General features: G+C 41.4%; 1 long non-coding RNA gene across 1 annotated transcript; it reads right to left on the bottom strand.

The window, feature by feature from the left end:
• Positions 1-5,880: 5,880 nt before the first annotated feature.
• On the bottom strand, positions 5,881-64,368 carry LOC143723373 (uncharacterized). The gene is made up of 3 exons (XR_013197096.1): positions 64,129-64,368; positions 23,808-23,925; positions 5,881-5,929 (listed from the first exon to the last, which is right to left on the bottom strand). It is a non-coding gene; the product is annotated as an uncharacterized LOC143723373 (long non-coding RNA).
• Positions 64,369-66,309: the final 1,941 nt, after the last annotated feature.

Raw genomic sequence — 66,309 nt, 5'->3', positions numbered from 1 at the left:
AGCCGTTGGTTAAATTTTTATAAAATGTTTAGCCCAACGTTTGGGTTTGTACCAATATTTGTCCCATATTTGACACAAAAATCAATTGAAAAAAAACCGAATTTTAGATAGTGGTACTTCAACTTCAACTTTAACTGAAGGAAAATGAGAAATGTTGCTGTTCACAATAATAACCTGGCTCGTGGGTGTATGAGAGCATTTATGCATTTTAAAATCACTGGAGCTTAAACTAATGAATCACAATGACTCACCACTCAAGATTACATGATCACAAACAAAAAAAGAGTCAATATTTTTACCCTTTCTTAAACAGATTTGAGGAACACACTTTTCTTCGGAATGAGCCTCTTGATTAGCAGCTACACAAAACCAGATAGTCTGGATTGAAAACCCCGGACTGAAAACCCCTCATATATATGTTGTTTGAGGTGTGTGAGAACTCTTGTATGTCTTATGGTGTCATTTCTCTGCTCTTAAATGAAAATGAGAAGTCACACTGGCGCTACTGCAAAACTTTTCTCCCTCTTCCAGAGCAGTAACAGCACGTTTGCCAGGATCAACCTAAAGTGTACCTAGTTCCTATATTTCTGTTGGCCTGGCTATGTTCCTAGGTTTCTGTCGCCTTGGCTGGGGTACCACCGCAGCAGTTGAACCTTTGCCGATTGTCATCAGAGACCTAGGAGCCTCAGTCATGGCACTGCCCAGAGTCCTTCTTCCTGTGTCTGGCTCTCTGTCTGCGGTACACGAGTGCACCGGTAGTCGATCGGAGCGCCCAGTCGCAAGATTTACAGCCCGCTAAGCCCCGCCCTCCTTAGTTACTGTTGCTACGCCTGTCAAGCTTTCACATCTAGCACGTCTATTACAGTGTGTATGCACCGGTGTCAGACATTCCCGATGTGTTAATTAGTCATTTTTGGCGAACATGTGAAATATCTGAGAGAGCAAGACAAAAGGGACTGCAGTATGCATTGGAGGGATATATCCACAACATAATATGCAACCGATTAGAGAATAATTTCATAAAAATTGAAGCTAAAGCCTATAGTCGCAGCAGCCGCAGCCTCATACGCTGACCATTCAAATGGGAAACACACAAATTAAGGTGCAGATATGTTCGTGCACAGCAGGGTAAGTGAAATGTGAAACTAATCTAATACTTATAAATCAAACAGTTTATCCATAACTCTTGTGGAATAACACCGGGAGAGCCGCGATCGGATTGGGTTAAAGTTACTCAGTCAGGGGTAGTAACGTTAGGCCGTCGATTAACAAAATGCTGAAATATATTTTAAAGTATGTCAGTGAGCCTCCGTCTTGTCTTTAAACATCTTATTTTACGTTAAATCATATGCATTATGAACAAAGAACCGTAATTATTTCCAACTTCCAAGGAATAGGTGTTTTTGTTAATCCTGTCGACATGTAGATGTGAATGGGGTCTCCCACACTGCTGATCCACGCACATCATTTCCCCCCATGGCTTTTAGCTTTTCAGGAAGGAAAAAAATTCCACTCCCCCGTCCAAACTTTTAAGATACCGGGTAAAAGATTTGCCCAATCCATACGCACAAAGCTTCGGCATGTTTCCCTCGCTCGAAAGCTTGCCAGACCTCCCGCCCCTAGTTACGGTTGCTAAGACACGATTGGCCAGTGGCGGTTTTCGGGCGTGGCTTAGCGAAGGGTCAATTGTTGTAACCCAAAATATTTTGTTTATATGATGTGACCCTGGATCACAAAACCAGTCTTAAGTAGCACGGGTATATTTGTGGGAATAGCCAACAATACACTGTATGTTTCATGGTTTGGGTTTTGTGTCTTGTTCCTTGTTCTTGTCTGTCATGTGATTCCCTGTTTGCCATGCGTCTTGTCAATTGTTCCCAGGTGTTTCTTATTAGCCACGCCCCCTTGTTATCTTGTTTGCCTGTGTATTTAAGCCCTGTGGTTTAGTTCAGTCCTTGTGAGTTCTTGATGTTGTTATGTTTGCTATTCCTGTCTTCGTGTTCGTGTTCGTGTTCCTGTTCTGAGTTCCCTCGGGATTACTTGATTGTTAAAGGGATACTTCAGGATTTAGCATTAAGCTTTGTATCAGTAGAAAACCAGTAGTATTTTCGAATTACTGTGCTTCCCGGAAGGCGGAAGGTAATGTTAGTTTTGAAGTTGAAATAGCAGGGGATTTCGAAGATCTGTTGCGCGAATCTGATGCTCGCGGCTACCTGTACGAGCCGCAATACAGCGACGAACAGTTGCGGGAGATGGAGGAACAAGAGGTGGCCGGAGCAGCTGCTGCAGCAGGGGAGCAAGACCTGACTCGAGCCCGGCCAGACTCCAGCTGGGGCGGACTGGTGGTGTCAGTGCTCTCGCTGTGCGCCTATGGAAACAGATAGAGAGTCCTATTGCTGTCGCGAATTTCAGCGATCCCATTTTCTTCTGGACGAGATAAATTTGAAACGCCAGCCAAAGCCCGCAGGGACAAACGGACTGCTTAGTGTAAATTGAGTAATGTTATTTGGTTTGTTTTTCTTTTTTTACAGAGACGTAATGTACAGAGTTTGGACACCCGGCATTATCACAATGTTGTTCCTGTGTAGTCAGCTGAGCTATTGCTGAGCTAACAGTCTATCGTCACTTTATGGAATGGGTCCTGCAATGCGAGCGACTTGGTAAAGACTATCGTCTTGTTTTGCCCACCTGTGTTGTCCAGGATATCAGACGGAGATATCCAGCTCCTGACGGGCAATACTGTGAACATAAGGAAACAGCTGAAGCTCTGGAAGAGCTTTGAGTGTAAAAGTGTTAATATTAATTATTTTTTTAATTAAAAGTTATAACTCACATTGGTTGTGGTTCTTTTTATAAACCTTTACTGTTACTAAAGTATGTATAAGCCTAGAGAATGTGTGGAGAAATTTTTCGGATACTGCCGCCTGTAACCGGTGGGCGTGGTTTGGGAGTGGCCTGGCCTCGTAAGGGCAGCAAAGCAAGTGCTTTCTGGGAATTGTTGTCTTTCAGCCACATGAGTAAAAAATACATTTTCTGCCTTTTCTGTCTAGAATGCTTAAATTTCAAAAATAATTTCACATTTCTACTATATAAATGATCACTATTAAATACACATTAATCTTCCCAGAGCTGAAGTATCCCTTTAAATAAAGTGCTTGCGATTGGATTCACTCTCTGCTTCATTCCTGCCAGCACGTAACAGAAGAACTCACCAAAATGAGTCCAGCAGCCACAAGCAACCAGGCCCTAAGGAGATACCTGTCGTCTATGTCACAAGATGGCCAGCCCATAGTAAGGTATGTGAAGGACTTCTGGGTTTGCTGCCATTTAGCATCCCTAGACGACGCCCAGCTGATAGAGCTGTTCCGGAGTGGACTAGACGAGGACATCGCTCTTATGATGCCAGATGACTATACCGACTGGACGCTAGAAAGATATATCGACCTGGCCCTTTCCTTGAGCATTTCTTCGTTTGCTGTGGACATGAAGGAGAAGAAACTCCATCAACCTGCAGTATCCCTTCAGTTTGGTCTTTACGTTACTCCCATTATCAAGCCACCCACCAGATCGATCTATAGCCGTCCGGGTTTGGTGTCTAGCGTGGTCGATCCCGGGCTGAAGTCAGCACGGGTTGCCAAGAAGGCTATCCTGCTTGGGACTCGGTTCGTCCAGACCGTCCCGCCTTCCGAGCCTTCGCTTCACGTCAGCCCTGTAGAGCCTTGTCACGTCTCAGCAGAGCTTCCAGAGCCTCGCTACGTCTCAGCAGAGCTTCCAGAGCCTCGCCACATCTCAGCAGAGCTTCCAGAGCCTCGCCACGTCTCAGCAGAGCTTCCAGAGCCTCGCCACGTCTCAGCAGAGCTTCCAGAGCCTCACCACGTCTCAGCAGAGCTTCCAGAGCCTCGCCACGTCTCAGCAGAGCTTCCAGAGCCTCGCCACGTCTCAGCAGAGCTTCCAGAGCCTCGCCACGTCTCAGCAGAGCTTCCAGAGCCTCGCCATGTCTCAGCAGAGCTTTCAGAGCCTCGTCATATCTCAGCAGAGCTTCCAGAGCCCTCACCGCTGGCCCCGTCCAGCACAGAGCCCTCACCGCTGGCCCCGTCCAGCCCAGGGACTTCTTCACCGTTGGTCCCGGCCGATCCAGAGACTGTTCAAGTCACGTCTGCCGATCCAGAGACTGTTCAAGTCACGCCTGCCGATCCAGAGACTGTTCAAGTCACGCCTTTTATGCCACGGTTTGGGTTTTGTGTCTTGTTCCTTGTTCTTGTCTGTCATGTGATTCCCTGTTTGCCATGCGTCTTGTCAATTGTTCCCAGGTGTTTCTTATTAGCTATGCCCCCTTGTTATCTTGTTTGCCTGTGTATTTAAGCCCTTTGGTTTAGTTCAGTCCTTCTGAGTTCTTGATGTTATGTTTGCTATTCCTGTCTTCATGTTCCTGTTCTGAGTTCCCTCGGGATTACTTGTTTATTAAATAAAGTGCTTGCGATTGGAATCACTCTCTGCTTCATTCCTGCCAGCACGTAACAGTATGGGTCAAAATTATCAATTTTTCTTTTATGCCAAAAATCATTAGGATATTAAGTAAAGATCATGTTCCATGAAGATATTTAGTAAATTTCCTACCGTAAATGTATAAAACATTTATTTTTGTGAGTGAATGCAGCACAATCGCAAACATAAATGGACAACTTTAAATGCAATTTTCTCAATGTTTCGATTTTTTGCACCCTCAGATTCCAGATTTTCAAATAGTTGTATCTCCGCCAAATATTGCCCTATCCTAACAAACCATACATCAATGGAAAGCTTATTTATTCAGATTTCATGTGATGTATAAATCTCTATTTCAAAAAAATGATCCATACGACTGGTTTTGTCATCCATGGTCACATATTTTCAATGCTATAAAATTCCCTCACAATTAAAATATATATGTTCAACCTATATATATTTATTTACATTTACCATATTGCATGTACCAAATTGCATTTTAAGACTAGAAATGTATTTTCTTGCAATATATTTTGGATGTATTTCACAATATACATTTGAAGGCCACAATATATACAATTAAAACAAAAACTTTCCTTAAGTGTAATTTTTTCAATATATATTTTAAATATAATTTGTTTTAATTTATTACCTTTTTTGCCATAAGGGTACAGGATTTTCTCAAGAAATATGACATGCTTCTCTTGAATATTAAAAAAATATACAAAATTTATTTATTTTGAATTTTCCTTCTGATGTTGATTGTTAAGCTCGCAGCAGTCAATAATTTACCATATGAAATGTATTCAGCACAATTCATTTAACAAACCAACATAGTTTGGCTCAGATTTCTTTGACATAGTTTTTTCTTAGATTTAAATAAGAGCACGTCACACAACCTGTCCAAATTGGATGAGTAGCCTTTAATGTCAACAACAAAAGATATGGGAAGCATTTCTTCTTCCTTTTTTAAAAGAGTAGAAGCCTATTTATTTTCCTCTCAATTATATGGTTAGGTGAGCAAATAGTTTTACGTACTGTCTGTCTCCCTCTTTTAATTTTCAGATAAGAGCTGTTGTGTTGTTTTGCTGTCAAACAAAGCCTCCAGGCTCAAAACTAAAGCTGCTTTGTTGTTTCCCCACTCACTGTCTCCATTTATTTCCACCATGTCCAATGACAATAAGTGGGACAAGGGACTGTATGGAGACACTGATTAGGATGAAACATGTGGTAAAGCTCACTAGTCACTATCTGTTTAGGTAAGAACACCCTCAAACCCGCAATTATCCAGCTGGAGCTGCGACAGGCCCTATTATGTCTTACCTGGGGCTTGATGCATGTGAAGAATTAATCAGACAGAATAAGCTATCTGTATTTTTGGAAAGCCTTCATGTCTCTGGCTTTCCTCAGGCATTGGTAATTAGGCAGGAGATGTGCGTTTCCCCTGTATTTAAAACACAAATATATTGCTATTTAGTACTTCAACATCGTGGAATTTACACTGCATTACGTAATATGTGAACACGGGTAACATTTTACAAATCAACCTCAATTCATTAACATTAGCCAATGCATTAAGTGGCTGCTCGCATCAAATTCAAAGCTTTGACGCTTGCTTACAGATCGACCACAGACTCAACTCCGTCCTACTTTCACTCCCTACTACAAGTCTACATCCCTACCCGAAGCCTACGATCGGCCAAGGAGCGACGGCTCGTGGTGCCATCACAGCGAGGCACTAAATCACTCTCCAGAACATTCTCATTCATGGTTTCATGCTGGTGGAATGATCTGCCCACCCTCGTCCGTAGTGCAGAATCCCTGACAGCATTCAAAAGTTAACTGAAAACTCATCTCTTCCGTGAGTACTTAACATAAAAATAAATAAAAAAAACTTTCCTTCTCTTTTAAATCTTTCCTTCCCTTTTAAATCTTCCCTTGTCTGGCCTATTTTGAGCACTTCTTGTGTTGTTCTTGCCTCTTCACGATGACTCGCTTGCTTTAGTCCTCAGTTGTAAGTCGCTTTGGATAAAAGCATCTGCTAAATGACTAAATGTAAATGTAAATGAAACAAAATTCAGTTCAGGGAAATGCAAAAATTCAATATGAAAATGTATTAAGAAAGTACATACTGTATAGCATCTGTTTTCATTTATTGCTGACCTTAAGATCATCAGTCCAAATCTGCTAAATGAGTGTTTATTAATATTTACGAGTGTAGTATGTATTACTTGCATGAGCCATTTCAGGTTTTAGGTGTGAAATTCAGTGATAAAACAAATTGAATACGTGTTGCTCTTAAGGCAGTTAATAATTTAATAAATAAGTTAAATGTTTAAAAAAGCATTTCTAAGAGTTTCTTATAGTATTTCATGTTTATTTGTAAGTTTTATTTCAAAAAATATTAGCGGACAATTTTATTTCCTGTGCGGTTTCATGGTAAAACGAGCAGGCGAGTTCCCCTTCAGGGACTACCGCTGCGTGTAATCGCAGTGGGAACGCCCTCAGCGTAACGCGTCTGAAGCATGAATGAAATCAGTCAATGGAGAGATGGAGCATCATAGCGAGTGACGTCATCGACCAGGAAGCTATAAATATCCCCTGAGCACACAATACGCCAGCTTTTTGTTACTTCAGCAAGCTCTGTGTGTGTCTGAAATCTAGCGATTGTGTTTGTCTGTTTTAGACAGGAGTTTCTCACTATATATATATATATATATATATATATATATATATATATATATATATATATAAAACCAATATGAGTGTCAAAGTGACGAGCGAGCAATATAGAAAGTGTGTTTCCCCCTGTACACGATACATCACGGGTGGGGATACACATCAGCTGTGTGTTGCTTGTTTGGGATTGCAGCATGCCCAGTCGGCTCTCGAGGGGGTCGATTGTGAGCATTGCGAGCGTTTTCCCTTGAGAACTCTGCGCTCGCGGCGATCGCTCTTCGAGGAGAGTGGTTTGCTGCGAGCTCCCCGAGGCTCGGGTCCCGCTTCTGTTGAGGCAGAGCGGCGGCGCTTGTCTTGGGGCTCGCAGATGGATCTCACTGGCGACGTTGAGACGGGCTCCGCCCTATCTCAGCTATCTCCAGCGAGATCTAGTGCCTCTCACCCGGCTCTGGAAGCACGCGCTGATTTTTGGTGCAAAAGCTTCAGGGTACGTGACCATGCCGAAGGCAGAGGAGACGCTCGCTAGCTATCTCTCTCCTGCTTCGTCATCTTCACTTAAAGCACCGGCTCTGCCCTCTAAGCCACTAAAAAATACTTCTGTGTTAGTGGGGAAGGCTTACTCGGCGGCGGGTCAGGCGGCTGCATGTCTACACACTATGGCCATTATGCAGGCTTATCAGGCTGACCTGCTTAAAGATGCTTGTGAGGGGGGTGAAATTTCTGTGGATATGATTAATGAGCTCAGGCAGACTGCTGATCTCACTCTCCGGGCCACCAAGGAGACCGCTAAATCTATCGGCCGGTCTATGGCAGCCATGGTGGCCACTGAGAGACACTTGTGGTTGAGTCAGACCTCTATGAAGGAGAAAGATAAGACTGTCCTTTTAAATGCTCCAGTTTCGCCTGCGGGCCTCTTCGGTGACGCTCTTCACTCTGTCACGGAGAGGTTCCAGGAAGAGAAGAAACAGGCGGCTGCTTTTCAGAAATTTATGCCCCTTAAAGTGCGTGTCGCTGGGGCTGCTGAGTGAGGGCAGTCCCAGCCACCGAGTACTTCAAAAAGAGCGCAGCAGAAACGGAGTGTCGCGTCTCGTGCCCCTCCGTAGAGAAACTGGAGGGACGAGGCGGGGCGCTCTCCGGCGCGACCTTCTCGGGGTAGGGCTGATCTGAGGACAGTCATTATCGCCAAGAAGGCCACGTCGAAAAAATCCTGACGTTCTGAGCGTCAGGACTCTGAGGGTGGTCCCAATCGTGGAAGACTTGAGTTCACTGCACAAAAACACGGTGCCCTGTCTTTCCCGATGCCCTCAGGGGACTGCTCTACTAACCCTGCCTATACAGGGCGTAGAGAGACTCGGCGAGCGATTTCCCGAGGGACGCTGGCCCCTCCGAGCAGGGTTGTGGAGTGCCCAGACCAGCTGTTCCCTGCCAGTACGTTACAGGGCACTGTGTCTGTCACTCGGGATGTTGATCCAGAGGCCAGCCTCGAGAGGCTGGTTCCCTTAGTAGAGTTCCTGGCGAAAGGAGGTATAGAGCGGGTTCGTCCACCCAGCATGGAGTTAGGATACTACAGCCGGTACTTCATCTTTCCGAAAAAAGATGGAGGGCTGCGTCCCTTTCTAGATCTGCGTCTCTTAAATCGCGCTGTAGGGAAGCTCAAATTCAAGATGCTCACTCTCAAGCAGATCGTGTCAAATCAGATCCGAGGACTGGTTCGTCACGATAGATCTATAGGACGCTTACTTCCACGTATCTATCCTCCCTCAACACAGGAAGTTCCTGAGGTTCGCTTTCGGGGGCGAAGCTTACCAATATCGGGTTCTTCCGTTCGGCCTAGCACTGTCACCCCGCACGTTCACGAAGTGTATGGATGCGGCTATAGCCCCCCTGAGGCTGCAGGGCATCCGTATTCTGAACTATATAGACGATTGGTTAATTCTAGCTCAATCAGAGCAACAGGCAGTTCGGCATTGAGATGTCGTTCTTGCTCACATCAAGAGGTTGGGGTTGAGGCGCAACGCCAAGAAGAGTGTTCTTTCTCCATTACAGAGAACCACTTTTCTCGGTGTAGTGTGGGATTCGACGACGATGCAGGCACAGTTGTCGCCTGCTCGTGTTGCTTCGATTCTCGCCGCAGTAGATCAGGTCAAGCTAGGCCAGTCATCCACTTTAAACAGTTCCAGAGACTGTTAGGTCTCATGGCAGCTGCGTCCAACGTGATACCTTTTGGCCTCTTGCACATGAGACTGTTACAGTGGTGGCTCAGAACCAGGGGGTTCCCCGAGGGGAAATCCGCTTCGCATTATCATGAGTTCGCGACGGTGTCATCGTGCCCTGGTTATGTGGAAAGATCCTCGGTTTCTGTGACAAGGCCCTGTGTTGGGAGCTCCTTGTCGTCGCGTTATGCTAACGACAGATGCCTCTCTCACGGGGTTGGGGGCGATCATGAGTGGTCGCCAAGCTCAGGGTCTGTGGGAGGACCATCACCGTCTATGGCACATAGATTGTCTAGAGATGTTGGCAGTGTTTCAGGCACTGAAATATTTCCTCCCAGACCTAAGGGGCCACCATGTTCTTGTCCGGTCAGACAACACATCGGTGGTCTCTTATATCAACCATCGGTGGTCTCTTATATCAACCATCAGGGGGGTCTGCGTTCTCGCCCACTTTACAAACTGGCACGTCAGATCCTTCTATGGTCCCAGGGGAAAATTCTTTTCTCTGAGAGCTATTTATCTCGCGGGGTATTTAAATCAGGGGGCAGACATCCTGTCGAGGCAGGGGCCGAGCCCCACTGGGGTTGGACGCGATGGTACATCTGTGGCCGAGGTCATGTTTGTACGCTTTTCCCCCGATCGCTCTGCTCCCGGGAGTTCTGGAGAGGGTTCGCCGGGACGGGCTCTGTCTTCTGCTAATAGCCCCGTTCTGGCCGGCCCGAGTATGGTTTGCGGACCTAGTGTCTCTCCTCGACGGCTCTCCCCTGGAGATACCGATCAGGAGAGATCTACTCTCTCAGGCGAGTGGGTCGATCCTTCACCCCCGCCCAGAACTATGGAGGCTGTGGGCTTGGCCTCTGAGGGGGCCCAGCTCATAGATTCTGGTCTCTCGACTGAGGTCGTTGAGACATCCTCCAATCCAGAGCTCCCGCCACGAGGAAGTTATATGCCGCGAGGTGGAAACTTTTCACCTCTTGGTGTGGAGACCGCCAGCAGGACCCAGTTAACTGCCCGGTTGGTACAGTGCTGGATTTCCTGCAGGACCGTCTCTCCACAGGGTTATCCCACTCCACACTGAAGGTGTACGTGGAGGCCTAAGCTGCTTACCACGCCCCTTCGAACGGAGGTTCTCTCGGGAGACACCCACTTATATCTCGCTTCCTTCATGGCGCCTTGAGGCTGAGGTCTGCAGTTCGCACGGGGGTACCAGCTTGGGATCTGGCCATCGTCTTAGAAGGTCTCTCCCTAGCTCCTTTCGAGCCCATCGAGGAAGTTTCGGAAAATTTTCTTACACTAAAGACTATCCTTCTTCTCGCTATCTCATCTCTAAAAAGAATTGGAGATATTCAAGCACTTTCGGTGGCTCCCTCGTGCCTGGAATTTGCTCCTGGTATGGTTAAGGCCTTTATCTGTCCGAGACCAGGTTATGTTCCTAAGGTGCCAACTACTTTTGTTAGACCTATAGTTCTGCAGGCTTTCTGTCCTCCGCCTTTTCTGACGTCAGACCAGAAGAGACCAAATTTGCTGTGCCCCGTTAGGGCTTTAGATGCTTATGTCCACAGAGCTGCCCTGTGGAGCAGATCGGAAAAACTGTTTGTCTGTTTTGGGTCACCTAAGAAAGGGTGTCCGGCATCTAAGCAAAGGATGAGCAAGTGGGTGGTCGAGGCCATCTCGCTTGCTTACGGTTCGGCCCATCAGCCTTCACCTTTGGCTGTAAGGGCTCATTCCACCAGGAGTATGGCTGCCTCTACAGCTCTTCTTTCAGGAGCTTCTCTTCAGGACGTTTGTGATGCGGCAGGCTGGTCCTCACCGCACACTTTTGTTAGATTTTATTCCCTTGATCTTAGCTCCACTCCCGGGGCTCAGGTTCTCTCGTGGGTTTGTGTCTCCTAATGACACACGACTGGGATTTGGTCGTATGGGGATGTGGGTATTGCGTTCCCACTGCGATTACATGCAGCGGTAGTCCCTGAAGGGGAACGTCCCGGGTTACGTATGTAACCCTAGTTCCCCGAAGGGACGGACGCTCCGTGTCCTGCCATACTCCCGGCATCCCCTTGGGTCGCTTGCTTCAATAATTTTAAGCTGGCGTATTGTGTGCTCAGGGGATATTTATAGCTTCCTGGTCGATGACGTCACTCGCTATGACGCTCCATCTCTCCATTGACTGATTTAATTCATGCTTCAGACGCGTTACGCTGAGGGCGTTCCCACTGCGATTACGCACAGCGTCCGTCCCTTCGGGGAACTAGGGTTACATACGTAACCCAGGACGTTCCAGCATAACTGAGGGAACTTGGGGATCTGTTACAGGAGATTCAAGGAGCAAAAGAGGATGGGTATCTGCCCGGTCTTCTCTATCTTGACACGTCACGCGGACTCAGAGAAAGCAAAGAGAGCGTGGACTATTTGTTCCTCGAGGGCGCGTGATTTGCGATTCCCGTGTCTTCGCGCTGTTTTTCCGGTGGTGACGCTGTCCATGCCTGCACCTTTTGTATCAAGGCCCCATCACATCAGGAAAGGCAGAAACCTCAGTAATCTGCGTCATTTGCGAAAGACAGAAGAGTGCGGGGGCGCGAGTGTGACAACTGGGAACACCCTGGTAAGGACGACATTAGTCAATCCCAGATCCCTTGCAAACAAATCATTCATTTTAAATGATTTATATATACACAATGACTTGGATTTTTTATTTATTGTTGAAACATGGATGAACGCTGTTGATCGCGTCCCTATTATGGAAGCAACTCCAGCTGATTGTGACTTTTTTAACTCTCCCAGAAACTCCGGGCGGGGTGGTGGCCTTGCTATTATTTTTAAAAAACATATAACATATATACATATATACCATTTATGAACTATCAGAGCTTCGAAGCCCAAGTGATGATGTTGGATTATAAGAATCCGGTGCTTTGTGTAAATGTTTATCGTGCACCTAAATACCACAAAGACTTCATTGAAGAATTCTCAGACTTTTTGTCTCACATTGTATTACTTTCTGATTCAATCTTAATTGATGGTGATTTTAATGTACATGTCTGCTGCCCAGGAAAACCAATGGTAGCTGAATTCCTGGGAATGTTGGACGCTTTTAACTTGACTCAATCTGTTATGAGTAGCACACATGAACTTGGCCACTCTCTCGAACTTGTTGTGTCCCTAGGAATTTTGATCTGTGATCTTAACATTATGCCATATAGTTTCTCTGATCATTGTCCTGTAGTGTTTAATGTGAATCTACCAAGTGTACTTCAGTCTGCTCCTAGGTCGGTGGTTTATTCTCGTTTATGCACCCCATTTACAGCATCAGAATTTTTGCTTTTTTTTTTTGCCTCTCCACAAATACCGTGTATCGAGTCTGCATCTCCCTCGGCCGATCCAGATGAGTTGATTACCATGTTTAATTCTGTTTGTATGAACATCATGGACTCTGTTGCCCCATTTAAAACAAAGGAAAGAAGAGCCAAAACACAACCTTGGCTTAACGATCAAACCCGGGCCCTTAGATGGGAGTGTAGAAGAGTAGAAAGGAGATGGAGGAATGATAGGCTGCAAGTTTCCTTGCAAATGTTAAGGGAAATTCTGACAAAATACCAAACTGCCGTCAAATATTATAGAGCGTGTTACCTGTCTGATTTCATTGCTAAAAACTCGCCACGTGAATTTTGCTGTTATTAATAGACTGATCTGTCCAAGTGCAAAGCCAGCCTTAACTTCATCATCAGCAACGTGTGATTTATTTTCAAAGTTTTTTGCCGAGAAAATAAATGCAATCAGAGCAAGTTTTCCATCTATGACTGCTAATCCAGTGTTAACGGATCTAATTAAGATATATATTTTTCAATCAATTTGAACTGGTTTCACTTTCGGATATTAGAAATGTTATTATCCACTTAAAGCGATCATTGTGTCCCTCTGATGCAGTTAAGCTGTCCATTCTTAAGGAAGGTGTTGATATAGTCAGCCCAAGTATCTTAGCTATTATTAATAGTAGTTTACAGAGTGGCTTTGTACCGCTTTGCCATAAGCAAGCTATTGTGGAGCCCTATCTTAAAAAAACAAATCTGGACCCGTATGATTTGAAAAAATATCGCCCAATCTCAAAGTTACCTGGCCTGTCTAAGGTACTTGAAAAAGTTGTGCTTAAACAAATATCCACTTTTTTAGTAAAGAATAGTATTTTGGACAAATTTCAGTCCGGTTTTAGGGGTGGGCACAGTACAGAATCAGCCCTTTTAAGGGTTGTCAATTATCTTTTTTTAATCACAGATTCAGGTAATCATGCAGCACTAATTTTATTAGATTTGTCAGCAGCCTTCGATACCATTGACCACCAGATCCTTCTGACTCGCTTAAGGCAGTTTGTTGGTATCCAGGGGACGGCCCTAAATTGGTTTGCTTCTTATCTGGAATGTAGATCCTTTTTAGTGAAGATTGGTAGTAATTATTCTGCTCCGTTACCCATTTCATGTGGGGTCCCACAAGGGTCCATCTTGGGTCCCATCCTCTTTTCATTGTATATGCTCCCGTTGGGAATGATTTTTAAGAAATATGGTGTTTCATACCACCTGTATGCAGATGACACTCAAGTTTATTTGCCGTTGAGATTTGGTAGTAAGGATTGTAACGCCGCCCTCCTTAAATGTCTGGAGGAAGTAAAGCTGGGGATGGCTGAGAATCTCGTTCAATTGAATGAAAATAAAACTGAGATTATTATCTTTGGTCGCACAGCGAGTAGTCAAATGCTAGTCGACCACTTAGGCCCATGGAAGGGGTACCTAAGGGAACAGCTAAAGAACTTGGGAGTCATTTTTGACTCATCCATCATTTTTGATCGACAAATAAGGACAGTGGCTCGAAATTGCTTCTTTTACTTAAGAGCAATAGCAAAGTTGAAACCAATACTTTCAGCAAGCAACCTGAAAAAAGTTGTCCACGCTTATATTTTTTCCCGTCTTGACTACTGCATCGCACTTTACGTTGGGACCTGTCAAACGCATATTGCCCGCTTAGAGCTTGTACAAAATGCAGCCACAAGGTTGTTGATGAATGGTAGGAAACGGACCATGTTACTCCCTTCTTATCTTCTTTAGGCTGGCTACCAGTACAGTCCAGGATACAGTATAAGATTCTGCTATATGTTTTTAAAGCACTTCATGGAATGGCGACAGAATATTTAGCTGAGCTTATTAAGCCCTATAATGCGGGTGCAAGATTAAGATCAGCAAAGAAGTTTTTATTAACTGTTCCCCGTGTACGTCTCAAAATGAAAGGTGAACGTGCTTTCTCTGTCGCGGGTCCTAGATTGTGGAATAAGTTACCGTTGGATGTTAGATCCTCCATGAATTTAAATGTTTTTAAGGGCCGCCTAAAATCGCATCTGTATTCTTTGGCTTTTTAGTACAGTGTATTTGGATGTTTCCTGTATGTTTTGTATGTCTACATTCTGGTTTCTTTTTATTGTGATGTACAGCACTTTGGAACTACAGTGGTAGTCTGTAAGTTGCTATATAAATGAATAAACGAACGAACGATATGCAAAGCTAAGAGACGTAACGATCCAAGCTTTAACCAACAGTACAGCCAAACCCAATTACATTTAGAAAGACCCAACCTGAGAAACTTTAGCTCCGCCAAACCCATCTCCGTAAATAAAACTAATGTTACACCCCCCAACAAGGACTTTAAAAGCAACTGCCCGCTGCACAATAAGCCCAACCCACTCAATAAATGCAGGACATTCAGGAACAAACTGCTCGATGAAGAAAGTCCTTCCTCAAAGAGAAAGGAATCTGTTTTAAGTGCTGTGCCTCGGACACTCATCTCGCAAAAAAAGGACTGCAAATCCACAGTAAAGTGCTCTGACTGTGAAAGTACAAGCCACGAAACAGTAATGCATCCTGGCCCTCCACCTCAAACCTTCAAGGCTCCTGAGGGAAAAGACATCTCAGACAGCATCGCAGTAACCACAACATGCAGCAAAGTGTGCGGTCCAGGTCAGTGGGGTCGTTCTTGTTCAAAAATATGTCTCACAAAGGTGTATCCAGAGGGTCGCCAGAACAGTGCGGTTAAGGCTTACGTCATACTCGATGATCAGAGCAATCGATCCTTAGCCAGGCCAGAGTTCTTTGATCTGTTCAACATTAAACATAAACTAGTCAGTTATGACCTAAGAACATGTTCAGGCCTCGTTGAAACATGGTGGAAAATGGCTGAAGGCTTTCACATTGAGTCTTTAGATGGGTCTGTGGTAATCCCACTCCATCCTCTCATTGAATGTCAGGACATTCCTAACGAAAGAAGCGAGATCCCAACACCAAACGCTGCGCGGCACCACCCACACCTTCGGTCCATAGCAAAGTACATTCCAGAGCTAGACCATAAGGCAGAAATACTTCTACTGCTAGGGCGAGATGTTCTACGTGCACACAAAGAAAGGGAACATGTTAATGGCCCTCATCATGCGCCCTTCGCCCAGCGCCTAGATTTAGGGTGGGTTGTAGTCGGGGAGGTGTGTGTAGGCAAGGTCCACAAGCCCACAGTCAACTCATTCAAAACAATTATTCTTGAAAATGGCCGGCCTACAGTTTTTGGACAGTCTGACAACTTCCGACAGCTCAAGGAAACGCCACACAGTAACAGGCACACTAAGGGTGTACTCACACTAGCCAGTTTGAACCGTGCCCGAGTGCGTTTGACCACCAAAGCGCGGTTCGTTTGACACGTGTGAGTACTCCGAACCGTGCCCGGGCACGGCTCGATTAGCCGGCCCTGGCCCGCTTGGAAGAGGTGGGCCAGACCACGGTTCAGTTGGACTCGGGCGCGGTTCGCATGCAGTGTGAGCGCTAACCGTGCTGGATCACGTAACAGGACGCGTGATGTACGGGAACTGTAGTCCGTAATCAAAGCTGCAAAGTCCTTGCTGCACTTCAGCTGGTACCTTGCAAACCTCCTCATACGAGCAGCACGATTACGTGAAAATTTTCGCGCCACTAAGGCAACACATCTGTTTAACAACAGGCTGTGAGAGGGCTGTGGACCACCGTGGACCAAACGACACAAAATTATCCACAAAGAAAACAGAGCGATGGACTCCATTGTGTTCAGAGAGCGCCACTCTTCTTGTTTATCCCAAAACCGTTGCACCATAATGACGTAAGCATGCTCCGACACGAATGCTGAAACCCTATGTGAGTGCAGGCCAGAGGGGGAGTGGGGAGGGGGGACAATCGTACTCGGGCCCGGTTCATGGCAACCGTGCCTAGTGTGAGTACACCCTAAGGCTCCAGAGCAAAGTCTGGGACAATCAGTTTTCAACCGCAGCAAAAACGACAATGAGCCAGCTCCCTCAATAGATGATACATTCTTTTTAGGATGGATGAAAGTATGTACAGAGACGATGACAATTGGGCCGCCCCATTTCCTTTCAATAGAGAGCTAGCAGTCAGACGTTTTTTGTTTCTCAAACGGAGTATGCAAAAGAAACCCCACATGCAGCAGCAATATGTGGAGTTTATGGGAGGGATTTTCTCCAGCAGTCACGCTGAGATAGCGCCCGCACTTAAGCAAGGAGAAGAATGCTGGTATCTCCCCACGCTTGGGGTCTACCACCCTCAAAAACCCAACCAGATCAGGGTAGTTTTTGATGCCAGTGCCCAAAAGGACGGTGTCTCGCTCAATAGTGTACTCCTCACTGGCCCCGACTTAAACAATAGTCTCATTGGGGTACTCCTCCGCTTCCGTAAAGAAAGCATTGCTGTCATGGCCGACATACAGCAGATGTTTCACTGCTTCATGGTGCGTGAGGATCACCGGAACATTCTTCGCTTTCTGTGGCACAAGGACAATGATGTTGAAAAGGAGGTCATTGATTATAGAATGAAGGTCCATGTGTTTGGGAACCCTCCATCTCCCGCTGTGGCTGTTTACGGTCTGCGCAAGGCCATTGAAGCTGGAGCGAAAGACTATGGGGCTGACACAGTCAAGTTTGTGGAGAGACACTTCTATGTCGATGATGGACTGATTTCTGTGCCTTCTCCAGCCGAAGCGATCAACTTGCTCCAAAGAACGCAAGCTTCACTTGCTGAGTCCAATCTGCGCCTGCATAAGTTTGCTTCTAATTCACCAGCAGCCATGCGAGCCTTCTCTCCTGAAGATTGCGCAGCAGTCCTGAAAGATTTGGATCTGAGTGGTGAGGAAACACAATTACAGCGCAGTCTAGGCCTAATTTGGGAAACCATGACAGACACATTCACATTTTCAGTGGCCACAACAAACAAGCCATTTACTCGCCGAGGTGTCTTGTCATCTGTTAATAGTGTCTTCGATCCACTAGGCTTATTAGCACCAGTCACCATTCAAGGAAGAGCTCTACTCAGAGAACTCACCTCAGAAAACTCTGATTGGGACACACCACTTCCAGAAGATAAGCAGAGCAAATGGGAAGCTTGAAGGGTTTCGCTGCAGGTCTTGGGCTACATCTGCAACGAATCAAAAAGATTCTACACATATGTTCACAACAGAGTGCAGCTTATTTTTCCCTCCTTCATCCGTCGCTCATCCCCAGAGGCAAAAAATGAAAACAACAATTTTGAGTTAGTTGAGCCTGACAAAGACTGTGAAATCAGGCCACAAGTGAGAACTTGTGCCACTCACCTTCAAGTAGTCTCCTGTAAGCGCTATGAGCGCTTCTCCACCTTCAAGTCTTTGGTCTGTGCAGTGGCCTTCCTCATTCACAATGCAAAATCTTTCAACGGCTCCAATTCAAACCATGGATGCAAAGGGTGGCACTGTCAGTTTCCTCGTACACCAGATGAAATGGATCAAGCAAACTGTGTCATCCTCCAACAAGTGCAACAGGCCACCTTCGCAAAGGAGCTGTCTGCCCTCAACGCTGGCAAATCCATTGCCAAACAAAGCCCTTTGCAAAAGCTCAACCCAGTCCTGGACAACGGCATCATTTCAGTTGGAGGTCGGCTCAAACACTCAGAGCTCGAGAACTCTGAAAAAAACCTGATAATTCTCCCAAAAGACAGTCATGTCTCTATCCTGCTCACTCGCCACCACCATGATCAGGTCAAGCACCAGGGTCGTCACCTAACAGAAGATGCAATAAGGGACTAGTTAATTCAGTTATTCACAAGTGTGTTATCTGTCGCAAACTGCGGCGAAAGCAGGAAGAGCAACTCATGGCAGATCTTCCCCCGGAACGTTTGAAAACATGTCCTTCCTTTAGCTACGTCGGCCTTGATGTTTTCGGGCCTTGGACAGTAACCACCTGATGTACCAGAGGTGGATATGCACAAAGTAAGCGTTAGGCTATCCTGTTTACCTGCATGAGCTCAAGAGCCGTGCACATTGAGGTAATTGAGTCCTTAGACACCAGCAGTTGTGTAAATGCCCTGAGACACTTCTTTGCCCTGAGAGGCCCTGCCACAAAACTTATATCGGATCGTGGCACTAATTTCATTGGGGCTTCCAAGGAGTTAGGAATGGACAAAGCTCTGCAACTATACCTGAATGATCAAGGTTGGAGTTGGGAATTCAACCCGCCTCATGCGTCCCACATGGGAGGCTCCTGGGAGTGCATGACCGGCATTGCACGGAGAATATTGGATTCAATGCTGCTTCAAAGTAAGGTGCAACTCAATCAAGACTTATTGTTCACACTTATGGCTGAAGTGTCAGCAATCATAAATGCTAGGCCACTCCTTCCAGTTTCGTCCGATCCAGAAAATCCCTTCATTCTCTCTCCCTCTATGCTGCTAATCCAGAAATCGTGCCTTATACCTCCTCCTGGAGTTTTCTTGGACAAGGACCTTTACACCAAGCAATGGAGACAAGTTCAGGCTCTTGCCAACCAGTTCTGGACACGCTGGAGGCGAGTGTACGTGCCTTTATTGCAGCAGAGACAGAAATGGACTGTATCTTGTCGAAATCTGCAAGTTGGTGACCTTGTTTTGTTCAAGGACAAGCAGGTTCAATGGAACAGCTGGCTCATGAGTAGAGTCACAGCAACTTTCCCTGGGAAGGACAATCGAGTAAGGAAGGTCGAGATCACAGTAAATGTCCAAAACACTCGAAAGACCTTTTTGCGACTAGTTACTGAAGTTATTCTTCTTTTGCCAAAGGACTGAATCCCGTTAAGTTTTTGTTGTTGATAGTGTCCTCTCTGAGGTCAGGCGGGGAATGTGTTGCTCTTAAGGCAGTTAATAATTTAATAAATAAGTTAAATGTTTAAAAAAGCATTTCTAAGAGTGTCGTATAGCATTTCATGTTTATTTGTAAGTTTTATTTAAAAAAATATTAGCGAACAATTTTATTTCCTGTGCGGCTGCGCTAACTTCCAGTTTCGGTTTCATGGTGAACAGAGCAGTCGAATTCCAGCATAGTATGGTCAGCGATCTGTTGCCATTCTCATTAAAGCACTGTCAAGGCAATGCCGTAAGTTTATATATGTGTTTATAAGGATCTTAAGTAATGTATTTTTGTATTGTCTAGTTGGGAAATGCATTTCAAAGCGCCGATGAATGACTTTTATTTTCATCTGTCTAGAGCTTAGTTTTTCTAAGAGCATGTTGTGTATGCTTTCAGTTTTCACCATCTGGAGAATAAATTAAAATGCAAAAATCCCTTGTGGTCCTGGTCTTCTTCAGTGGTTTATCTACGTGTTCATTTGGCAACATAATAGAATATGCTAATTGTGGTGAGGATTAGTAGAGAAAATGCAGTGTCTCTGCGCCATTAGCCATTAGCAATCAGCAATCATTCTAAATGTGGTTTTGTCTATTTAAGCCAGTGTCTTATGTCTTGGACAGCAGATTGGCATATAGCAGATGGGAATGGGAATGAAACAGATCTTCTAGTTTCTTTCTCCTAGACAGCAATGAGATTAAATGGAGTAATCTCTAGAGTTTCAGAGAAGATTTTAAAAGTGTTTTCTATTCACACCCCTAAAAGCAGGATTCAAACTGCGAGCGCTGAGCACTGTGAGGCAGGAGCGCTAACAAGGGCGCTAAAGACTAGCCTCTAGTGTCAATACGTCTCTTGAGGCTAGGGGAGTGAGGTTTACTTGCACTAGCTGGCCTCCTCCGGGTCACGGCACCAATGTAACCCCTTCGGTTCTACTCGCACTGCTCCGAGTGTGATTCGAACCGTTGTTTCCAGCATGGAAGTTGTGAGTGCTAACAAGGCCGCAGCCTTGTCAGCATCAGTCGCTAGTATGCCTCTGGAGGCCCGGGGAGTGAGGATTACTTGCATAGCTCTTACTAGTTGGCCTCCGTTACATCTGCAATCAAAAGTCAGAGTAGGTTCTCAATATAAACTCAGTATACTTACCACAAAATGTTTCTAAACCCAAATAATCGGAGCTATGCTATCCACATTATGTGTATGTCTATATTCAACAAGTGTCTCATTTATGTCCATTTTTTAAGGAACTTGAAAGCATGACTTCTAACCGAGAATCCAAAGTCCCCTGTGGTCAACATGGACGGTAAATAGTAGTAGTGGGAATTGACACAAATTTCACAATTCGATTCGATTTCGATTCACAAGCTTGCAATTCGATTCGATTTTGATTTCGATTAGATTCAATATTGATTATTTTGGATATCAGGTACAATACTCAATACTTTCTCAAGGAAAACAAATCTCTTAACCAATGCTGTAAACTATGGGAGTCAGTTGTATCATTAAAATTGTTCCATTAGCCTACTATAGCCTAATATTGAAGGTAAAGATTTACTGATTTGTATGCACTTAATTTGTAACACTTAAATTATACTTTATGTATTTTTAAATATAAACATTTAAATGGTGGCTGTCATAAAAACTTGCCAGATTTATTTCAACATATTAAATATTGAAGAACATAAAAAAAATATATATATATAATATGGTGCATATATTTAGCAAAATGCTCCTCTCTAGAGTTAATCTTTCTAGCTGACTAAGGGGTTCATGCCGGTCACTGGATATGGTTTTTCTGAGGTAAATGTGATGTTACATGACATTGTATACAGGTTAAAGTGGGCCGGAACAGTCTGGAACTGCGTTCGGGCACCCCAGATAAATTATTAATTGAATAGATTAATTAATCTCAATGAATCTCGCTGGTCCCGAGATGGACCGACTGGCCGACCAACCTCCCTTCCTCCCCGCTGAACACGAGTGATTATAAATGCGTGAAATACACTGTGGTTGAGCGCAGTAAAGTTAGTTTAATGTTCGATATTTCGCCGGACGTTGTTTTCCCTTGCCACTCTTCTATAGAGTCGGCAGTCTTACAAAGATATCAACAGCAGGATTAGTTTTAACATTATGTAACCATTATCAACATTAAATATTCGTTCAAAATCACTGTGCATTAATGCTGCATATTTATACCTGATAATGCTTTGACACGTTTCCACAACGCATGCCTAAGGGAACGTCTGCCAATTCCACTAACTGCGTTAAACGCAGCCTATATTTTGTATTATTTAAAATTACTTTTCAAATTCCAAAGCTTGTAGAAGGTTCCTATTGGCAATGCTGATCTGGTAGCCTTGAATAAATTAACTTATCTAAGAAAATTATTCATAAAACTCATTAATTGAGCCTATGTTTACTTTCTTCACTGACACAGATGAAAATGAAAAGACTATCAGTCAAAGTTCAGCTTTAGGAGGGGAAGAAATACGGCAGGATAAGGAGACTGAGATAAAAAGAAAGATTAAGATGAGAGAGCAGGTATTGACAAATAATCTAATGCACACTGAGATGTTTTAAAGCTATTTATTAACCATTTTTTTGGCATTCAAAAGTCTTAAATTGCACATATGTAGGTCAAAGAAATCAAAATGTTCTCAGGGGGAGCATACACCCGAACCCCCCAAACTACCTCACATTTAAATGCACATGGCTGTGGGGAGTGGGGGGTAATGTGGGCTGATGTGGCTACAATGCCAGTGCTCAAATTTTGGCCCAGTGTTCAGCAATTTTAACATAGTATCGTCATCATATCAGTGTTGATGGACCAAAATAAAACCATTAAAATATCAAGTAAATACGTATTGTGATATGTGGTGCCACAGTGACACTCTTGTCCCAAAAAGTATTGATATACCACGATACTCAATATGTTATCCCACATTGAGTCATTTTTCCCTGTTGCACCTACACAAAATTTGAGGGTTCCCCCACCTACCAAATCCCACTTTAACCACTGATTGCATACAAGCTGTTTCACTGACGTCTTTCCACGGTTGAAACACTGATTGAGCGATTCCATGTGACAATAAGGATTTCTATAACTTGTACTCTATCTTTTAACACACTTTCAGATGCTCATTCTTGTTTATTTCACGCTGTAACTGGTATTATTAAGGCGGAAGAGAAGATCATGTGTGCTCGGTGCTGCTGCTTCTCTTGAGCTCAGCTGCATGCGCCAGAGCGATCTCACGCCACAGCGCCAAAACGGTTATGTTTTTGAATTTCGTAAGAAAATGGACGTAATTTGAAATCTGAGACTTTGTTTCATATCAATAGTAACAAAGCACAAAGATTATTGTGTTTATTGGATGGGATGCGAGCTACAATGTTCCATTAATTCGTCAACTGAAACAGGATGACTAATAGATTCTTGGGATTTAAGAATCGATATCAGTTCGTAAAAATGAGTGTCGATTAAAATCGAGAAATCTATATTTTTTACCCAGCCCTAGTAAATAGTATGGTAAATCTTATGTGGCTAAACAGAGAAAAGCAAAGGAGGAAAACTCTGTACTGGTCTTTGACTGATTCTGATTGTGCTTTAACTGTATGTTGCCAACCTCGTCTTCTGAATTTTTCGCTTGAGTTGTCATAGGATTGAGGAGCTCAGGAGGTGCTTATTTGTGCTAATTAGTCTTCAGTGGTAGCAGCCTCTCATCTGCCTGCCAGCAAAGCCCCGGCCCAGCCTCTCCAGGCGGATTTGGCTGACAGATGGTAAAATCGTCCCCATCTTCCAGGACAATAACTCATTTTGGCTGAGTATCCTGACAAAGGTGGATCACCTAAGTGCCGTTTTTTTGGCCCTCCTCTGAAGCACTGAATGGTGACCGGGTTGATCCCAACACTTCATCTCACGGCCTGCAACAAGTTGTCAGATCCCAGTCCCGGAGCGACAATGTCCTGTTAATGTATTTGCGGATTGGTGTTCTCTTTCCACTGAATAGCAGTGCTGGATTCCTACAGTAGGAAGAACACATCTTAGAAGCACCTCGTTTTAAAAGCTGGCTCGGTGCATTTGCTAGCGGTTTCTGTTGAATCACAGTAGCGGTTAAATTGTATAGCAGATATGGACTGTGGAATATCACACCTAATTGAATGGAACAGCTTTCATCAGATGCATTCAAAGTCATGCTGAACGAAAGGAGTTTATGTTTACAATATTCACAACATGCTGACCTTTACCAGACTCAGTGTGCTGATGGTACTGTCTGGGTGGATGGGTGGGTGTAGTAGCCAATTTTTCTTTTTTTTCTTTCTTCCAACCACAGGAAAGTTTTAATCCAGGAGGAACTTTCTGAAAAGAGACATGAAGGAATGCGTTAGAAATCCCATTGGACACTTTTTGCATGTAATATTTGCATGTATGTATGCAATTGCAGTGAACGTTTCTGCTAGTAGATGCCGCAACTACACAATTATGCAGTCCAAAAGCATCTTTCTCCATGCCTATAATTCTGGTATATTAAAGAAAAACAATTTTTTTTTTTTTAATTGTGCTTACTGTATTGATGCTGATTGGTGGTGACATCATACGAATGCACAAAAACTTCATTAATAACAATTATGAGCTGTATTTAGAGATTTTTTTTGGCCATTTCACACTTTTACGAGGCGTCAAATAAATAAATAAATAAATAAATAAATAAATAAACAAATAAATAAATAAAGCAAGCAAGCAAGCCACTGGCAAAACATCTGTACAGAGCCCCACACATGATGTGGGAAAAAATTATATAAATAGTGGCCCTGAATAAAGAATTTTTTTCCCACGACTTACTAACAAGTTAGCATGTCTCACTAATTTGTTCCCTTGTTTTAAGTAAATATTGCGCACAATATAATAATTTGTTCCCTTGTTTTACCAAATCATGGCCACGGTGCAATAATCCATACCCTTGTTTTAGTTATATCAAAATGAAGGAAAAAATTGAATTTGTAAATTCGTGGCCACGATATAGGTATTTTTGTCTGCATGTCATGTACGGGGCTCTGTACAGCCACTATAACATAATGAAATATTTATTGCTTGATGGATTACACTTTATTTTGATGGTCCACTTTGGAACTAAATGTCAACTAATTTAGAGTATAAGTAGACTGTAGTAAACTGTTAGGTTAGGGTTTGGGGTTTAGGTTAGTGAAATAAATTGATGTACTTGCAAAGTTACTTATAGTCAGTTTAATGTCTGTTGGGGGAGCATCAAAATAAAGTGTTAGCAGATAAATAGCAGACAGTCTACTAATACTCTAATGACAGTTAAATGACATGTAGCTGCAGGTACTTATAGTTAGTAGAATGTCTAAAGAGGACCATCAAAATAAAATGTTACCTATCTATGTGCTTTGTGTAATCTAAAAATGATGTCACATCATGCATTGGATATATTTTTGTCCAGTAAAATGCTCTCTAGAATAAAAAATGTCCCGCCCTCTAAACTATAGCCTAATTGCTATTTGGGAAAAAGGGCACACTCTTCATTAAGTCCCACCCAGACATACAGTGAAGAGAAAACATGGTCTTTGAAAAAGATAGCTCTCTGTTCTCAACCCACGTTTAAAAAACAAAATCACACATTTTCTTGCCATTCTTGTCTGAATCTAACTTTGATTTGGTTTGACAGATTCCATCATCATCATCATCATCATTATCATCATCATCATCATCATCATCATCATCATCATCACAAACAGAACCATGAAATATAGTTGCAAGCAGCAATTATCTGGGCCAAGCACAAAGAATGCACAATAAGTCATGCCAACATTGCTGGGAGCATCAGACCAACTGCTACAACAAGCAATTAACGACATTTTAAGATGATTTTAGGCAAAAATTACTGAAAAATCATAATAATTCACTAGTATTTTGGTGTAATGGTTCAATAACGAAAGCCATAACTTTTTGTCGGCACATTCTGAAGATGATCTTACTCGAATTTGGTAAAAAATAACAACAGACAAACGATCTAGGAGGAATTTGAAAAGTAAATTTTTAAACAAAAATCAAAATGGCCGACAGGAAGTTTGTCTGACTATGGCAAAATTGGTATCTATGTTCTCAGCATGACCCAATGAATCTATTAAGGCCAGTTTCATTACAATAGGCTAATTTAATCAAACATTATTGGCATGTTTGTAAATTTCATTAAACCTTTGAACACAAGATGGCACTGCCTCAACTTTTTGAGTATCTTCAGGGCATGGGACTGAAGACACATACCGAATTTCGTAACAATGTGCCAATGCGTTCGTAACATAGCATTTAACAACAAAATTCTTAAAATCAGAGCAACGGCCTAGGAGGAGTTTGAAAAAGGAGGTTTTTCAGAAAATTAAAAATGGCGTAAACATTTTCATGATGTTATAGGGTGCAATCGAATCATCTTGAGTCAAGGAATGAGAGGAACAAATACTTTATTTCTAGCCCTTACGGTTCAAATGTTATAAACGTGAGTGCAAATTTGGACAGTGGTACTAGAGGGATTGAGTTAGAGACTACAAATTTGCTATGGGGACAGTTCAGACTGTGATCTGTGTGCCAAATTTCATAACTTTCCCACAAGCGGTTCTACGGGCTGCCATCGACTGAAGAGCGGAAGAAGAAGAAGAATAAAGCCAACGGAAATAATAGGTGCTTGGTCCCTTAATAGTGTTCATACTGAAACAATGTAAACACAGTGTCAGGATTCCAATATCAAAAAAAAAAAAAAATAAAAAGCTTTGGAAAAACAACATGGGTTGTGAAATTTGCAAGCATGTGTTAATGGAACAAAAAAGTTACTTTCTAAAAATAATCACACCCCAAAACACTTAAGTTCCCAACACAACTGGCCTGCTCAAAGTTTTACCGCAATTACACAAAATGACTCTATTTTCTCTCCATCTTCATAATTTCCAGTGAAGTTGTAATTCATCAGTTTGTGTCAGCATCAAACAGACCAGCAGGAAAGAGGGTAATGCCTAGTTCTATTTTAAGAACAAATCATTCCAGGTACACTTCCAAACTTTGCGCCAAATGTTAACCAAAAGTCCCAGCAGTGGACACCTGACATCAAGCAAAGCAACTTCTGGGCTGAAGTCAAACAGACGCTTCAGAATAGAAGCAAAAACTCGGCAGGCACGCAGTGTATAATCAAATTCAGCTTAAACGAAGGTGAATAGAGATTGGAATGTGAAGGGCTATAAATAAAGTTTTATTTCCTTCCAACATTAATAATGTCATTGGATAGTAATTACTGGAATAAAAAATAAATTACCTGTTAGACATGCAAAAAGGTCACTAAACTGCCGAGCAAATATGACTCACCCAGCTGCGTGTGGGGTCTCCGTTTCTGGGATGCCATGAACACTCGTTTACTTGTTCAAAGGATCCATTTTTACATCGTCCTAATGGCTTCTGAGAGCTACGACTTGGAACCCATGCATTTGGGGTTTTCTTCTTCCAGTCCTTTTTAGGTTAGTAAGTTTTGTTTTTCTTCTTGGTTTTGCCCTCTCCTTTGACACAGTTACAAAATGACTTTAGTTAAATAACTGTGCTTGGAAAAAAAAAAAAAAAAAAAAAAAAAAATATATATATATATATATATATATATATATAATGCCTAATTTCTCATCAAAACTATTACAAAAAACAAACCTCAAAAAGAGGAGCTACAAGTGATATGGTACACATGTGGGTATTTAATGCCACAAAGAAAAGCAACATTCCACTTTTGGCCATGGTTTTTCTAAAATAATGATATAAATCTCAGAGTACAGCTGCAGAGGAAGAAGGCAGGCAGTGATGGATGATGCTGAGGCAGTTTTACAGTTGAGGCCGATTTCACAAAAAAACAGCAAGTTGTTCCCTATGGCAAACATCACTATTAATATTGCTCATGATCTGAAAAAAAACAAAAAACCTCTGTGTGCAATTTGTCTTGCACTGTTTGTGTTACAGACATGAATGATTCCTCAAACCAAGCGGCTTGCTGGGGAGAGGTGTGCTGTTATTTTTCTAAGAGATCAGACTTATGATTTTCATCTGACTGACAATAAATTAGGTGAAAAACCTCCCTTAGACTTAAAGTAAATTAAAGGTGGTACCTAACACTGTAAAATATATTAAAATAGAAAACAGTTATTTTAAATTGTAATAATATTTCACAATATTAATGTTTTACTGTATTTTGATCAAATGAATGCAGCCTTGGTGAGCATAAGAGATTTCTTATGAGCCACTTAAATGTTTGCAGTAAACATTGAGGTGTTTTTTTTTTCTTGTCATGCCCAAATTAATTGACCTGTAATGCTTTCCCACTGCTGCTAAAGAAACTGGAATTTAATTTAAAGCTGGCATTTGTTGGTCTTGGTGCACGTGTTGCCAGCTCTGCTGCCACATCTCTCTGGGAAATTTAGTCTTAGTCCAGCACAGGTGGTTCACATTTAGAGGTGAGGCTAAAAATAGCATGCGAAAACACAATCCAGGTGGTTTTTCCAGTGAATAAAGCAGCTAATGCAGAGCCATGCGGCTGCCCCCTCCCAGGGTTTGTTTAATGAACAAGATCTCTGGAGTATAGAGGAAAGATACAGAGCTGCCAGCTGGGCACAGACCGCTGATAATTCAAGTCTATTGGTCAGAAGCACAGAGGGCAGTAAATGACACCAATCAAGGCTTTTGGTTTCACTGTTGAGGAAGTTATTTTGAAACCATACCTTCCCAAGCTAGAAACCACTCATAATTTAAACTAGTTAAACTACATTCATGTTGCCCTTTTAAGAACAGTAGCTACAATGAAGCTATTTAATGAGAATATCTTTTTTTTTTTAAAACAACTATTAGATGACAATTTATTTTGCAATAAAAGCAGCATTTATCTAGCACAAAAATAATGAGGCTCTCAAAAGGAGTGCCATTATTAAACAGCATTTATGTAGCAATAAATACCAAGTTCTGTCATGAAACTCTATATGGCGCAGGCTGATAAAGTCTTTAATGGAATGGATGATATTTACATTGTTAACTACATGGCACAAGCTGATTGGAGCAGCCAATGAGCTTGCTGCTCAACATTTAAATAGCTACAGTTAGCAACACTGTGTCAGAGTTCCTCTGAAACTCTCCACCTTCCCCAGCTCCACCTGTATAGATCTCCTGCGGGTAATTTTAGATATGCTATTTGTGCTGAAGAACTATCTTACATGCTCACAGCAGCGTATAGGTGTGTATATTGGCAGTAGCAAGTCTCTGTACTTACCCTTCGACAGCAGTAATAATCTATAACAACACCATAATCAACAGCAGAAGCAGTAGCAGATCTATTCAGCCAAGACCAAATACATTAACATTGTCATATCCATTACCATGCTGAAAAATCTTCAGAGAGTTGTCATGATAGAAATATATTTACACAAAACAGAACCAATTAAACTATAGACAACAGCGATTTAGATAACTGATTATAGTGACGAACAGAAGCATTTAGCTAAATATTTTGCTACAAAAAAGAAGTGGTAGAATGCAGTGCAAAGAAAGGCCGTTCACAACAAGGACAATAACGGCACAGAGGAACAATGTCACTGGGATTACTTTCAGTGTGATGACCTGATAAGCGATAAAAACATTTGACAGTCAATCAGAATCCATCCCGCTTTATAGAGCTTGAGCATTTAAAGTGACAGAAGTCAAAACTGCAGAGCGTGCTTATAATAAACAGAACAATATTGTGCGCTGGTGTGGACGATAATATAGTTATTGTTACAGTTATCTTTATAGTTATAATTATTGGTATGAAAGGGCCTTAATGCTGAGTCTGAATATGCCTACTTCCATACTGTATAGTATTAAAAAAATAAATAGTATATGAGCCGAGTTGTATGTCCAAAAACATAAAACTGTAGGCAAAAAGTACCCAGAAGACCTACTACTTCCGGTGAGATTCTGAAGTGGGCATATGATAGACACTTTACCATCCCATGAGGCCATGGGAGAGGATTTATAAATGGAACTGAAGTGATGCACCTGATGCATCTGAAGTGAGATGTGAGCTCACATGACAATGTACATCCGAATTTCATTTAAACTACACACATTCATATTATATAGATTTTTTATTTATTATTTAACTGTCATGAAGTAAGTTTCAAACCAAATGTAGTACCTATTGCAGTATGCGATCTTGGACAAAGCGCAAGTGTATTTTAAATCGGTTGATTTACAATAATGAACTGACTAAAATAAATCCTCAACTGCTTCCTCAATGCTTAATCAGTCCCTCCAGAAAACGCGATTATGCGATCGCATGATTTAGTGCATAATCAGCCAAAGTCCGCATATTTATGCGGGGGCCGCATTTTTTCATATACTTTCGCCGCATAAATTGACGATTTCCATGCAAAATATGCGGGGCTTGCATGATTTCATAATCCTCGCATTTTCGTTGCAAAAAAATGTCACATATATCTTATTAGTAAGTTGAAAAATGTTGCGTTTGCTTCACACAAGAGCAGCCATTTCCCCCTGTTGCCATGGGAAAGTTATGAAGTGACGTAATTACACGACGTGAACATCATCGAAAAGCTGTAAAACAGGAGCACACTTTATTTTTTTATATTTTATTTATTATTTTTTACAGAAATTGTAGCATATTCCTTTTGTAAAGCTACAGAACTTCTTTGACTCATCAATGTTTTGTAAGTTTGATGTGTTTATTAAGGTCTGAAATAAAACAAGATGAACTGAAATATTCCAGCACTTTCTGTGATGTAGTATGCTTGCTTATCATAGGAAGTAATAAGAAATGACTCTTTACATTAAGGTAGTATCCTAGTGAGAACGGGGTGTTGGAGGGATCACTTTTTTTTTCTCTTTTTCATCAAACCACAGTTTTTGCAAGTTCCCGCAATTTTTGTAAGTTCCCGCAGTTTGATCGCATAAATTCCATAAATATCCCGCATATTCCATCGTATTTCTTTAAGAAAACGGGCCGCATAATCAAGGATTTTTGCCCGCAACAATCACAAAAAAACTTTTTTCTGGAAGGACTGCTTAATGCATTTGGTTGCTAGTTGGCCGCTGCCATACAATGTGACAAAAACAACAGTTTAGTGTATTATCATGCAACAGTTAATTGTAAAAGGTAGTTTGTTACTATGAAAATTGCTGAGAAGTTAGTAGCATCACTACTTTTTTTATATTTTTAGTTATTAGTCAGTATAATTCATTCTAAAGTACCACATTAAAATATATTATATTCTAAGATATCATAGCATTGCATTTATCCTTTGTGTAGAATCACAAAGCTACAATATATTGCTCAGTATAAACATACGTAAAAATACATTTCAAAATCGTGGCCACAACAAGAGAAATGTTGATTCTAAAATTTCATTCCATATCAAAAGTATCATAATTTTTTTGTTTACTTTTTTTTACTTGAATTGAGCAAGTGGGGGGGGGATTATTAAAGCATGGCTCTTTTATGAGATGCTCACAAAACAAGCCCAGGAATTCATTAATTTCTCTAGATTTACAAATCAGGTGCCTTCAATGTTATTGGGACATGCATATCTCTACAGCATCAACATCCCTCAAATATTTGAATAGTTCTGTTATTCCTGGGAACCGCAGCACGAGACAAACGCTCCCAGTGAAACATGTTTTGGATAATTTAGCCGGCTGCTGCCTTTGGTCTGAGGAGACATTTGGGCAATGCCACAGTGGCCACAGAGGTCGTTCTGTTGGCTGCTCAAGAAGGAAGAGTTTTTGTGCCAGGCCACTCTGCCCACTTCCACCCTCCACCTCGTCCTTAAAACTAATCCTGCAGGCGGATCTTTCTCCATCACAGTCTGTAGCGATTCTTTCCCAAAATTTCATGGCTAGTCTAACAGACACAGGGGTCTCTGAAAGGTACAAAGAAACTTTTTTGAAATCTCTTTTTTCTTTTTTCTAGAGAATCTATGTCAGGATTTCATTTTATTGCAGGGTGCAGCCTTCTCCGTGTTGCCGTCTGGATTTCATGTCAACCACATGTTGGATCCACATCCAGACGGCTGAAAATACATCTCATATTTAAGGCACTGTTATTTTCCCCAAGCACTGTCCATGAAAGACAGATAGATTCTGATCGAATAACAGTTTCGCTAAATGATTGCCTTCCTTCTGTGTACCTTTCCACCCTCTTTTTTTTTACCTGCTGATATCATTCTCATACTCACCCTCATGTTGTTATAAATCGGTATGCTTTTTTCTTTCTCCGTAGATAACAATGTAGAATATTTTAATAATCTACGCATGGACAAATGGACTAAAAGGACTAAAAAACACACAATAAAAGTAGTCCAGACTTCTGTGTGTTACATTCCAAGCCTTCTGAATGGCAACCTAGACACTGGCCTGCAATAAACAATTAAAACATAATTGATAAGGGAACAACAAGTAATGTTTTGTTCATGTTTATCTAGCTCTTATTTGCTTTTCTAAACAACCAATTTAAAATTAGTATTGTGCTTTATAATGACACCTAGCATGAATGCTGCGGTAGTAATGTGTGTATATATATATATGGAGAGAGAGAGAGAGAGAGAGAGAGAGAGAGGGGGGGGGGGGGGCATAATGACTGCAGCTACACCCACTGAGTGGCAAAAACATGAGCAGCAGCATTTGTTTTCAATGTGAATGCCACAAAAAACACAGAACACATTTAAAACGGGACAGAGCTTTGCGATTGACTGTACAACTAGATTTGACAAGAAATCTAAGGTATATTTTTACAGACTGCTGAAAGCTACAGAACAGTGAAGCAATGGATTGCTGCAATTCATAGAAACAACTGGACTCCAGGCAGCAAAAGGTGGATTTGCAATTATCATTTTGTGTCAATATGCTGAATTTAGGGGTAAAATCAAACCCGTATTGTTATATATTGTATTGACAACTCATCCATTAAATATTTACCATCGTATATTCTGCACAATTCGATGTTTTTAAATAAACACTGACAAAAAAAAAAAAGGTTACAAGTTTTAGGGCTGGACATATATAACATTGATAGAAGTGATCACCCAGATTTAGACTGTTCACAGGCAAATTAGCTTTATGTATTTCCCCAGCGTTGAAATCGGGCACATACTGTATAAATGTCAGGAAACACGATTCCTGACTGCATGTCAATACAATATATCGAATCAAACCTTTAGTTTTGAAATGATAATCGTTTGCTTTATTTGCGTTTTCGCAGGTGCCCCTATTAAATGCAGTCATGCAGCAGCTCTTTTGCCACTCAGTCCGGCTGAGGGGGGAGTGTTCTGGCGGAAAAGTGACGTCAGTGCATACCCTCTAAATAAACCTGTATATATATGTATATATATATATTTATATATAGTTTTTTTTTTTTTTTCTGTTCTGCAGGTGCCAGATGTTCAGGGTCGGAAGGCTAATCTAGGCCTGGTTGGGATGAAAAGTAGCTATTGAAATACAGATGGACACCTTAAGCTTTGATAGTCATGCACAGCGAGCCTGTTAAGCACTTCTTTTGAGTCATATTATTTCTAAAACGAAAGTCCTGCTGGCTAGGTGATAAACAATGTGGATCTTTCAAAGCTGTGCCCATTCAATCACTGAATAGCTTTTCAGCTGTCTGTCAACTTATATGATCCTCTTCTTAAACAAGGTGTGCATTTTAAAGGCATCATAGATTCTCATTCCTGTTTGTGGTTTAGGCAGACAAAGAGCCCTCAAATGGATGGGTATGTGGACTGGTGCATTTTTTTTTTAAAGCTTCTTACTAATTTGCCACAATTAAAGTACACTAAAGTGTCTGTCACCCTTCTTTTCTGAGACAGCGAATATCCAGACAGCCAGAACAGCCAGACTCCTTTGTGATTTGCCCCACAGATTAAAATAACTGGGTGTTCAAAACTTTACTGGAAACAAATAATGTAAGTATCCATGAACAATGCCAAAAGCTTTAATTGGAACACATTGTCCGCAGTTGAGAACTTTGGAACAAAGGAGCTGTCTACATTTCTGAGTCTGATGCTTTGCAGGATGAATCTCATGAATTTCAATCCGACAAAGGCACAAAAAGACAATATTATAAAACATCTGTCAGTTAAATGCTCCTATGATGCGTCTTTCCATTCTCAAGGTTCTACATGACCTAGATTTCTGGAAAACCGAAGCAAAAAGTAGGGAAATCACAGCACTTTTTTTTGCGGTTAGCGATTAAAAAGAAACTATTTGGATCTGACAATTCAGTAAGGTTAGTGTTTGTTTTAATTCCAGGGTATATCTGTTGTCAAATGTTTCCTGTCTTCAGTGGTTTTCAACTTAGACTCAGCCATTAACTGACAGCTCAGTTTATCTCTTGTGAGATGATTCTTGTAAAGACATGGATGAGAAATGTAAAGAAGCTCTGAATGACAGGCCTCTTTTGCATTACATTATCCTTTGCACTGAAATGGAGTCAATGCTTGGCCAGAGGATCTGCAAACTTCAATATTGGCCTGTGTTTTTTATCGACATCAAACTAACTATAGCCATGCGCGTTCCCATTACCCTTCAAATTGTGCAAATTGAAATTGTCATTTGAAAATACGTCCTATGGAAAGAGGTCATTTTCTCAAAAACTCCCATATATCCCAAAAGTTTTTCAGGTAATTTAAAAAAGGAATATTTCACATTTATAGGTCACTTTGCGTTCGTAAAAGTCGATCATTCTTTAAAGATGAAGCGGTATGTTTGGACAGAAGACGAGACAGTTCTTCATTAAACTCATAAAAGACAAAAGAATTACAGGAATACTGAATTCTAAACAACAAAGAAATGCCACAATTTATCAAGACCTTGAAGCAGATAGGAGAGAGAAATTCCCAGAAACACGTCATATGTGCTTCTCCCAAGTATAAGGGGCTTTCCTTGCCATTAATGCTTGGTACGTCTCCTTCGATTAAAAATAATGGCTAGTGCGGTGACTGGGATATATACGTAAACATACCAACATCCCTTGTCATGATTTTGAGTATGACTTATCGCAAGAGGAAAAAATGTGTTTAGTCGCATAACATCGGTTAATGGAAACGGCGTCATTTTGCAATAGTTTTTATCAACATTTAGAAAATATCGCAAAATTTTTGTGCAAATCTGAAATGGAAATGCGGCTTATGTCTCACACTCACAATATTTAACGTGATTGCCTACAAAGAAAATCTTACACCGTGTGCCTAACTAAACGTGATGCGATACGAGACGTCATAAAATCAATTAAAACCAATCAGAAGAGCGAATGGGTGGGATCTCTCTGCAACCGTACTGCGCTCGCAATGAAATAGATAAGCACATAATCTAAAAATAAAATATTGGATTTTTATTTGTGTATATGTATTTATGTAAATATTGTAAACTTTAACATTATTAAAAAGCACTGAAGCAATCTTTTTCATGCAATGCATTTGTTTGTTCACATAGAGTCCACAGTTCGTACTTGTTTCCTTTTTTTTAAGATCTGAGGTTAAATAGGCCAATACATTGTCGCTTTCAGAATGGCTATAAAAGTCACGCTAAATGATATTCAGACTCACATTAAATGCTTTTAACATGAAATAAAGTACATAGAAAGTACCTGAGATTATTATTGTCCTAATAATAGTTTCGTTCCAGTCACAACGTCTCAAAAATAGAATCCCCTGAAGCTCAATCGGGGTTCGAGACCGACTCGGAGCAGGGCGGCCGGTTAGGATTGTTTGTTTGGGTTGATTTTAAATATCAACAATGTTCAGCAACGACTTTGAGAAATAACATATTGCACCTTTAAGCTAGTCCCTGACTAAAATGCATGTTGAGCTGTTTTAACTGAAAGGAACTATGTCCACTGACATATTTTAAAATATGCCAGTGCCCAGATGTGTAAAGTCCAGGGGTCAGAAAGTAAAAGTCCTGCCATATTTTTATTCCACCCATTTCACTAATTAGATCTATCTCCTGGGTTCTAAAAACTGTGCTAATTAGTAAATTGGATGTGATGTGGATGTAAATTCCATGTGATTGGAACAAAATACTGAGGAGGACTATTACTTTCTGAACCTGAACTTTACACCTCTGCCAGTGCAATTGTTTTGTCTTAAGATGTACAACAGTTATGTTTTTTTTTCTAGGGCATGTTTATAAAAGCTACTTAAATGCCCTAATTGTACTAAGGCTTAATCCTGGCTTAGTCTAAGCCCTTTCTGTGAAACCGGGACTAAATGTACTAACTTTAGACTAATGGGTATTGCTTTTCAAGCACTTGACAGGACTCACAGCACAACTTGCACGACTGAACAGCAATATGTGTATTTCTTATACTGTACATTAAAGCAAGCACAATAACTTTTAGATTATGGATGAATACTGACACAAATTGAAAATTTCTTTTCATCATTGGACATTTCTCATGAAACACCGTTGAATATATTGAACCTGGAGATTTGGACTGTTTTTTTTGGTTTTCCCCCAAATGCTACAAAAATACATACCTACTTCGTTCTTGGCGCATTTGTGTTTTTTTTTTTTCTGCTTCAGACAGATAGCTTTGTTTGGAAGATATATGTCGATATCAAGATACATGTCATTATATGACACACTAAATGACATCCGAGTCCAAACCAGTTATTAGATAAATATAAATCATTAGGTATCGGAAAAGAAATGTCCACATGACTGCATTTAAGTGAGTGTATATGCTAGGTCACTAAGCAATAATCACTAAGTTTTTTATATTCATAAAGACATGTTTACATTATGTAATGTTATGCTACTTATTTAATCTTAAATAAACAAGGGTTCCCTTGGTGGATCGGGGGCCCTATGCAGTACGCACCCTGCGTAGTTTGCATATAGGGAGGACCGGCACTGCCACATGCTGTTTGTCTCTGGGATATGTTAACAAATCGAGGATGTCATAGGAACATGACCCTTTTGTTGGTCCTGTTTATTGGACATCTGTTCCCACAGTTAATTTGCGTGCAGAACAGAGGAAGATAAGCTAAGGAGATCTATTCCACCTGGAGAAAGCTATCCGTCAGCATTCCCATTCATCACAATAGCAGTTGGCATCTGTGCTCAGGCTTTTTGAGCCAATCATCAGAGCCACAGGATGTCATGACAATACTGACCCAAAACTTTTAAATTATACTGAGATGTGATGTGAAAGGCAGAAGGTAAAGACAAATAGAAGTCCATTTAAGGACATTAAATGAAATCAAAAGTTTTCTGACTTATAATCCATGTCTGTTTGCATATGAATGATAGCATACTTCTAAACATTGACAAACTTCAGTTTCAATAAATCTGAAATGTACACTCTTTCTCTTCAGAGAAAATAAACCAAACATATTTAGTGTCTCAAGAATGGCCTACATATTGATGAATTGATTCTACATTAGCTTTTCTATATCTAATAATAATATATGATATACCCTGATATAACCCAATACAAACCCAGCCTTACATTTTTAACCCTACGGTTGGGTTTGTCCATATTTGTGAAAATAACCCTGTGAAAACAACCCTATATATATATATATATATATTTGTGTGTGTATTACATGGCTTGATTGAATTCTAATGTAGAATGCGGTCAGTTATTTCTTTATAACAGACCACTGCTAAGTATAACACACTGTTGCCATAAAAAACAGAGTGTTGCCATGGACACAGTTCTGTTCACTCTAGAGCAATACAATCATTTTAAAATCAATAAACTCCTTTTTAAATCAATATTTAAAAATATATTGATTTAATATCAATATTAAATCAATATATTGGATTTTGTGTCAAATTATTGATTTATTTGGTAGGTAGCCATGTAATAAGCGGGATAATGTAGAGTGAGGCGGTTGTTATAGTGAATACAACCCCTTCAGGCTAATTCAAGACCCCTCCGCTTCCCATCGGGGTCCTGATCAGACTGTAGGGGTTGTATTCGCTATAACAACCGCCTCGCTCTACATTATCCCTTACATATATCCTCACATCATGATCTTACTATCAAAATTACTTTTGAGTTTGTCTAAAGAACGAACAGTCTGTGACCTCTTGTGCTCAGACACAACTGACTCCATGACACCCAGCTTAAGAAAAGGTGAAGGTCTACTCCAGTGATCCAGACAGAGAAAAAGGTAAATCTGGTAAGCCATTGCAGAGCAGCTCATAAGAACCCCGAGCATTTATTGCATCTGACAGTAATGTTGTTGACACTGTCAGTGCCTGGTGGCATGGCACCAACAAGAGCCAGCCCTTAGAGTGGTTTGGCTGATCACCTTGCAAATAGTCCAAAACTCTCTACTGTGTTTACATCCATTTCACTGCGCAGCATGTGTGGCCTTTGCGAAGCTTTGAGCCCACCACTCCACAATGAGCCACAGTCCTGCTGGAAATTAACGCGTCAGTCTGAAAATACCCAGCCCCGGTCGCCAACCTTTAATAAGGCTCTAACAGGTCTCACTCAGTGTGTCCTGGCCCAGCAGTGCTCTCTGGCTGTTGCCGCTGCCTATGCTCTGCGGTGGATGGGCTGTCTGTATTTGGGACGAATCCTACAGCTCATTATCGGCTCTCACTTCATTCAGGTGAAGCTTTACACAGAGTCCTAACCGACAACTTTACAGCGAAAATGTATTTGCCAGCCCACACCAAAAGCAAAAATGAGAAATGGTACAACACAATCGCAGCCATTTAGAACATACACTACTGGTCAAAAGTTTAGGGTTTGTATGATTTTTTGTAAGAAATATGCTAATTTGGTGGTCAAAAAACATTACTTATTGTTATCAATGTTGAAAACAGCTTCTTAATATTTTTGTAGAAACAGTGTTACATTTTTCCAAGATTTTTTGATGAATAAAAAGCTGAAATGAATAAAGCTGAAAAGCATTTATTTGAAATAGAAACTTTCTGTAACATTATACATGTCTTTACTGTCACCTTAGGTGATTTTAAATTAAATAAAAGTATTATTTAAAAAAAACTGACCCCATACTATTACTTTATACTGTTTATCTAAACAAATATTTAAATTAAGTTTGTTAGGTTTTAAAATATGAAGCAATACTGTCTTGGACACATTTTAGTTGTCAAACTTTGGGGAAAATGTTTATTGTTCAAATGATGAACTACACTAGTGGTTATTCTTCTGGATACCTGTATGATCTTGATGGGAACTGCATGACTTCATGCATCCATGAAAAATAATCTCAAGACCTATTTGTTAAAAATAGTTAAAAATGTTTTCAACATCTAATTCAGTGAAATTGCATATTGCATGTGCTGGTCCATTTCCACTCTGTCCTTGTACTTTCCTGACAATTACCCACTGTCAAATATTCTTGATCATTTTAATAAGGTCATAATATTTAGAATTTTTTTTCTTTTTTTCTATATGAATGTGCAGGTCTGAGTTCACCAGATTTCATCAGAGTTCAACTTATTCACACAAAGTGCGTAGGCAGTAGGCACCCTTAAAGAGAAAAGTTGAGACCAGTTGAAGACACTTCTGTCGCTATAAAACAATCCAAAGTCTTCTTGAGCAAACTCTAACAAATCCTTCTGGACTTTTCATAGTCCTTTTAACTTTCAATTCTTTCTTTTGCTGGTCTGATACACACCATGGCACCACAATTAGACAATGGAATGCCACACAAGTAGATATGCATTACTTGCTTCTTTCTATCTCATTCTGATCTGCACAAAACACTCTAAGTATTTAACCTTTCGGTTTAATTACTGGAGCCTATTTTTGCTGATTTTCTGGGCTTTAACTACCGACGTCATTCGCTGACTGCCCCGGGCTGCAATACTCTATATTTAACAAGTGTCGTATAGGCCAACACACAGAGAGAGTGAGATATAGGAACATGTAACGTCATGCAGAGGCACATGGTGGCTAGATGTTTGTTGCACGTCTTTAGGACCGAGTTCTGTAGCCTTACAAACTTGCTGACTGAGCTAAAATACCCAGAACACTCTGGAGGTTTTTCAGGGTCTCACTTTCAGGCACGTTTGATGCTCATACAAAGGATCAGCTTAGGTGTTGCAATTAGTTTACCAGACATATATTTTAAATGAGCAGGCAGGAAACATTTGCATAATAAATGAGATTGATTGCTTGGCCGTGACGCAGTCAGCTTGGTCCAGTTCCCGCTGTGAAATCGACCATGCCCAGATCATTGAGCGTCTAGCCACGTGACTGGAGAGAAACGAGTTTGAGGCCACCTCCATTTCTCATGCCGAGTGTTCAGATCCTCCTAAAGGTCTGTTTGCTGAGCTGTTCTGCTTCCAGTAACTCTGCTAGTGTTGCTGGAGCTCCCAGAAGCGATACCTCATCACAAGCCAACATAATTAATCACAGCCTAATGAAGAGGCAGAGACTTCAGACGTAAACTGTAGGACGCACCACTGGCAGTGCTCATTAAACCAGAGATGCTGATCAATGTGCCGGGGTGGCTTTGTCTTGGCAGGGATGAATCTGAGTCACTGCTAAGTCACTCTTCTGCGCAGCATGGGCAGAAGTGGTAGCGATGTGGTGATGTTTCAGATGGAGCCTTCTCAATTTTCCCTCTGTGTTTCAAGTTTGCCTGACAGAACGTCTAGGCAACTGCTGTTTTCTTTCAGATAATAACTGTCAGAAAGGACTAATTAGGGAAGGGACAGACACGGTGAGGCCTTTCCCTGCTTATCCATGCTGATTCGGAACAAAGTTTGGCTCTTTTGCTCCCTGAACTCTGAGCTTGTTTCCTGCTGAGCATTTCTCTATCACCACACCCGACTTACTCCATCTCTGTTCCAAGGAGCAGTTCACCCACAAATAAAAATTCTTTCGTCATTTACTCACCCTCATGTCATTCCAGCCCTCTATTCTTTTTCTTTTTTAAATGCAATGCACAATGAAAAAGGAAGAGTTTGAGACAAACACTGGGGCCAAATATTTTACAAGAATTAGTCACAGTATTAGAATCATCGTGTTTGAGAAATTGCACCAGATTTTTAATGTTTGTCTAGATGCACAACAAAGGGTTTGTTTCTTAAATAACCGGAGTGCTGTCAACTCCAGTCAGGCCAGTGTTTAAAAAATAGTAGTGAGCTTTTCAAGATGATTATATGTACACTGCAAAAAAAGATAACTCCTTAAAATGTTTTAGTTTTGAGAAAAAGACATATCAAGTATTTTACTTGAAGCAACACAGCATTAAGATGTTAAGACATGCTTACTTAGATTATATTCTAAATAGATGTGTTTTGTCTAACTGCACCAAATTTTTTTTTTCACTTCTTTTTTTTACTTATAAACTCTACATTTCAGGTGAAATTCTTAACTCTAAAAACATTCACTAAAAAAATATTTATATCTTACGTATTGTTGTTGGAAAAATGCTGGAAAAGTGGGCAGAGCCCAGCGGAGGGGGGCGTGCACCTGAGATGCATCTCTTTGTATGGAACCTGCCTACATCACCAACAACCGCTATGTCACGAACCACCGCAACCACCAATAGGAAAATTGAAATGCAGTAGCCACCGTTCAACCTGAAGAGGGCAGCACTCAGACGTTTTTAAACCATATATTGTAGAATTAAAACACTTTAAACCCAAATGTCACAAAATTTACTGGAATCAATGAACAGCATTTATGAAGCTCCATTCTTACAGATCATTAACTAAAAAATGTTGTTTTAGTGTTTAGTTACCCTTTGAAGTCAGCCCAGTATACCCTTTCTTGCATTCAATGAGGTCTGCACTATTTGGGGAGAATTAGCAGGAAACTCATGTCTACGTACCACACAAACATATATGTGAATGTGCTGTGTTTAGTCTTTGAGCTGTGCTTCAACAGGGCATGGATGTATTAAAACTATGAGAGGGCAGTGGGCTGTGACATGAGGTCCAACTCCGTCCACACAACTCTGGGGTTCCCGCTGATGACATATATATAATGTTGATCAATCGTGCCATTATTCAGTCCATTATTGATTGTCAAATTTTGGTTGCACTTTACAATAAGGTAAATTTGTTTACATTATATAATGCACTAGAAAACATGAAATAGTGAACCTAATTTTTACAGAATTTATTAGTCTTGCTTAATGTTAATTTTCAATACACTACCGTTAAAAAGAGTCAGTAAGATTTTATAATGTGTTTGAAAAAAGTATCTTGCTCACCAAGAGTTATTTTATTTAATTAAAAATAGAGTAAGAAACTGTAATATTGGGGAATATTATTACAATTTAAAATAACATATATTATATTTGAATACATTTTTAAAATGTAATTTTTTTCTGTGATGGCAAAACTAAATTTTCAGTGTCAAATGATCTTTCAGTCATCACTGATTTGGTGCTCAAGAAACATTTCTTATTATCATCAATGTCAAAAGCAGTTGTGCGGCTTAATATCTTTATGGAAACCATTATACCGTTTTTTTTTTTTTCAGGACTCTTTGATATAGAAACACTTTATTTTTAAGTGACATAGTTACATTGTGCTTACTCAGATAAGAACTGAGTAATATTAATTAACTTCATGTACTAACTATAGTGTTACGATTAGGGTTTGGTTTAGGGTTAGTTACATGTAATTATGCATAATTTACTGTTATTACTATAGTAAGTACATGTACTATAGTAAGTAATATGTAACTACGCCACCTTAAATAAAAGTGTCACCGGAAGTGCAAAGGAAGAGCATATATATTTGGAACAGAAATATTTGTTTTTACTGACAATTCAAGTCTTTACTGACACTTTTGATCAATTGAATGCATCATTACAGAATACAGGTATGGGTTCACTTTATTTCGATGGCCCCTTTAACACAGCAACAACAAATTATTATTTTTTAAATTAATTTATAAATTAACATTAACGTAGGTAGATCAATTCTGTAAAAAGCATTGGTTTTGTGTGTTTCTGTGATGTGATTTTTTTTTAGGCACATCACACAGCTCTAGCTCCCATAGACCATGAGAAAGCGCCTCAAAACGTTCTGCAGCTCAGCAGGGAGCTGTGAATCTCCCACGCAGTCTGAACATTTCTCTTGACTGACTTGTTTTAAAAGAAGACTGCATGTGGATAAGCGGATGGCAGATGTCCACTCTCTGCATGATGGGAATGTAAAAACCACACCACTCCTTCACTCCAGTTCATCTCATCAGTGAGACAAGAGAACAGTAGCTTTGGTCACAGGTTATCAAACAAGTCAAAACAGATAACCTCTAGCATTGAAGTTTATCAGCAATACACCTCTTAAAATGACAGAACATGACCTAATGTTGATCCAAACACACACAAAAAAGAATCAGTCCTGATGACAGGGTCAACAAAACGACTCCTTCGCGCTGTTTATTTAGAGTTGCCACCCTGATAATGGGCTGTCAGAGTCGTTATATAAAATATTAGCAAGGGAATTATTTTAGGAATTAAACGCAAGCTGCAGAATGTAGGGCTGAGAAGTCCGAGGCACGACTGTCTGTGTTTAATGACTGGGTTTTAGCCTGGTATTTGTCGGAATTATTAATCACAGTAACGAGAGGAAGGAATGTTAAGTGAAGTGAGGGTGGAGACAGATTAATCTCTTGTGGTTAATTGTGTTGACTTTTCTAAACACTCGCTGAAGTTTGACATGCAACCTGCACTTCCAAAAATGTAGCGCTCGCTCCAGCAAACTGTTTTCGAGTGATAAATTCAGGGGTATTAGAAGCCAATACATCACCGTGAAAGTTCACTGTGGAACTGTTGAGCGTGTCCGTCACTCAAACACCAGGGCAGTGTTTCCCAAAAGCATCGTAAGCTTAAGTTGATGGTAGAACAATTGTCACTAATCGTCTCTACGATCAACTTAGGCTTATGATGCTTTTGGGAAACGCAGCCCAGGTCAACACATGTCAATGTGTCCATTTCTTCACTGGGGGAAATAAGAACAAATATTTGTTGTTCTTATGAACATTGTGGAATTAGTCACACACAATATCATGCAACTTTGACTTTACCCAACTTCAAGTTTACACAATTATTTAAACTGACAAACATTACAATGTCTATGGAACAAAGAGTTGTACATATTCTAGCAGTAGCCTAGCATATGCGTGCGCAGAGTGGTTGGAAGCTTGTTTCTGCCATGTAATAAAACAATTTAAAAGATAATTGCAACTTTTTATCTCGCAATTCACAATTGCAGAATTGTGAGATAAAAAGTCACAATTACTTTTATTTTTTATTCTATGGCGCAACTTTGGACTCACACATACATGTTAAACTAACAATAACTGACTTCTGTCAGGACCAATATCGTCAAATATGATTGACAATAAGCATATAGTTAGGATTGGCGGTATGGTTCTGTTCTGGGCGAGAACTCCCTGTGCATCCATTCAGCCTAGCATGGATAAGAGCAGGGATAGCAGCAATAAGCCCCCTTAGGGTAAACAGAACAGAACCAACATGAATGTATTGCAGATAACATTAATTCAAGATTTTAAAGTACAAAATGATTCGAGAATTTATTCTGATTCAGAATGCCATACTGACTGACGAGAGGAGGAGCTGGGGATGGAGTTGATGCTGATAAAACGCAATTGATGCTGATAAAACTGAAGGAGCTTATATATGTATACAGTGATAGGCGTCATATTCCTATAGGTAGACGTGGATCATCTGAGGCTCAGCTGATGCGAGCTTTACTAACGTGACCTGCCAGAACTGACGCTACGCTTAATAATAAGCGTGTTATCCCAACACATGTTGCTGAACATCACTGCTGACTTAAGGGGTTGTGAGTACCCACCATGCATTGCCATCACTCTTAGTGTAATGAGGTGATGCAAAATGCTCTTTTTTCATAATGATGCTTTTGTGTGAAAGAACCCTCATACATCTTACAAATATTATATAAACTATATGCAACGATATGTTGTCTGAGTAAACTATAATATGGGCTAATATACTACTTGTATTAACTTTATATTATCTATTTATTTTGAATATTGCAAAGCTAAAAACGTCTACGGTTACGTATGTAACCCTCGTTCCCTAAGTAGGGAACGGAGACGTTACGTCGGATGACGACGAATGGGGTTTCGCTTAGAAAGCCTATCAACTTCGAGTATTACAAAACGAGCCAATGGCAAGGAAATGCCATGGGTCTGCGGAATTTGCATGGCGTAACTCCGCCCCACCTCGTGGGTATAAAAGGAGGAAGCCGGCAGCAAGCAGATATGTTTCTTCGCTGAGGAGCCAAGACTGAGCTCAGGCGATCCCCGCGGTACAGCGGAAAGTGGCAGGCAGACGTAACGTCTCCGTTCCCTACTCAGGGAACGAGGGTTACATACGTAACCGTAGACGTTCCCTTTCGTTGTCACTCCGAGTTACGTCGGATGACGACGAATGGGGTTACCAGTCTAATCACGCCACCTTCTCAGCTGTCTTCCAGTGCCCTGCGTAAATCGAGATCCCTGTCAGCCTGGACAAAGGACTCCATTTATCACAGGAATAACAAGGTACACTGGGAAGCATATCCCAAGCTTAGGGGAAGTATGCAATTAATGCCAGCCCGGAGGGGGGGGACTTAGAGAATACACATATGACCCGAAGGAAGCATATGGAAAACACTGGGGTGTCCAGCCGCAGGTGGAATATTTCAACCCCAGGGGTGGCAAGGTGGCTTGCCAAGGGAAAGACACACGCTCAGAGAGGCTTACAGTGGAAATACACATGTGGGGGTCGCTCAGAGGAGGGACCATGCACACAGGAGGCACCTAGCCGACGCGCAGGCAATAGACACTGGCGCCGACGTCAGGAGTGCTGGAGGAGCTCAGGGCTTTTGGAGAAGCTCACCTGAGGAAAATATCGCACGTATCCAGTCCGTGGAGTGGAATGGCGAGCAAGCGAAGACACCTGAGCGGGTCCGGTACTAGCTGGTTGAAGCGAGTACACGAGAGGACACAGGCTCCACTCGGAGATTATAGAATCTGGCGAATGTGTTAGGTGTCGCCCAGCCTGCAGCTCTGCAGATGTCTGTTAGCGAGGCGCCATGCGCTAGAGCCCAAGAGGACGCCACACTCCGGGTGGAGTGGGCAGTCACACCAAGGGGGCACGGTCGACCTTGCTGCTGGTAAGCCAAAGCAATGGTGTCCACTATCCAGTGAGACAACCTTTGCTTGGAGAGAGCCTTTCCCTTCAGCTTCCCACCATAACAGACAAAGAGCTGGTCTGAGGTCCTGAAACACTGCGTTCTGTCTACATAGGCGCGGAGAGCGCGTACTGGACAGAGCAGTGCCAAGGCTGGGTCTGCCTCCTCCGAGGGCAGCGCTTGCAGGTTCACCACCTGGTCCCGAAAGGGAGTGGTAGGAACCTTGGGCACGTATCCAGGCCGGGGTCTCAGGATCACGTGAGAGGAAGCCGGCCCAAATTCCAGGCACGCTTCGTCAACGGAGAATGCGTGCAGGTCCCCAACCCTCTTGATGGAGGCCAGTGCAACCAGGAGCGCTGTCTTCATAGACAGGAACTTAAGCTCGACTGATTGCAGGGGCTCAAAGGGAGCACTCTTCAGGGCAGTTAGAACCACTGAGAGGTCCCAAGAGGGAACGAGAGGAGGACGAGGAGGATTTAGTCTCCTCGCTCCTCTCAGGAACCTGATGACCAGGTCGTGCTTCCCCACCGACTTACCTTCGATGAGGTCATGATGTGCGGCAATGGCGGCAACATAGACCTTCAGGGTGGAGGGAGACAGCCTTCGCTCCAGCCCCTGTTGAAGGAAGGATGGCACAACACTGATCGAGCATCTCCGGGGGTCTTCTCGGTGAGAAGAGCACCAGTTGACGAAGAGGTTCCACTTCAACGCATAGACGTGTCTCGTGGACGACGCTCTAGCGGAAGTGATGGTAGCCACCACCGCTGGTGGTAGGGTACTCAAACCTGCCTCGTCCCATCCAGGAGCCACACGTGGAGGTTCCAAAGATCAGGACGAGGGTGCCATAGGGTGCCCCGTCCCTGAGAAAGAAGGTTCTTCCTCAGAGGGATCGGCCAGGGAGGTGCTGTCGCGAGGAGTACTAGTTCGGGGAACCAGGTCCGGTTGGGCCAGTAAGGGCAAACCAGAATGACCTGCTCCTCGTCCTCCCTGACCTTGCGCAAAGTGTGCGCAAGAAGGCTCACTGGGGGAAACGCATACTTGCGGCCCTGCGGCCAGCTGTGCGCCAGAGCATCCGTGCCGAGCGTGCCCTGAGTCGTGAGAGGCAAACAGATCTATCTGCGCGTCCCCAAACTGGTCCCAAATCAGCTGAACCGACTGGGGATGGAGTCGCCATTCTCCAGGGAGGGGCTGAAGACGTGAGACCTCGTCGGCTGCACAGTTCAGCGCTCCGGGAATGAAGATGGCTCGAAGCGACCTCAGATGCTTCTGACTCCATAGGAGGAGGTGGCGAGCGAGTTGTGACATACGGTGGGAGCGTAGACCACCTTGATGGTTGATGTACGCTACAGTGGCGGTATTGTCTGAACGGACTAGTACGTGTTGACCCCTGAGCAACGCCCGGAAGCGGTGCAGGGCAAGGCGTACTGCCAACAACTCGAGGCAATTGACATGCCACAGCCGCTGGGGTCCTGTCCAGGAGCCCGCAGCCGCATGTCCGTTGCATATGGCGCCCCAGCCCGTGGTGGGGGCATCTGTTGAGACAACAACATGCCGGGAAGCTCGTGCCAGGGGGACACCGGCCCTGAGAAAACCGAGGTTCGCCCACGGGGTGAAGAACTGACGGCAGGTCGGAGTAACTGGTACTCGGAACGTGCCGTGTTGCCATGCCCACCTCGGGACTCGGTCGCGAAGCCAAAGCTGAAGCGGTCTCATATGAAGCAATCCGAGCGGCGTGACCGCGACTGCAGATGCCATATGCCCCAGGAGCCTCTGAAAAAGTTTCAGTGGAACCGCACTCTTGCCCTCGAATTGTCTTAGGCAAGTCAGCAGTGACTGCGCGCGCTCGCTCGTAAGCTGCGCGGACATGGCGACCGAGTCGATGTCCATACCGAGAAAAGAGATCCTCTGCACGGGGCAAAGTTTGCTCTTCTCCCAGTTGACCCGAAGGCCCAGACGGGCTAGGTGCCGAAGCACTAGGTCCCTGTGTTCGCAAACCTGATCTCGAGAGTGAGCTAGGATCAGCCAGTCGTCGATATAACTCTGGATGCGAACCCCTTGTTCTCGAAGGGGAACAAGGGCTGCCTCGACGACCTTCGTGAAGATGCGAGGAGACAGGGCTAGCCCGAAAGGGAGAACCGCGTACTGGTATGCCTGCCCCTCGAAAGCAAACCTGAGGAACGGTCTGTGTCGAGGAAGAATGGAGACATGAAAGTAGGCGTCCTTCAGGTCGATCGCTGCAAACCAATCCTGGGGCCGTATGCATTCGAAAACGCGTTTGGCGGTGAGCATCTTGAACGGCATCCTGTAAAGGGAGCGGTTCAGCACGCGCAAGTCCAGGATTGGCCGTAACCCACCGGTTTTCTTGGGGACAATGAAGTACGGGCTGTAGAAGCCGGACCTCATCTCGGCTGGAGGGACAGTCTCGATAGCACCCTTCGCCATCAGGGTGGCAATCTCTGCTCTCATGATAGGGGCATTGCCACCGACCAAAGTGGAGCGGACTCCCCTGAAGCGGGGAGGAGACCGTGCGAACTGAATCGCATAGCCGAGCCTGACGGTACGCGCGATCCAGTGGGACAGACGGGGAAGCTCTAGCCAGGCTCCCAGGAACTGAACCAACGGGATCATGCGAGCCACAGGCGTCCCCCCGGAGGGGCAGCGAAGCGGAGTAACTGGCCCAGATGTGGACGGCATAGCGGCCCGGAGAGGGGGCACAGTTAGCAACCGCGCCCTGGCAGAGGGGGCCAGGGGAGGACCAGGCTGGTCGTCCCGCGGGGGCCTGCTCTGCCAGGGGTCTGGCGACAGAGGGGGACAGGGGCGAAGCGGTCCGTGGACGGCACGCCGTGTCAACCGCCTCTGGGACCCGTGGGTGAGCAGCGGGGAGTGGAGAACAAAAGATTCTCCCCCGGCCCTCCACCGGGGGAAGGAGTGGTCCTGCTACCACCTCCTGAGAAACAACCATCATCCCTGAGCAGCCCGTCTCAGGAGCGCCGCTTGGCCCGGCGTTTAGCGGGGGGCGGGGCAGGAGAGGGCTGTGGCGCCTTCTTACGGCTTCCTCCGCGACCGGCCCTGGGTGGAGGCTGCTGCGTGGTCCGGGCGGGAGGGGCGGGAGCCGCAGGAGGGCGCCCTCGGCGGGAAACAGGTCGAGGCGTCTGCCCGGCCGGCAAGGTGGAGGCAGCAGCGGGCCGGCGGGGCAGAATGTGTCTGATGGCCTCGGTCTGTTTCTGGGCAGTTGAAAACTGTTGGGCAAAGTCTTCAACTGCACCGCCGAAGAGGCCGGCCTGGGACAAGGGGGCGTTAAGCAGACGGGTCCGCTCAGCGTCCCGCATGTCAGCCAGGTTCAGCCACAGATGTCGCTCCTGGACCACAGCTGTGGACATCACCAAACCCAGGGAGCGCGCGGTAACCTTCGTCGCCCGGAGAGCAAGGTCGGTCGCGGCGCGCAGCTCATCAAAGAGCCCTGGGTTTGTCCTACCCTCGTGCATGTCTCTGAGCATCTGGGCCTGGTAGGCCTGCAGAGTGGCCATAGCATGCAGTGAAGCAGCCGCCTGTCCCGCCGCTCTGTAAGACTTCGCCACCAGGGTCGACGAAAATCTACAGGCTTTGGATGGGTGCTTAGGCTCGCCCCGAGAAGAAGCACTCTGAGGACATAGTTGCATGGCAACAGAGCGTTCAACCGGGGGAAGCCCAGTGTACCCACGGGCAGCTGCCTCATCGAGGGGAGGAAAGGCGGATGAGACCAGCGAGCGGTCCCGAGAAGACAGGGGGGTCTTCCAGGACTTCGAGATCTCATCATGCACATCCGGGAAGAAAGGTATTGGGGTTTGCCGAGGACGAGGGTCGGCGGCCTTACCCAAAAACCAATCGTCCAGCCGCGAGCGCTCAGGACAGGGTGGAGGCCTCCACTCAAGTCCGATGCTCGCGGCTGCCCGGGAAAGCATGGCCGTCATCTCCGGATCAGACTCGAGCACAGCCGTATGCACACCGGAAGGTGGCAGCTGTGACGAGCCCTCACTTCCAGAAGAGTCAAACCCGCCTAGTGATGCTGCAACAGACATGGCATCTTCCTCTGTAGCTTCAACTGAAACACGCGGGCCACCAGAGGGTAGACCCGCGGGAATCAGCAGTTCACTAGCGGGCACCGTCATTGAAGAGGGGGGCTGGGGTCGCGGACACATAGTCGGCGCCTTGTTCCAGACCGTAACCCTCAGGTCACCCTGGCCACCAGCCGCAGGACGGGGGGTGGATGAGGGGACTCTCACTCTTGCGAGTTCACGGAGTCTCGACCGTAATGACGCGATGGTCATGTTCCCACAGAGAGAACATGAGTCATCCACGAGCGCTGCTCTAGCATGATCAATGCCCAAACATACTATGCAACGCTCGTGCCCATCAGAGTCCGATACCAATCTGCCGCAACCAGAAGTACACGGGCGAGACATCTTTAAAAAGACGTGCCACGTGTAAGCTCTTTTAGTGAGAGAAAACTCAAGTGTTGAAGCACCCGGGGAGAAACGCACCGACTGGCAGACCACTGCAACAGATCAGCAGGAAGCACGCTCTCGCCGTAGATCGCCGTCACACCAACACTCGAGGTACTCGTTTGTAAAGCTGACAATTCAGAGATGGCTTGTGGAGAGAAGAATACACTTGGCTCCGAAGCGAAAACATATCTGCTTGCTGCCGGCTTCCTCCTTTTATACCCACGAGGTGGGGCGGAGTTACGCCATGCAAATTCCGCAGACCCATGGCATTTCCTTGCCATTGGCTCGTTTTGTAATACTCGAAGTTGATAGGCTTTCTAAGCGAAACCCCATTCGTCGTCATCCGACGTAACTCGGAGTGACAACGAAAGGGAACATTAGTTGCATCAAAAAAAAATCTTTTAGCCATGATAGTATTTCGAGATTTCTCAACTTTTCCTCTTGAAGGATCTCTCTTTGTCAAATAGCCCTGAATTTCAGCATGTTCAAGATAAACGATTTCACAACTCTATCAAATAATTAATGTAACCTGTATGCAATGCTTTAACAAAGAGCTCCATTGCACATTCAGGATGATTGATTCCCGGCCATTTCATCTCCAAGGGTGTGTCTCGTACATTTCTGAGGATATTGCCTCCTAGTGCTAGCTTGTGTTTCCCTGGTTACCCAGTCTCCAGGGTAACAGGTGCTTGGAAAAAGGCAAAATAAGAACCTCTCCTCTGCTGGAATGCAGCCTTGAGCAAGATGGCAATTGTTGGCAAAAAAGCATTGTGGGGTTTGCATCCCAGGTCTTTACAAGCTTTGAAGAGAGGCTCTTCACAAACATTTCGAATGAATTGCGCTGGGGAAAAATAATGACAGATGAGTGATGAGTGTTTTTCTTTTTTACTGCTTCAAGGCAAAAGCAACTGGATGGAACATTCACTGGTCACGTACACATTGAAAAGTTTTAAGAGCGACCATAAATAAGGGTGTGAATCCTCTAAATTATCGTTTGGTATGTTCAGAATACAGGAGTCACTCCCAAAATTGTATTGGTTGATATAGTGATAACCATAGCTACACTATGTGGCAGTGGCAGTAAACAATTAGTCTTTTTTTTTTTTTTACCAGACCAGAGAAACATTTGTGATTGGGGACATATTATTATGAAGGACTAAGAGTGGTAGTTTAAAAATAATAATCATAATAATAATTTTAAAAAAGTAAATAAATAAAATGTTTTTTTTTTAAATGATGATAATAATAATTAGTATTTTGTAAATACTAAATGGTAAACTGGCAAATCATTTTTAAAGGTAATATTTAATTTAATATTTTTTATTTAATATTTGCTTTTTGTAATCCATTTGTCAAATTGTATTATCTGCAGTGTGTACATGGCCAATGTATTTACTGGTGTGATTGCATAACTATAAAATATTTTGCTTTGTAATAAACAAAACCTGCTTGCATGTGTTGCTTCTGGTTAAAACAAGTCCTTGTTCTTACAAACTTTATGACAATGCACAGTGGGAGCACAGACATTTCGTATATTGCAATATACTTGTAAAAACAGTAAAAACTTATAAAAAAGGAACTAGGTGTTTTCTGTAAAAAAACTGTCTCTATGGAATCATTCCAGTCATAACTGGACAGGGCTGAGGCTGCGTGGGAACACAACGCTGTTATATAGCTAGGATCTATCATTTTTATAGCATCATTAATACAAGTTCTTAGGAGGGCTATAAGTAAGAGGAATCTCAGGGATGTATGACTTGAATCAGAGAGGGGCGGAGCCTTATCTAGAAGTGTTGTGATTGGTGTAGGGGAGAATGAGGTTCATTGAGGAGCTCAAAAAGTGTTGCTGGATTCGGAATAGAACACCTGCATACTACTGACCATCTTACTATTTGAGCCATGTAATAATAAAGCTGAAATACTAAGTACAGGATGGTAGTAAGCTATTCTGAATTTAGTTTTTGGGTCAATGTGATTTTGACATGTTCCTGGATCAACATCTTTAGTTGAACCTTGTACAACATTCCTGTCCAAAAAAAATTCCTGTCTTAACCCTACCCCTAAACCTAACCCTACCCATAAGTTACCCCTAAAATCAGAGGGAAAAGATAGGTGAATAAGAATGTAGAAGCCCCTAACACTTGTTGCAAGCCTAAACTTGACATTAACTATAAACTTTTCTCTCAAATTGATAGGTTGATTGGAATGTTGTTCCAGGATCAACACGGATGTTTATCCAGGAACATGTTCTACTTGTTGAAATCACATTCACCCTGTTTTTGGACTTGAAATAGTCACACGTTGGAAAGCAAAGATGGGAAAAACATTTCTAAACTGCACCACAATGCTATTGCCAGGGTGTTGCCATGTGGTTGCTGGGGTGTTGCTAGGAAATTATGTCACAGGTGGTTGGAGGTCTTTTATAGCCTTGTGGTGCAATTCTCTAATTGGCATGGAGCGAGGAGCGAGGAAGCTTCAGGAGCTATGAGCGATGATGCACAGGTGTGTCCTATGCGGAAGTCTTTCTTGTCGAAAACCTGATGCACGTATAAATTCACATATGTCACAATAATTTTATGTTTTACCTTTTTACATATTTAAACAGGGTATCTTGCTTTATTATTATACCTATATTATGAATTTCTTAAATAACCACACTTCAACTACGTAAGGGCAGATCAATGAGCGCAGCACGACTGATCAAGAATATTCCAATATTTAAATAAGATTTCCTTTGATTCCTCCATCCTCATTTTGGAAAGGAAATGAGGATGCACAAATTAGAAATGAGAAGCATGCCCTGTCTGGTCCACATTGCAGCTTATTTCCACCTAGACAGGAAGAGGCAGTGTGATTGACATGTGAATCAATCAATCACAGTTAATTTTGGTTGTATGTGCTGTTTAAGGAGGGTGGGGTTATCCAAAGTTGACAGCATAAAAAAATGAATTTACATTTTCCCCATAAGCCTTTTTTTTTTAAAGTCGCCAGTCACCACCAGCATTTATGATAATTTTCACAACAATTTCATGGCCCCCAGAATATGTTGTTGTATGAATATCTGAACGTGCAAAATATCAAAAGAAAGAACAGAGCCTCTGATTTAAAACAACAAAAATGTTTTATTCTAGCTTCAACACTTGAATGTGGGTAAGTTTTGTAAAAAAGTAACATTTTGAACAAAAAGCTGAGAAAATCCAGTGTACAATGTGCAGAAGCAATGCTTTTATCGCTTGTTTCTTCTCCTTTTTGCCTGTGTTTTGATCCGGAGACTCAGTACTCTACCATATAACATTGGAAAGCCGGACAATTCCATTAATAGGGCGGAAGCGTTGTCTCATAAATGATTGAAAGTTCAGTCAATGGCGGGAAAGAGTTAAAGGGAAAAAAATCTCAACAAACCGTTTTAAAGAAAACACCTGAAAAATCAAAAACTGTATACAGATTCTGTGATCAGAAGTTCTGTCTGTTCAACAGTAATAAGTAGAGAATATTTCACAGACATTACCTAAAAAAACAAAGTGTTCTGAGACATGTTCAAGCTCAAACGAGTTACATGATACTGTTTAATACATATTAAAGAGGGTTAAGGATTTGTTCCGAATTTTCCCACATCAAGTGTTTCTTGAAATGACACGACTAAGAGAGATGCTAAGATCAGAGAAATAAAATCTGGCAAGCCGCTATGGAAAAAAAGAGCATGCTGTTTCAAGTTCTTCACGGGATACAGAGGATATCAAGTGAGAAATGGAGGGAAAAGCACTGAGATTGTAAAACGACCAAATGTTCTCTATATGACACATCTGGAGGGTCCACAGGCCAAGTTCAATCTGCTCTATGCTGAGTTTTTGGCCCTTGCCAGGGTGTCTTACAGGGTGGGGCCATAATTTGCTTTGCTGTCCCCTTTGTCAAAGGAGATGGACTAAATTATCATCAAATTATATTGGAGAAATGATCCTCGCCTCACAACCAAACATAATAGCTGGTCGGAATCAAGTACAGCTGACCTCACTGTGGGGAACACGGTCCCTAGTGAAGTGTTTTTTGGAGACGGTTAGTTTTTGTTGGAAAAGAGGTGTCGTTGAACAACTGTAGGGGTTTCAGAACATTATCCACCATGAAATGAATTACTGCAGATCACAGGCTTTGGATAGGCCTACGGTCAAAATATTTCTTTCCCCTTTATTAAAAACTTCCTCGCTTAACTTGCTGAATCTTGTCATAATATTGCATAACATGTCTGCCATACTGTATTTATGGAGTTATATTTGTAGTCTTTGTTTGGATTGGTGCTGATTTTAAACTTAAAGGGATAATTCGAATTAAAGTATACCATCATTTACTCACCCTCGTCATTGCAATTGCAAACCTATGACTTCTTTTCTTCTCCAGGACACAAAAGGATATATTTAGTCGATCTTTTCTATGCAATTGCAATGAATATGGACCGGAGCTTTCAAGCTTCAAAAAAGATCTAAATGTACCATAAAAGCACCAAAACAGTAGTATATGACTTGTACACTATAATCCAAGTCATAGGCTTGCGTTAGGAACAGACAGAATTTATGCTCTTATTCCTTGATAATCATGCACTGCATTGAACAGAGTTGTGCTTCCCAAAAGCATTGTGAGCTAAGTTGATCATGGATTATTTAGGCCCTTTTTACAACTGGTATTAAGATGCGTTTTGGTTGATCGGATCACAAGTAGACAAAAAAACAAACACATTCCCAAAATCTAGAGTTTTAATCCATCTCTTTTGTCCACCTTTGACCACTTCTGTCCTGATTTATTCGACGGGAGGGGCTATGTGTGGGTAAATGTATGGTCTTTTTTAGATCTTTCAGGCTAATGGAAAAAATACGCTCATGCTATTTACATATGAACGTGAAAGGAGAAACATTAGTTTTTGCTCAGACAGCCGCAAGACCAGCTGAATGCGCTAAGTGTGTGTTAGAAATCAGGAATGTGAGAGAACATTGTGCTTGGTACGTTTTTCGTTTTCGTCGACACAGTTTATTTTTTCACAGTTACATACTTCCCATAATGTTCACGCATTAGGTCAGTACAGTAGATGGAGAGTAGGCGGTCTTTTGTGGCTGTTCGGACTCATTCGACCACAGGCGAATTTACACTACAAAAGCAATTCGGTCAAATGCGTTTTCGACTAACTCTGGAAGTGGTTGAAAGTGGACAAGTTCAAAATGTTCTAGACGCCTGTATTTAGCGTTGTCCACTTGTCATCCAATCGAGCAAAACATGTTTTAATACCAGGTGTAAACAGGGCCTATGATTCATGAACAAATAATTCATACTGGTTTTCTAAACTAAAACAACTAGCTTAAGTAATATGATTAATTTTTGTATTATCAATAGTGTTTTTCTGATAAATGCATCAAGGTGATGTTTAAGACTTTTTACATTTCTTAAACTTAAATCTCAGATGCCTTTGAATACTATAGTGCAAAAGTCATATGAACTACTGGTATGGTGCTTTTATTAAGCTTTGAATACACCCAGTCCTCATTTTCATAAATATTCACCTAAAAAGGGTTTTGAAATTGAAAAAAAAAAACAGTAAAAATCCACTGTGGTGGGTAACGCTGTCAAATCACTAGCCAATTTGGCGTCACTTACTGTTTTCTCACTTTGCAGGGGGAAGTTCGTGTAAGCAAAGTCTGCAAAAATTTAGTGCCAAGACTCAACTAGTGAGTCATCATGATCTTTTAAATACAGCGTATTGCGCAAAATCTGTGCATATATGGCTTACTTGAACATACACGTGACGTCACTATCCGCAAAAAAAATAACGGCGCGCTTGTTCAATTGCATTGAAGCAATAGCGAAGATTAAAAACCATTTGGTTAACAGAATCAGAAAAGACATTTTTATTTTCCAATATCCTACATGTTCTTTTTACTGTATGGATCTGTCCACCTAAAATAAATTTTTGGTGAAAAGGATGAGAATAAATGAGAAAGGGAGGAGATTGCTGGATGACAGGAATTTTTTTTAATAAGAAATTAATGTATGAAATCCAAATTCAAATCCAATTCCAAATCCAAAAATACAATATATATATATATATATATATATATTGTAAGCTGTGACGTAGTAAATCTGGTTCATTTAATCTTCTTTTTTGTTGGCTAGTAGAAGTTCTGAATGGCCAGTCACTTAAAAATGTAGTAGCCAAATGGTTGGTGGGTGAAAAGGCTGATTTCAAACCCTGCACCTAAAAATTCATCTTTTGCCATCATGAAAGTCATACAGGAATCGAACAACATAAGTATTTCTTCAAGTCCTTAAAATTCCAATACAATGTCTCTGTGGTCACAGATATTACCTGTGAGTTAGAATAAGAGACTGACTTTGGTTACCTGTCATTACAGACATTATTCCATCCTACAGGACAGTTTGAAAGTCACACCTGTTAGTACATATGTTCGTCAATCCTAAACACCGACTGTTTTAACGTAGCTAACATGTGGGAGTGTGAACCACAGCAGATCCTCTCCAAACGCGTGTTCACAGGCTCGCGTTCCCAGGTGACTGCAGGGAAACTGAACAAGGATGTTGGAATTCCATTAGAGCACAGTATTAGAGTTTTTTTTCCTTTTTCGGAGGAAACAAGTGACTTTGTCCTTGGTTAGATGTTTGTGTTTGTCGCTTAGAAACATGCTATTCAAAACAAAATGCTGTAATCTTTAGGGATGCAAAGCTTGTAAAAAAAAAGAAAAAAAAGTCTGATAGCAGGAAATTATAAATAGAAATGATTACACAATGATGAGAGAGTGTACTTACAATGATAATGATCAACAGACATTCATTCAAAGTTACAGAAATACAAAATCTAATGTCTAACACCATATGATTACGAGACTCAGAGCTGCTGTCAATGCCCACTAAGAATGTAAGTTATTAAAGTAATTGCATGCAGCCATAGGGACCTCGAGATAACAAAAGCAAGCTCATTTTCTTATATTAAAAGTTAGATGCAGAACTATTTTTTAAGCAGTAATGTTTTTCACACATGCATACAGTTAAGATAAATTATTAGTACCAGGCAAGGTTATAGATAAGGGTCAGTCGGTTTCAACGAACCCCTTACATTAACAAAACTCTTAGTGATAATTCCCTTACAATAATAAGGAGTTTGTTGCAACCAGGCCCAGAATTGTAAATATCCCTAAGTATTTACAGCTACAAGTGATACATATGTTGTATGAAATCATGAACTATTAAAGCTAAAGTGTGCAATGTGCCAAACTGAATTGCAAATTAATCAGTTTTTAAACAGGTTTGTCAAACACAGATAATCCCGCCTCATAGTCACACCATTGGTTTAGTCAATATTGCTATTTTATGCTGGCCTGTAAACTTTTTTCAATAACCTATTATATCACATGCCAATAAATAGTGTTTTGTTTGTAGATTAATACATATATGTCGTCATCTACAAGCAGACCTTTTTTGAATGGAACGAACTGAATGGAGAAAATAATTGAATAAAGGCCAGTTCACACCAAGAACAATAACTCTAAAGAATACTATATTACTTTAGCATTCACACCAAAGCAAGATAACAGTCTCTTTATTATAAGCACATGCTGCAGTTACGTCATATTCTACTTTAAATGCTTGAGCTCTAAATCCACCTACAATTGGGTGGATTATGATTGGCTATCAATCAATTGTTATCGTTTATCAGCTGGAAAAAAAATGTATTTTTCCCTTGTGTTGTTATCATAGTTTTGTGATGACAGCTCTCTGAGTGTTTGGCATGGTAATGGATATACCATTGTTGATACTGTATGCTTAGTCTTGGCAGAATAGATCTGCTACGCTGCTGCTGCTGTTGGTTATTGCTGTAAGTGTGGGACCTTTCTACTGCCAATACATACACAACACGCTGCTGTGAACAAGTAAGACATGCTGTTGCTGTACAAAATTGCATAAACAAATGACCGTAGCAGATCTATACAGGTGGAGCTGGGGAAGGTGGAGGGTTTCTAAAAGTGTGCTGGACTGCTACAGCAAATGATGACCAAGTAATTGAAGGTTGAGCAGAGAGCTCATTGGCTACTGATACAGCAGCAACCAATCAGCTGTGCCCGAGAATGACATACTTTTTATGAACTTTTTATTTGTGGTGTGGCCTTTTCTATTTTCAGAGAATTAGAATGATTATTTAAACTTAATATTTATTGTTATCGCAGGCGCCGATGTATGTTTCTGCCGGTGGGTGTCCACACTCTTGGCCGGTTCTTTCCATGAGTGTAATCGAGAGTCGCTCTCTCACTGATATACCTGATGATTGTTGAGTTCATGATGTAAAAATGCAATCATGTGAAAAATAGAAAGTACAAGCTTTTGTGCCAAGCTGTTATGTTGTAGTGCTAAATAATGGTAGAATTGAATATAACCTGCCACGACCCGATGTGAGATCCACCAATCAGAGAGGTTCCCAAATCTCAAACGATTTTTTGATTGGATAAAATGAAGATGCTCGGCCATTTTCGTCAGTGCTCAGTGTCCATGATCTTTATAGTTATTGTCCTTGGTGTGAATGGCCCTCAAACATCTCTTGTGTTAAACAGTTAATCAAATAATACTCTTAACCATGCTTAACATAACATATACAAGGGTTTTACAAATAGGCTGTTCAATTATATTTTTATATCGAAAGACACTTATGTACAATAAATATATTAATGCATTTAACACAATAAATTAATACATAATACAATTGCTTGCTCACTGCTCACATTAATGCTAGGTTCAGACTGCACAATATCAGCATTATTTTGGTACAATCTGTTTGGCTTAAGGTGTTGTGGTGGTTCGTAAAAGACAATGGGCGTTTTGACAATGGGCGAAACCCCAAAGTTTTGTGGGGCTATGGCAGCAATTCTCCTGCCTTTATGATGTTTCCTCGAGTGACTAACATGATAGAGTGAAAAAAAAAAATGCTGACAAACGATAGCCGGTGAGTACTGGAATAAGTAGCCATTGTTTTTCTTATGCTCTTGTTTCTGGAAGTCAGTCACTAGTTCCGCCTTCTCTATGACATCACGCACATCGCTAAAGACGGCAAGCAATGATTGGTCAGGAATTAACGTTTAGTCTGACATGTTTCTTGTACACGACACGACAGGAATTTAGGAATAAAAATTTCATATCTGTGCAAATCCGACACAGTGACTATAATAACAGACAGAAATATTGTGTACTAGTCTGAACCTGGCATAAAAGCCACAATTTTCTGTAAATCTGCTTTGAGGATTGTGAAAACCACTATACAAAAAAAAAAATGATAGGAGACAGTATTTCAAAATAATAACAATAAAAAAAAATATACACTCAAATATTTTTCTAATTAATTTATCTTATCAGGCCAAATCTGTTCTGACTTGTGCAATATAAAGTATAATTTTTCCTTTCTTTTTTTCTCTGTCCAAAGGAAAACTTGCCTTCCCAGAATTATACTGGTAGATCCAAAAATCCTCATATTTCATATTAATATTTCTCTACTATTTTCCCTTTCCCATCCATATCGTTTGTCTCACAGGTTAAATCTGTCTTGTTCTTCCTCTGTTCATGACGGTACACTCTCGTGCTTCCTGGCTTGAGCCGCGTTTAGGATTATGAGCAGTCAGTCATAAACCTCTGGGTTCATCCGACAGCGAGCCGCTATTTAGTTACATTTACTGACAGAGTCTCTTATTGATCCATTTAATATCTGGATGTCTGTCAAATTCTCAGCCCACGTCTCTCTGGTCATGTCACGCCCCTCTTTCATAAGTATATTTAGGTAAGTAATTAAATATATTGCAGGGTTGAGATGAAAGGGCCTAGAGTCCATCCAAGCTAGCACTTTTTGCATGAGAGCTCTGTGAATCTGGCACAGAGGGCCGTGAAAGGAAGGGCTGTCCAATATTCGCTCTGCTGAAAGAATTTTTCCTTGTTGAAGGTGTAGCTGTCTTTTTTTTTCTTCTATGAACTTAGTATGTAATACATGAAAGGGCCATGATGAATTAGGGAAAGTCTACAACACCACTCCCAAAAAGAACAGACGCCAGGTTTTTGCTTTCTCCCTTTTCTTTTTTGACAATCACTATAAATCTGAATCTTCTTGTAAAGGAAAGTGCATCTTTCAGGCTTTGAACATATTACACTGAACAATTATGAATCTCAGTGCTATTAAAAGAGCTGGGGGGGTTACAATTAATTCACTACAGTAGTAATAACTCAAAACATAATGTTAAGTTATACTTTGATGAGGTGAGTGATCGGAGCTGGCCGAGTCAACAGTCAGTTACAAAGTGTGAGGTCTGGCAGCGATTCTGAGAGGAGGGGAAAATATGAGCTAGCATGTTTGCCATCCTGTATGGATTTTGAACAAATATGCTGTAATTGTTGATGTAAGCAGAGCATAAACAGAAAGAGGTATAGCCATAATAACTGGCCAAGAACATTTGCTTATAAGCTTTGTCATAGTTTTCTCCATAGCTTGACTGCTGGAAATATCAGAAGCAAACCATACAAGCCAAAACTGCTCTTTCTAAACGTAAAATGTTGAAGAGGCACATTAGAGAAGGGCATATATATATATATATATATATATATATATATATATATATATATATATATTCACAGAAGTCATTACGCAGCTCTTAAATTTGATTACATTTGTTGAAATAATGCTGCGCTTAAATATAAAGGATGTAACTTTAAAACCAACTATTCCACGTCATTAATTTTGTGTGTTTTATGGTGACATAGGGCATGCAAGCTTAAAATAAATGAATAATTAGAAAATAAATAGATACACAGGAGGTTGTGCATCTTTTGGTTAGGCATGATATGAAGCGGAAATATGATAAGACATAGGCCTAAATAATAATAATAATAATATTAATAATTATAAATTAAATTAGTAAAATATTAGATAAACAAAAATAAATAATTAATTATTAAATGCCAATTAAATAATTATTTATAAATAATTCGTCCAACTAATGTGGTTAGCTTTAAACTGTTTACAGTAGCAACATATTTATAAAATATTTCACACATAAGCAAAATAAACCGCTCATAACATCAGAATTTAGAGATATATCTATCGGTTTTATAATACTGATTTACTACCACTGGCAAAACAGCTGATAATGTGAACCATCCACCCATTTAACATGCTTAAGTAAGATTATAATGATTGATTGCATTTATTTATATTATTATTATTTATTTTTTTAATCTGTTAAATCTGTTTTATCTGTTAGACTTTGGTTCCCATAGCTGCTGGAGCATGTTGCTAACAACAGCGCGGTTGTGGAAGTGATTCTTTCTATATGAACACAAATAATGATAATGTGTATGTTAAATCATGTCGCTTTGGAGGGTCTGCCAAGTCATTAAAATAGTAGTAAATATACTTTATCAACTACATTCTCAGTTTTAAGTTGGTGCGAAATACTTATTTATTATTTTGAAGTGAGAATGGGAACCTGTGCAGTCTGAGGTGAAAATCTAAACCCAGAACAGTATGTGCAGTGAGATGAATGAGAGGGGTGTTTCTGTGAGTGCTTCCAAATCCCCTCTGGCTGAAGGCCACCTGTTCTGTTCTCCTCCACGTGTTGATGGAGGGATCCCTTGCACTGGATCCGCATGATACCACACAACTCGCTCCGTCTGCATTGCATTTAATTCACAAGTTATTACAGTGCTCACAAGGCAGCGCTTTATTGATATTCCTCAGACATTAGGTCAGGGTTTTTTTTTTTTTAGGTCACCTAAGTTTTAAACTACTGCCTGAAGCACTCAATGTACACACTAAAATCAAACTTTCTTGTGAGCTACCCGTTTTTGGCTTTTTACTTATTTAAAAATAAGATTAAAGTTTGAAAATAAGCCATTATCTACCATAACCATGATTCAGGATGAGTAATGTGAAAGTTTAATACTCACATTAGTCAAAGTTTAGTACTTTGGGTTAGATGTTTAAAAACCTAAGCCTAAGCATGAACAATAGTAGAGACATTTGGCTCAATATGCAATTAACATGATTTAGAAACTTTTCTTACATGCATCCATTTAACCATAACCGGGTTTACTTTGCAAAGATGATGTTGCATGGTGTGTTGATGACTTGCTGAGTGTCATGAAAATGGCAAACATTTCAGAAGTTATCTAAAGAATTTAGATTTTTCGAGTTAATGAAAATTGAGTGTCACCAAGTTCAACTAATTGACCTATCTACTATGGTCTTTCTTAAAATGCATACTGAATTGTCAAATTACACCTATAGAGGATAATGTGACATTTTTATTTTAAATTTTAAAATTAACTCTGTTCTTTTAATCTCTTAAGCACTGATATTTGCTTTAGGAAATGCAAATGTCTTTTTTTTGTACATAGGCAAATAATCTTTTTTTTTTCATTTGTAATAGTTAAACTGCTTAGAGTGTTCTGTCAATCTTTCAACCAACTACAATATGATTTTGATGTCATATAGTTTTAAATGAAACATTTAACTGCACAGCTAACTGTCACGATTATGTTCTGTCTTGTCTGCACCTGTTCTCGTAAGGCCCTGATTAGTTTATCTTCTTCCACCTGAGTCTAGTTAGTTTCCTGTGTATGTTTACTCCCTGTTCTATTCAGTCCCTTTGTCATAATAAATAAATGTAAAGCACAACCACTCATAGCTTATTGTTTTTACAAAACAATAGCAACTGCAATATGATAAAAAACAACAATGTTCAATAAAAAATTATATACAATAGGGGTTTAACAATATATCGTGTCACAATATATCGCAATACAAAAATGCAACGATGTATCGTGGATAGTGACAATATATAAATAGTACAGTTCACCCATAATAAAAATTACTATGTGAGAGTTTTCAGAGTTATTATATTATATTATATTATAAAACTACTATAAAGTTTTATAATTTTATATTACTATAAAACTACTATAAAAAATGTATAATGTTGAATATAATGTATATAAACAGCCCATTCTCATCCCTAGGCGTCATGAAACTGACGCCTTGGGAATCATTTTGACCATGCTTCAATATTCGACGCTTTAGGCACCCTTTAGCGTCAGTTACATGACGCGATCCTAGGGCGTCATCTTACTGACGCTTTACCTTTAACGTCAGTTAGATGACGCTATCTAATCCTAACCCTACCCCAGACCTAAACCTACCCGCGTCATCTAACTGACGCTTAGGTAAAGCGTCAGTAAGATGACGCCCTAGGATTGCGTCATGTAACTGACGCTAAAGGGTGCCTAAAGCGTCGAATATTGAAGCATGGTCAAAATTGTCATTTTAGTGACGCCTTGGGGTGAGAATGCGTTGATATAAATGCAATTGGGGAATATTTGTTGGTCCTGATAATGCCAAATGCTTATGTTGTTACCAGTAAAAAATTACCTATATTACTTTAAATATATCTAGTCAGTGATGGTGCAAGCATATTCGTCTAAAATAATTCTGTACTTTCAGCTTCAGAATCAGCAATATTTTTATTCTGATGTCACCATTGTCCTGTGCATTGGCTTACCAGCACCAAGTCCAACCGTATTCATTTATACCCACAATGTAATGCCAAATTTATATTTTCTGTTAACCTTTTACCATATGTCTTGGGGTATCGCAATAATATCATATCGTGAGTTCAGTATCGTGATATGTATTGAATCGTGACATGAGGGTCTTGTTACACCCCTGATATACAAGTATACATATATAATGTACAAGTATAAAAATACGCAGCTTTGTGGTCCTGGTCTTATACCCATGTGTAATTGAGGCTCCAGAGCCCATGCCACAACTCATAAAGCGAATGCTAAATCACTGACTCACCTGCCATAGAAACTGGTTCAAATCCAGCACTTTCCTGTTTGGTCTCCAAACCTGTTTTCCTTGGAGTTCCATTAATAGACTCATGGCTTGGCAAAGAAGGATAAGAAGACAGACTCTTTGTGCCAGGCACGTTTAGATTTGATGAGGATCAAGCTAAGTGAAGTGTGTGAAAAGTTTCCCTCCAGGTGTTATTTAGCTTGATAAGAGCAGTCCAGCTTCACAAACTGCCAGGAAAAGTGTGGAGGGGTTGACTCTAACATACAATAAAAAGAAGAACAAATCAGTAATGTGGTAAATGTGCTTCTCATTATGCAACAGGCATGTTTCATAAAAAAGGAGAAGGAAAACAGTTTTAACTGGGAAGGACACCGGTTTTAAATCTCTGATTAAGGAAGCAGAAAGATCTGGAAATGTAGAGTGAGATGGAACCGGTCTCAGCCCCATCCTACCCTTGTTTACTTCTGACAAATGCGATTTATCACAGTCACATAGCCAAAAAGGAGTGATATGGCTAATGTGACCAGAGTGATAAATTGAGCAAATGAAAGATCATAATCAACATCAAGTGCTCAAGAGAGCGCTCCTGTGCTCCCAACACTCCCCAAAAGAATCTGCTCCCTCGCTGGTAAACCACAGATGCATGCTTTCAATCGTACTCATCAAAACCAACAGTGATTTGCTTAAAGGAATAGTTTGCTCGAAATTTGGACATGCTTTACTCACCCTTATGCTGTTGCGAACTCATATGCTCTTCTTTTCCCATACAACAACAGTTTATAGTGACCACCATTGTGCACCATTTAAAATTTAATTAAAATGTATTTTAGTCTACAAATTAATTCCTGAATTTTAACTGATGAAGCGAAGAGGATTGAAAATTGCAATTTGAATTTGAATGTTAGGAATTCCAAATTGAAATCAATTAAAATTGAATGATATTCACATGACTGTAACTTTAACTACATGCTGGTGTGGCAAAGCCTTGTTTGGAAGTTTTTGAATAAAAAGAAAGTCTTTACGTTTTAAGGTTTATAGGCCTTTTGGATAGATACAGTAGAATGAATGCTCGAACGACAGACAGATAGACAGATAGATAGATCAGAATATCAGATTGCATTTCAACCATTGCATTGATTATAAATAGGCAGTATGCCTCATTGTTTTTGTTTGCAGTACAGTGTGTCGAATATCAGATCAAACTTCGTTGAGGGGTCCAATAAATCTTATCTGCGTCTGTGCACAGCTTACATTATGGAAACAAAAACATTCCCCAACAGGATAAGCTGATTCTGACTATCAGATGGCCCTCGTTCAAGAGAAAAGCGTTTCATGTGTTTCCTTTGAATGGCATCACATTAAACATTAAAAATGACATAAACTGAAGCACTTTAACTCTTGGCTGGCCCCAAAAGTGTCCCCACCTCTTGTTCTGATAATACAACACCACCCAGAGAAGTATTTTCACACTGCTTGACTTCAGTCAGGACGAGCAACTCCCTTCCTAATGGACTGGGAGTGACGGCACCCTGAGAAGATCAGCACGATGCCGGGGCAGGATGTGGGCAGCTGTCGGACAAAGACTGAAGCACACGGTAACCACAAACCCACAGCATTCTCACCGTTTGGGACCGGTCGAGAGTAGGATATCCCATTGAGAGTTCTGCATGTCACTGGGACCACCTTATGTTCAGTAGGAGGGCATGTCTGACGCCCTTATAATAAAACAACACTGGCACTTTTTTGGAAGTTCTTTTTGTTCCACTTTGGAGCATTTTGTACACCTCAAACAGCAGACCTAAATATGCCTGAAAATATTTTTGAGTTTGAACAACATTATTCATAATATTTCATGCTTTCCCCACAACTTGCATGTTTGTTTAAATTGCATATACTATATATATATATACAATTTTAATTGTTCATAATTATTTAAAGAGGTGATTTCAGGTGAAATATGACCTGGACATGTTTCCAAGGGATTCATCCTCCACCCTCAAATTGTACTCTGTAAAAAAGTTGGTTTAACTTAAAAAAAAGTAAATAACCTGGTTGATTTAAAATTTAATTAAAAAAATACATTAAGAAATTAAGGTAATACAATGAAGGAGATTGGTTTAAATCAACAGAAACTCATAATATGATGTTATCTGAACCACATAAATTATCTAAGTTGATTTGACA

The sequence above is a fragment of the Siphateles boraxobius genome, unplaced genomic scaffold (assembly GCF_051911475.1).
Source record: "Siphateles boraxobius isolate OS27281-9 unplaced genomic scaffold, OSU_SipBor_1 7, whole genome shotgun sequence".
Taxonomy (NCBI): domain Eukaryota; kingdom Metazoa; phylum Chordata; class Actinopteri; order Cypriniformes; family Leuciscidae; genus Siphateles; species Siphateles boraxobius.
The sequence above is the reverse complement of the archived record's forward strand: the minus strand, read 5'-3'. Positions and strand labels throughout refer to the sequence as shown.